We start from the raw sequence: 68017 nt of genomic DNA on the forward strand, positions 1-68017 counted from the left end.
ACATTGATCACTCATTTTTTTGTTTTATATTTGTGTGCAGAGCAGTTTATATTAATGTGAATATGAATATCATCTTCTAGTAATGGCATTAGAGGAAGTTGTATTTTAATGATATAGATTTTATAGGTTGCTTGGGTTTTAGGATTTATCTGTGTAAACTAAATTTTTGTCAATATTTATAACATTTTTATTTTTTGATTTTTTTTTTTGTAATGTAGCCACAGCATTTACAGCATAGGGATATAATACAAGAAATTGGTATGAGACGCTTGTTTGCATTGAATGCTATAACCACTGAAATGCTAATTATCATGTCTAATAAGTTATTGCCACTAGTTATGGATTAATTTCCTGTGAACTTCAGTGATTTCCATCTTTGGCTACTTAAACACAAGAAATAACTTAAACAGATGTCCAGTGTGAAATGTGTTGACTGTTTTATTGATCAAGCTCAGGTTTACTCCTCATTAGTCTTTTTGTAAACAGCGTCTTTGTGTGAGACAGAACTGGTAAGTTTAAAATCAATCATTCTTTCAGCCTTGCATTTTTATATAAACTTCATCTGAATGTGTGTATATGTTAATCACTGTGTTGCTGAACTACAGCACGTGAACAGCCTCTGTAAAGGGTTTTTTGGGCATGTTTCTAATTTGCAAATATGATGGACAATCTATTAACATTTATGCATCATATGCATGTCTCCTGCAAGCAATTTGGTGCAATTCTTCCTTTCCTATCTGCACAAATAAATCCTGAGGTCTGTAGGACAAGCTCACATGTTTGCATGTGAGTTCATTAGTGCCGTCTTCTCAGGCCAATATCAGGTGATCATAGGATCTCTCCTCACAGCAATACATTCATGTTTTCAGCTTTGAGCAAAATTAATGATTTCTCTGAGCTCAAGGTTAAGGACTGTGATTGACATAATGCCGAATTTCATTAAAATTAATGTTGCTGTAGTTCAAATCAAATATGAGAGCCTCATCAGAAGGACCAGAACTTCTCATTTCATCCAGTCTCTCACTGCCGCAGTAAGAATGTTTGCTCTGGCCTGTTTCAGCAGGGGCCGGTTGCATGAACATAGCCACTATTTTAAGACTGTGTCTTAAAGAGGTCCTATTATGCTCTTTTACAAAGTCTTGATTTTGTTTTGGGGGTGTACTAGAACAGGCTCTCATACTAGGTTGTTCAAAAAACAACATTATTTTTCACATATTTTACATTATTACATCTCTCCCCAGTCTGGCATGAACGGCTAGAATAGTTCCTGTATCAAATGAAGGCCCACCTTCTGAAATACAAGATGTGCTGTGATTGGTTAGCTGGGCCAGTGTGTGTTGTGATTGGCACCACTCAGCCCGCCTGGTTGGGAAATGTCATGCCCCTTACCATAGCCACCTGCAAGCTTCAGTGTAAATATTGTGTCATAATCAAATCAATTTGAGCGCGATTTATACCCGGCTGATTGTAACCACCTAAATTCGTCTGCCTTGGGAAAGCTAGCGTGTCTCTGACATAATGATAACACTTGTTGACTTCTCTAGTGCAGCTCAACCAGGTCTCACCCAATTCATCCATATTTGTGATATCACAAATCCCGGAAAATATGTGTTGTAGTCCAAACGAGACTATTTCCTTTTCAATTGGACTCTGAGCTTTCTAACTTTGCAGATCTTTTTTAAGCTCAAACAGCAATATTACAGACTAACTAAAGTTGAAAAAGTGAAAAAGCATAATAGGACCCATTTAAGAACTAGTTTGACCAACTAGCAGTTAGCCTAGGGTGACCAAACGTGCCATTTTCCCTGCACACGTCCTGGCCAGGATTTCTATTTTGCCTAAAATATCCACATTTTGGCTTTGTTTGAGCTGCGCAGACTAATTGTTGTATAACAAAGTACCGTGAGAGCTCTAGAGAGCAGACCACAGTCCCCGAAGGTCGTTGCATTACCAGGTAGATGCATTACGATCCACATTAGTCAGGGGATGATCCGCAGAATTAGTAATTAGTTGGTAGTTTGTTTGTTTTTGTCGGTAATGACTCGGCCTTCTAAAAGTGTTGTACAAAATGTCCATGTTCTTAGAATTAGAGTGTCTAATCAAATTATTGTACATGATCAGATCTTAAATAGAAAGCCTAACACCACATTTGCTGTTGTTGGCACACTTTGTAGACAAAAAAGAAGACAGAGAGAGAAAGAGACATTGCTAACACGAATACAAAGCTCCAGGAAGCAGGTAAATCATCATATAGAATATTTAGCAGGTTCTCGCACTTTAATTCTTGTAATTAAGTATATTTCCCATTATAATCACTTTTCTTGATACTAGTAATCTATAACACATCTTATTTTATTAAAACCATCTTAATAGTATGCCTATAAATAGTTAAAAATATAGTATAAATGTTGTAAATTAGTTGTTTATTAGTATATAATATAGACTTATGCTGTAAAATATTAAATTAAATGTCTAATACTTACAGGGGAGAGTGGGGTAAGATTAGCCCATTTTCTTTTTACTACCGTGGTCCTCAAGATAAGGGAAAATGACACAGAAGTACAATGAAAGTATCTATCCTATCCAAATGAAAGTATTCTTATCATTTTAAATGATCAGAATGTATCAAAGACAAAGGGTTCTAAAAATATGGCTTCTTATAAAAAAAAGTGTTTCCATGGCTCAATTTGCCCTGGGTTTGAGTCGAGTCAGTGGGTAAGATGCACCATAGGGGTGTAAAATGACCATCTGACCGAATCTGATTCAAACCCATGTGAAATAAATAATCATTTAAAAACTAATTTAATAATTTCCTTTTACAGACAGTCATATTTATTTTCTTAAAGTTAACTTTTAACAACATAAAACCAACCAAATGAAGTTAAAATTTTAATATTTAATTTTTTGCATTTCTGAAACAATGTTTTTAACACCAAAGTTGTAGCCTTCCTAAAAAAAAAAAACACAGTTTGTTGGCCATTACTGACTACAGGTGGAAAGATATATATATATGTATAAAAAAATTTTAGTAGCAATATCTGGCAACACTGCTAGAACTTCAGCTGATAGTAATCAAAAGAGTCCAAAGACATGTTATTTCTGACAGGATACCACATTCGGTAAGGCGAACGCAAACACACAAAAAAAAGAAAACATATAGATATTATCTGTCAGAAACGTTATCAACACTATCAAAACAGCAGCATATAGCACTAGTGCAGAGATCTGTAGAACAAGTATGTTACGTCTATGCTATTTCATATTGTAGTTACATTTTCATTTCATTTTCAGAAGTCGTGCCAACAACATTCATAAGGGCACTAGATAAAGTTATCATCTATATAGCAATGGTTATTAATGAAAACTATAACAGTAATAGGCCTATGTATTGCTGAATGAATAATAAACAACTGATAAAATTATATACCCCAACCTAAAGTAATAGTGCAGTGTGATATAATTTAACAATGCTCATTCCTCCAAAAGAGAGAAAACATCTTTCACAAACATCTACATAGATATCTGTCTCTTTTAAAGTGTTTATTGTATATAATGAGTGGGGTTATTATAGGACAATTCCCACCCATACCACACTAATTTTCAAACCCTGGCTATGGCCATAGTGCCTTCCATTCTCCCAACGTGTTTCTCCCTTTCACAGTCTGGCAGAAATGATGGGTGGTTCCAAAATACATGGTCACATGACAGTAAAAGTGTACAGTTGCCAAGATGCAGGGGGCAGGTCAACTTACCCACTGGCTCAACTTACCCCACTTTCATTGAAGATGAGACAGAAGCAGGTTCAGAGAGTGAGGAAGAACCCACTCTTATCAAAACATCTTCAATAAAGTCAGTCATTACAGAGTGTGCTATCTTTTAATTGTAAAATTGTAACAACTGGATAGTTTGTATTAACAAGCACCCACCCTCCTTATGCCCCTTTTTTGGTTTGGGCCACTGTCCCTCAAAATATCTGTGCATTGCCCAGATGTCATACACCTATCGGTATGCTCAGTGTTGCTTCAAGTCGAACACTAATATGTGCACGTATCTGCATCGCTTTGACCGTTCTCTGTAGATCATTACCTTCATTAAATATGAAAACAGGAAACCAAAGCCAAAACCTGGACGGAAAAAAAAAGTGAAAATTTTTTTTTTTTTGAAAGTGATGTGACATACAGCCATGTACTCAGAATTCGTGCTCTGCGTTTAACCCATCCAAAGTGCACACACCAATATATAAATTTTAGGCAACATAGAAATCCTGGCCAGGACGTGTCCTGGGAAAATGGCACGTTTGGTCATCCTAAGTTAGCCAAGAGATGATCAGTCTCACTTTTCTTATTAATAGTGGGCCAGTCTACGTTTTTGTAAATTTAAAGTTATGACCAATCCAGAAGAAAGCACATTAGATGGCTACATTTTTAAGACTAGTCTAAGCAGTTTAGATGAAGCTAAAGATGATGTTCATAATACAAATTTAAACGCAATTTTTTGTTTACAAGCAGAACGATAATGCCGATCAGCCAAAAAGTATGACATTAACCTATCCTTGACCACGTTTTCCTTTAGTGTACAGCGCCTGCGCATCACACCCGTCGCATCTCTGATGGCGTCATGTGACGCAGCCGTCGGTTTGCCACGTCGGTATGTAACTGCAACGCGAGGAACTTCTGCAAGTTTGTGTTTTGCATTTTAAGGCCGTTAATAACGAGCAGCACGCGACTGCAACAACACGCGAAACAAAATCTCCACACGGTCTCATTAGAAACCCCACAGTCTCATTATTACAGAGAGAGAAACAAATGAGGTTGTTACAGAGTTTAGGTGACTGATGTCTGCGCTCAAGATTGATGTGCGGTAAGTGTTGCTTTAATTATTAATTTAAGTGTTAATTATGCCTTCAGTCACTATTTGATCTAATGACTATCAGCTCATTAATATTTATATAGTTGAGTTTGTTCTGTTAGGGTTAGTTTAGTTAACAGCGACAAACCAGTTATTTAGTTTATTTCCTGTTTGTGTTTGAAGTGTGTGTTTGTTAGCTGATGTGTTAGTCTGGGGTTCAGCCGATAGTTAGTGGTGGTAGTTCAGTCGTTAGTCTGGTTATGGGGATAGTTGATGTGTTTGTCTGGTTGTAGTGGTAGATTAGCTGTTAGTCTGGTCTCATCTTGCAGCATTTCTGAGCATCATTGGATGAGTCCCATCAGCAGCAGCAGTTGTGGATGAGTTTGTGTTCAACATCACGGTGAAATGCTGTTGTTGTTGTTTTTTTTCCTCACAGTTCAGCTTCTTTACTCTCTAAGTTCCTCTTTTAGCGCAACAGTTTCAACTGCAGCTTTGTGTCAGATGGTGAAACGCTCGTTTATCAGACCAGTACCAACACTGATCTCTGACCTGACTGTTAAGATGAGAGTTGATTGAATTGATTCTCTTGACTTGAGAGTAGTTTTGTGCTTTGCCATGTAATTTAACATCATGTTTAAGGGTCTTCTTCTTTAACTGTCTGCTGTATTTGTTACCAGGTTAATAACACTGTATCTGAGTTAGCAGTCAGTAAACAGATGGAATATCTCATGTTTCTCCCACAGTGTCCAGGCTGCATTGGGCCAAGACGTGTGGACGTGGTCACAGGGAGCCGCAGACGGAGATGCCCGGGGGCCGCAGGGGTCCAAGTAGACAGCAGCTGAGCCGCTCTGCACTGCCGTCACTGCAGACACTGGTGGGCGGTGGCCTCAGCAATGGAGCGGGGCTCCGGTGCAGGTAAACTTAGCAGTGTTCACTCATCGTCACTTTCTTTATTAAGAAACTAGTGGATTCTGCAGTCCCTCTTCATTTTATACAGTAACTAAAAACGCAGGAATACACACAAACAGTCCATATTAACAATCCATATTATTTAATCACAATTCATTTCATTTTCTTCATAGTTAACACATTATAAAGACAAGATGGAGACACTTCACTCGTCTCACTCCCACATCAAACAAACTCTGTTTTTTGGTATGAAATGCATCAGGAAATGCAGATGCTGAACTCTGTATACTGCGATACATCAATAATAAAACAGCTTTACCTACACTTCATGGGCTTAAACACATCAGACTGATGTTTAGCAGTTCTCTATTGGTGTGTTAACTTGAGCATCTCTATGAATGATGCTGTTTTACTAATTTCAGATCGGAAAGAAACACATGGAGAGCAGCACGCCAAATGAAACTGCGTTCACCTTATTACACAATTATCCTGATTATGAGATTTATAATGTTTCTGTTTTTATCTAACACTAATAATGATCCATGGGTTAATTTATTAATGAGAAAACCTTGAACACCGTTAGCTTTATAGACAGACACATGTATGTCAAGTGCTGCATAACTATAATGATAAATTTTATGTCAGTTCTACCATGTGAATATTACTGTCTGCTTACACGTCAGTGCACACTGCTTAATAGTCCACATTGGGCAGTTTAGAGCTGGACAATAGGATGCTCACCATCAGGTTCATCTGATCTCATGCAAGATGTAGATACTGTTAGAGTCTGTGATGTTTGTGGGTCGTGTGATTAGTTAAAGGCCCTGTTCACACTAGTGCGTTTTCGTTTTAGAACGGCATTTTAAAATGAAAATGATCCTCGTCTACACTTGCATTTTCACTGCATTTCAGAAACATTTTCCATCCACACTACACAACAGAAAATGCGTGTCACATGATCATTCATGCAGGTACAACAACGAGCATGCTGTTATTTTTTTTACACGGTCGTCAAGGATATGCAAAGAGAATGTGGGCAGCCACGCCATAGTTTTCAGAAGCCTCCGTTTTGGTCCGTTTTCACCGAAACACAACCCCAGAGTTTTCAAACTAAAACGGAGTCTGCAGCATTTTTGAAAGTCTCCATTTTTGAGGGTCGAAAATGCCAGGGTAGTGTAAACGACAGTCATAAGCCCAGATTTGACCTGCCAGACGTGGGTTCTGTCAGCATGTTTCTTACAGCAACTGCTGGTTCACATCTGCCTCGTTTTTAATGATGCTGTAAATATTTTATGCATGTTTTATTGTGAACTGCCATTGTTTTATATATTCTTCAGTAAACTGTTTATTTATATATATATATATATATATATATATATATATATATATATATATATATATATATATATATATATATATATATATATATATATAACGGTTTTGAATATCAGACTGAAATCTGCTTCCTGATGGAGTGAGAGGTTTAGTGAAGAAGAGAGATTTTTAGTGTTTTGGCCTGACGTGTCTTAATCATTCACTGGTGGCTGTAGTTGTTTGCAGTTTGTAAAGTGTTCCTGTATGTGTATGTATTTGTTTAACTTGTGAGGGCCAAATGTCCTCACTTCTATAGTGAAATATGACAACCTACTAGTGAGGACATTTTACTAGTACTCACTAGTTATAAAGGCTTATAAATAGGCCAAAACATATTTATGTAAATGCAGCAGCGTACCATGGGGTTTCAGTCAGGGCCTTCAGTAAGCAACTGTAAACTACATACCCTTACACATCTATCTTACACATCTCTGTTACAGCTAAAGCAGCCATATGCATATAATTTGGATATTAAGCCGCACACAGGCTCCCAACAACAATGACAGCTGATCAACAATTTCAGCAGTAGGCTAGATTAGGGTGGGTTAAATGCAGAGTAAATTTCCCTACATGGATCAGTAAAAGTAATACACCAATACACGGGTCACTATGAACATTTATGTCACTCTTAAATGACAACGTGCCCACAGCAGCAAAAATGTACAAATGCTGGACATCCACACACAACGCAACAGTATTATCAACGCACCACGTATACCTCCATAACAATGTGCATGATTCAATACTCGTCAAATAATAAAGCACTCACCTGTCACTTGTAAATAAAGTCCATGCGTCTCTCATTCCATGTCCCTTTACTCGTATTAAAAAAATTGGCCAAATAACTTGTGCTTGGTGCTAGCTGTTAGTCATTCATAGCACTCATAGTTGAAATCTTTGAAATGGCGCACAAAACCTTTGTTAGCGAATTCAGTTTGGGTGTAGGTCTTCCTATCGCAGTAATTTCTCTTTTGTCTTCCCAACTAAACACTGGGGGTAGCACTTTACACGTCGCTAGACCCAGAGGGCGTGCTGTCATTGAACGTCAAAATTTGATTGGCTGATGATTCTGTCACTAATGCTCCTTGCAAATCAGATGTGACGTCTTTGAACAAAAGGGTAGCATCTGTAGTGCTGGCCCCAGACTTTGTCGAATATTCCAGTTCAACATCAACAAAACTAATCATAGGCCATTTTGTGGACATTACACAAATGAAAATGATCCCTAAATAATAAGAGAAGGCCCTGTTGACTCTGACGGCCCACCACTGTGTAAATGTAGTATTTTGTACATTTCTGTAAGGGGTAGGTTTTGGGGGGAGAGTGTTGTGTGATGTTGTGTGTTAATGGAATAGAAAATATCATTAACATGATAGAAAGTCAATGGAAGTCTATGCAACGTCCTCACTAATATAGCCAAACTAACTTGTGTTTGTGTGTGCATGTTGCAGGAACAGCGGTGCAGTGGGTCTGTCGGCTCCACCCCTCACAGCTCTCATCACTCCTGAACCCGTCCGTCATTCCTGCATTCCCGACCTTCCTCTGGACAGTAACCTGCTGTTTGAGTCACTGCTTTTCCTCTACCTGCTGGTGGCTCTCTTCGTTCAGTACATAAACATTTATAGGACGGTGTGGTGGTCTTCATACAACCACCCAACAGCCTCTACTTCAATGGTACAATCAAATGACAGGATACATTGATATTACTACTATGTTATTGATGTTACTCTTTTACTCCACTTTGTTGTTAGTTTACTAGTGGAATACAAAAAGAGACGTTTGGCAGGGTGTTCATGCTACTCTTTATTGTAAAGCAGACAATAATCGTTGATCTCTGGAAAGTATCATAGAAGCACCATAAAAGTATTATAAGTCATATTTTTCCAAGTTTTTTGTCATATGATGCTTTATGCGAGGACAGACTGAAGTCTTTCATTCGTGATTCTGTTTGGTTGAATTTGTTGTGCCACAGTTGGTCATGCAACATACGAGAATCAGTGGCATTTGGCATCATTTTCATTTCATTATTCATTTTCAGTGAATAATGACTAAAGAGGAATATAGTGCACCACAACTCAAATGGACCATGTTCGCAATACTTGATGCTTCATTGGAGCTTGACGGGCTGATCACCTTTTGCTTTCGTTGTATGATTCAGAGTAGTGTGAACATCATGCTAAACATCTCCCTCAGTGTTCCACTGAGGAAAGTTAGTCATACGGTTTAATGTAACATGAGGGTGGGTAAATGAAGAGAGAATTTGAAGACATGCTGTCATTTCACATTTGCACTCATATGAATGGTTTTCAGTGAAGATGACAAAAAGAAAACTCTGCTTTCTATGTGAAGCAGTATGTAATAAAAAGGGGATTTTTTTTTTCTTCTCTCTCTGTGTGAAACTTCCATCTGATGGACTATCACCTGGCTGTCTTCATCACCGTGATGTTGGCCAGAAGACTAGTGTGGACCATCATCTCAGAGGTGATTCTGTTTTCAATGATCAAGTAAAGCTTTTCAAATGATTGGTTGTTAACCAGTGTTCCCTTTATATTGGCAAGCAAGGCAAATATGACGATGTATGTGTGTTTGATTATACAACAGTTGAGCAGTGCTCCATGAGTGTTGATATACAGTCTAACAGCATTGACACTGTTTGTAGCTCAGAGGGAATGTTGGTTTGTAACATATTTGCATGTGGCTTTCCCTCAGTGGGTGTGTGTGCATGTGTGCGCAGGAGGAAGTTTGAACCAGGGTTTCTGAGGTCTATTTGTCACATCATCGTAGTGACATTTACATGAAGATCATTATTCACTGAGAGCTGAAAGTCCCTCGGGATGAGATTTTCCACTGTTTCCTCCTAATAAAGATATTGTGTGTCATGTTTCAGGCCTCTCTGGCGTGTCCATCGTCTTTTGTTTGGTACGTGGCTCTGATTGCGACCCGCTTGATCCTGCTGACGTTGTGTGGATGGGTTCTATGCTGGACCCTCATCAACCTCTTCGACAGTTACTCCGTACTCAACCTGCTCTTCCTGGGCTATCCGTGAGTCTCCAGACTATCATGCTGGGGAATTCCAGTCAATAAAAGTCCGTTATTATGATCATGGACAGATCAGGCTGAAGGCGGCTTTTTGTTTTTGGCTGACTGTTGTATTTCCTTTTTGTAAAGTGACATAACTTTGGAATATCTTGGGCCTGCAGTAATGCTGCTGGGCTCTGTATATTAATGTCATTCTGTAGGTCCATTTCTGCTATTTTGAACGGATTTGCTTAGTTATTTTCACTACCTTTCTTATAAAGTTACAACGTTTGACTCCAGATCTTGTTCAGTCTGGTCTTCAGAAACATTTAGTTTATTTTTATTTATTGTTATTCAACATTCTAATGAAGTTGTTGTTGTTTAAGATGTCAATCAGAAAGTGGGCAATGTGTTTTCTTTATGAAACTGCACGTATGATTATCTCAGTGTCCACGCATGTTTGATGACAGTGGTACTTACTGAGCAGACGTAAGTTCTCTGATCCCTTCATAACCTTTGAACACCCTTTCAGAAATCCACTGAATTTGTCAGTCAGTGTTCAAGGAAAACCAATTGAATACCATGTAAATCATTTTAGTTAAGATTGTCTTAACAAACACTGTCATAAAAAATAAATACATTAAAATCCTTATCCACTAGTCACAAATGGCTGGAAAAATCGTAAGTCAGAGGCCGTGGGATGCTGATGGTTCTGACACTGGTGCTCATGTTCTTGTTTCTGCTTGTACTGTATTCGTTTAATTTTTTGTTGTTTATTCTACATATTCTGTCTCTATCTCTAATTCAGGTTCGGTGTTTATGTGCCGCTCTGCTGCTTCCATCAGGAGGGTCGAGCTCAGTCCACTCCACCCGAATGCAGCTTCTCAGAGCAGGATGGGTCCGATGGGCCTCCGCTGCGGCCCAAAGACTTCCTCGCGCTGCTGCGTGAAAACCTGCGTGAGCAGTTCTCCAGCCCCGCACACATCCCCACACACACCTGCCCGCCTTCACCTGAGCTCATCCGCAGTGAAGTGGAGGAGCTCAAGACCGACTTTAACCGCCGCATCAAGGAAGTGCTCTTCAATTCACTCTTCAGTGCTTATTATGTGGCCTTCCTACCACTGTGCTTTGTCAGGGTGAGCCATCCTCAGACAGTATTCATTGAACGGACTGTTCAGTCACACTGCAGCTTGAGCAGAATGGTGATTGTTTTTGTAGGGGTTCAAACTCCTATGTACATGTAGTTACCAGCCCATTTTTAGAGGGCTAGTTCACTGTTGGAACAGCATGGGTGATGTCACTGGTGACAGAATTTTCATTTTTATTTAAAAATTAATGTGTTTATGTTTATATGGTGTTGGATCCATGTTTATCTGAAAGCAATCATCATTTGATGCACAGTAATAGACAGGGATGGAAAAATGCAGTGAAATATAATGGTGCAGCATCCTATCCCTACTCAACCAAACAGCCAACTACTCAATCAGTGAGGTAGATTAGTGAGACAGTACTTTGTAAGTGGTGGTACTTTTAATAGAATTAACTGGGAGGCGCAGATGTTGCTATTAAAATGTTAAAGAGTCTATCAGGTTAATGATAGTGACACATTCCTGTGCATAAGTGTGTAACAGCCAGTCAGATTGGAGCATGTGGTTTTACACTTTGTTCCATGTTTTCTAGAGCACGCAGTACTACGACATGCGCTGGTCGTGTGAGCACCTGATCATGGTGTGGATCAATGCGTTTGTGATGTTGATGAGTCAGCTTCTGCCACCCAGTTACTGTGACCTGCTGCACCGCTCCGCTGCGCATTTGGGCCGCTGGCAGAGGCTGGAACACGGATCCTACAGCAATACGCCCCAGCACATGTGAGTGTTCCTTCATCACATCACGTCACAGAACACCTTCAGTGAATCAGAAATTAATGAATGTCCCTTTTGATTGATTCATTGGAGGTTCAGCTCTCAACTATGTAGTTGTTTAGACATAGTTTCGAAGTCAAGTTCTGATAAAAATGCTTGCAGGACACTTTACAAACAAAATATCAGCAGTGTTATGGGTGTTTATGATGTCATGAAGTTGTTGTTCTCTTTGGTATGTGTTCAGCTGGTCTGAGAGCACCATCTGGCCTCAGGGAGTCCTCGTGCGTCACAGCCGCTGTCTTTATAAGGCTGTTGGGCCGTATAATGTGGCCTTGCCCTCCGACGTCTCGCATGCCAGGTTTTATGTGAGTATCTTTATTTCTTGTCCTTTAACTTAGTATGATGACATGAATGCAAATGAATGTTTACCCACAAATTAAAGGGATAATTCACCCAAAAAGGAAAGTTGTCATTAGTTACTCACCCTCATGTCGTTACAAACCTGTAAGACCTACGTTCATCTTCAGAGCATTAATTAAGGTATTTTTGTTGAAATCCGAGAGCTTTCTGACACTCCACGGATGGCAAGGGTCCTACCCAGTGTTGCCAAATTTTGTTGCTAAATTAACCACCCTTCAGACTACCATAGCAACTTTCTTCCAAAAGCACCTAGCAACAAATTTAGCTGTTTTTAAATTTTATTTGGCTATTTTTTTAGAAACTTTTGATAAGTGACTCAAACAATAAAAAGGCACACATTTTCACAAAAAGGGGAAACAATACACCTTGTTGTACCTGTGATTATTGATTAGTTAGTACACTGTAAGAAAAATATCTAGAAAAATGAAAAAGGTAGGCTACTAGTAATTTTCCAGGACATTATCAATTGTAAACCCTGTAACCCGAAACACAAAATTGCAGGTAAAATCAAAAGGTGTAGCATACTGACTAATAATACACTGCTTAAAACTATAATTGTTCAGAATGTGTAGTTTTGCTAGTTTACTAGGTAATAAAAAAACTTGTAATCGTTCCAAAATGTCAATAATTCAATGTTGTATATAAAAAAAAATTATATTCTAACATTATATTATGCATTTATATTATTTTAAGAACAAATCTAAATTAACATAAATATATTTTTTACTGAGATTTGATGTATTGACTCAAGTTTGCATCGTGATTACGTAATGACGTCATCGTGCAATGACATCACAACGTCATTTAACAACTTTTTTTCAACTTTTAGCAACAAAGCGACCTTCCTTTAGCAACTTCTCCTGAAAATTAGTTGGCAATAGTGGTCCTACCACGGTCAAGGCACAGAAACGTAGTAAAGACGTAGATAAAACGGTCCATGTGACATCATTGATACAACCATAATTATACAAAGCTACAAGAATACTTTTTGTGCACAAAGAAAACACAAATAATGACTTTATTCAACATGCAGATAATACAGATGGTTTATCAAACAATAAATAATGAGATAAAACATCTGCGTTAATAAATAGAAAAGGGTGTGTCTGTTACTCTGCTGTCATTAGATCAGAGTTCCTCAGATCTGGTTCTGCAAAGTTAAGCTCAAAACCGGATTACAAATTCACATACCTGTAATTTTCTAGTAACTCTGAAAGAGCTTGATTAGCTTAATCTGGTGTGTTTGATTAGGGTTGGATCTAAACTCTTCAGGGCTGGATTTGAGGAACGCTGATTTAGATCACTTGGTCCTAACCATGTTCCAACCTTGCACATTTTGCATGTCTCCTTTGTGTGACACATTTCAGGTCTTGGAGTCTTTTAATGACCTAATGAGCTGAATCGTGTGTTTGATGAAGGATACATATGTAATGTGCAGTGGGGCTCCAGAAACGTGGTTGGGAAATCACTGGTTTAGATGATGAACTGATATTAGTTGAGTGTTGAGAGTTTTGATCATGTGTTTTGTTAGCCATTGGCACCGTCATTATTTACTGATCATACTGCGATGTTCGCTGCCCATGTGATTGATGCTGATGTTGTTTTCTTCTGTTTAGTTTCTGTTCCATAAGCCGCTGCGGATCTTGAACCTTCTCATTGGGATTGAGTCAAGCGTGATACTTTATCAGCTTTACTCACTGCTGCGCTCCGAGCGCTGGAACCACACGCTCTCTCTGGGCCTTATCCTCTTCTGCAACTATTACGTGCTGTTCAAGCTGCTGCGGGACCGTATTGTGCTGGGTAAGGCGTATTCGTACCCACTCAGCAGCAGCGGTCTGGGCATTAAGAGCAAGGAGATGAAGCCAGATCCCTGAAACAATATTGAGTCAGGAAGAGACTGGGAACTTTTGTTGCTTTTGATACAGTCTATTTTCGTGCAACGTTTGTATCTATTTAATAAAATATTTTATTTTGTATACTGTTATACACAACAAGAAGACGGGCATTACCTTACGACACACTGTCATATCCTTTTGTAGCCCGCATCTCACATGATGTCCAAATTCAGCCAAAGATTGAAAAGAGAAAAAACTGGAAGAGCTAATCCCAACCAATCATGATGAAGGACTGGAAAGTCCAGTTCATTTAGTGCTGTTTGATCATTTCCACTGTTACTGTGTTTTGAGTATTATCTGTTTATAGTATCTTTGTGTCCACTTTGTTTCAATCAAACTTTGTAGAAAAACAGCACTGACAGGATCTATTTTTAAAGCTTGCGCGATTAGCATCCTTATTTCCTATTCATGTTAACTCTGTGCCAAATCCCAAGGGGCCATGAGCCATTGGAGTGGGCGTGGCTAGTGCGCTCTGAGCAGAGCCTGTGGACTGTCAGGTTTGCAGTATTTTACAAAACTGCTTTGTTTCAAAGTACAGATGCCATAAACAGGAATAAAAAACAAAAACATGTCAAGTGCCCATTTTTCTCAGATCTGTTGGTGGATCATCGTTACCACGAAAACTGTCAAGAAATATCTGGGTCTTACCTCACACCAAGATAAAAATAAGACATGATCAAGAAAATTAAACCATTAAGATTTTCTTTACATTATGACAGTATATTTGTTTTTCATATTACAGTAATTTTGAGGTGTGCTAAATGTGAAAGTGCCAAAAGCCTTAAAAATAAGCTCCATTTTCTTATGATGTTCAGGTGAAATTTGAGCTAAACGTTCTGGACAAGCAACATGCCTTTTTAAAAATAATTAATTGTATATTACACGCATTCCTGCGTCCATTTCTCATTAATGACTGGTGCTTTTATTTTTTGATAAAGCTTTTAATGTTGTGCATAACAGTGGGCATTAAAATTCTCAAAATGATTAGTGCCAATGAATGAATAAATGTCAAAAGTGCAAATGTCTTTGATTTACTGTGTGTGTGTATGGATATCTGTAGAACCGTCTATGACCACTAGAGGGAAACAAATGCATTTAAAAGCAGTCTCATACAGTAGTTCTCAGACATAGCAATTCATGACATTTCCACATAACCAAGCACCTTTTGTCAACAGGTTGCTGTCCACACTAGAGAAAACAAAAACTTTACAGAAACTGTGCCAGTTGCATCAGTGGTATGTACAGAACAAGGTGGCATCCGTGCCTATTTGTCTCCTGTACTTCACAGTCTCAAGCTCTTCACTAGTGACTGTCCTGAACTGTGATATCAAAGGCAGCAGATGGAAAATATTTCTTAAAAGCCTTTAAAATTAAATTAAAAAAACAGACACTGAAATGAAATTTGCTACTTTGAATGGCTGTCAATGGAGAAAAATTATTTAACCCTGACCTTGCTTAAGACAATTTAGCAAAACACTTTTGTTCTTTTGTACAAGATGTATTGTATGGCTAAACAAGTGTTAAAAGTATTTCTAAGCCAAGTAGATCTATTAGTTATTGATGCGTCAACATGTTCTTGTATATTGTTGCACTGTTCAACTTTCCTGTGTGAAATAAAACTATCTTATGTGCTAATGAAGTGAACTCAAAGCACGTTGAACTCTTGTGGCGTGCCACTAAGGTCCACCCAATGGTGTCCAGAGAAGATCCCAATGACTTTGCGCTCCCAGTGCTGACGTCTGCGGTTCCACATGCAGGCATAGACTCCAGAGTCGCTGGTTGAGCATCGCAGTGTTGGAACAGGAGGTCATAGGTTTCATCCCCAGCTTCACAGAAGCGGTACACCAGCTGACCCGGCCGGTCGTTGTCAAACCCAGAAAACTGAATCGGGTTTCCAGGCAGTTTCTTGGCTGCGGGGCTGATGCCCAGTTTCATGTGCCTCCGTTTGTGGGCCTTCTTGAGCTCCAGTAATGCGTAGTCATAATCCATGCCAATGTCATTGGCAGTGCCCTTTATCCAGCCCTTCGGTATGTGTCTGCACTTCACCCTGCTCCACTGGAACTTCATGTTGTCAGGTCTAGTGTTTGTGCTGTTTCTGCCTAACATATCTTTCTGCTGTGGTTTCAGGAAACCCACTCTCAACCTTTGGGCTCCTTTCACATAGTTCTTGCCATCGTGAATGCATTGCGCTGCTGTGAGGATGTGCCGATCACCCATTAACGTACCCGCAGAGCTGGGTAGATTACTTATGAATTGTAATCAGTTACTGATTACAGATTACATGACAAAATTTGTAGTCAGTAATATAATCTCTTAGATTACACATTTTTGGTAACGTAATCTGATTACTTTTGGATTACATTTAGATTACATTTGTGCTAATCCTTATTTGATATCACATATATTGAATTAGTGTAATCTTGTACTATTTTGATATATACAAAGAAAACATATATTCCACAAAATATATTTAATTCACCAACAAGAGCCACAATAACTTCTTTTTCAAGTGCAATGTATGGACAGTTAATACTTACAAAATACTAACACTAATGTACCTTCCTTCTAGTGTTTGCTAGTAACACTAAATAAAACAAAATCACATCTAATGATTTTAAAGGATATTTACTCATAATTAAGTAAACAGCTACATTCCAAAAACCAATATTGAAAAACATAAAATTCACAGCAATATCACTGCCAGGTTAAATATTTAATCTAATAAAACACTAGACGTGTATATGAATGTATCAATGAAAAACATAAAAAAATAGCTACATAGCAAACATGAATTTTGAAAAAGACTAAATTCACACAGCAATGAAATTTCTATCCATCGCAAAACATTTTAAGTGCATAGTAACAATGAGGAAAAGACAAACAATATTACACAAATGAATATCAAAGAACATGAAACTCACAACAATAACATTGCTCATATATATATATATATATATATATATATATATATATATATATATATATATTAAAGACCATATCCAAGTTAAATATTGCATCTCAAAACATTTGAAGTGCATAAGGTAGTAACAATGAAGAAAAATCAACATTTAAAAAAATATATTAAAGAACATATTAAAGGCTATATTCCCCTCCATTTTCCGTTATCTTGTTGCTGATTTCTTCTGAGCGCTATTCTGACACCCCTCCCCCTCTCCGCCGGAAAAACTCGAAGAATCATGAATGTATATATGTGGAAGGTTTAACAGGAAAAAATATACACGTTAAAAATCAATGAATCAATGAATTGTGAACAACTTATTACCATTGTGTAAATAAAATGTAATCATGTAATCCATAAAAAAGTAACTGTAGTCTGATTACGAGTATTTTAAAAAGTAGTTTACTCTAATTACAAGTACTTGAGTTTTGGAATCTGATTACGTAATCCAGATTACATGTAATCCGTTACTACCCAGCTCTGCGTACCCGTGCACCCGGTTGACGACTTGACTGCAGTGGAGAAGCGGTACTTCAACAGGAAGTCCTGGTCAACAATACTGAAGCGACTATCATGGCCAAAGATCTGATGTTTGCTTCTGGAGTGACCAGCAGGTGTCTCGTAGAAGGCATTTGCATCAAATCCATAAGTGCCCACTGCAGTCTCGGTCAGCTGGCCATTGGAGTGCAGCGTTTCATAGGACAGGAACTGCCGCAGGTCCCAGTAGCTAGGCTGAGGGGCTCGCTTGTGGCACTCTGGACCGCAGGAAGAGATAACCTCGAGCTCTGCGGACTGCAGGAAGGAGGTGGCTGTTTCTCACTCTGCTGGGGCCAAACCACAGGCACATGCTGAATGGGCACAGGGGCCGCTGGGATGAGCCTGATGCCGAGCAGAGCAACAGCAGAATGGTGAGTAAAGCAGGTCGTAGTGTGGATGCCATGAAGACCAATAACCTGAGATAGAAGTAGAAACGAGTCAAACAAGATATATCACTACAAACATTATCTCAGTTCATCGACCACACTGGACATAGCAGGTCAAGGTCGCATTGCATTGTTGGATACAGTGTTCACTGCACTGTGCACTGATGTATACTGCATATTTTGGCACTTAGTAGATGCTTTATGTATTCTATGCATACATACAATTCTGCACAATAAGTCAGTTTCAAATTTCTGCTACTGTGGTCTACGGCAGAGGCTGCCAAAAAAATATTCTGTCCAAAGGTCAGAGTCTGTCTGTCAGACATATGTGATCGGTCTAATAGATGAATAATGCAGAAGCTTTTTGAAACATTATTAATCTACTTTAAGTGCCAGCTGATTTATTGATTGAGTGTTCAGAGAGAGGAAATATTTTTGAAGGATGACTGTGACAAAATACCCGCTTCCATGACAGCAATGAAAACAGTGTTCACAAACAGTTCAGATGTATTACAGAACTGAAATTACCATGGTTACAAAATAGATATGATATTATTCTAAGTTAGGATCCCTGTAATACAAGCCTAGAACACTTTAACATCTTTAGTTCTACAGGATGTCAAAAGCAACTCATAAGACTCATAAGAGCAGGGTTGGAGCAGCTTGTCTAAACGTACAGAGAAAGGTGAAGTGATTCTCGCCTGTTCACGCGCACAGGTGTGTCCGATATTAAACTTCAATAAAACGGGCGCTCAGAGCAGATCAGTGCTTATCTGCTGAGTTCGGTTCATCTCATTGGCCATGTTATTCTGATCCAGTTCTCTTGTGTTCTGCTCTGATCGGGTGTCCGCTCTGCCAGATGTAAATGTACGTGGGCGCGTCGCTCTGCGATTCATCTGATCATGTATCTAGAGATAAACGAGTCTTAAGATTGCCTGATGGGAGATTCTGGTTCATTGCCATTCCCCATGTTTGTGTTATGATCTATTAGAATAACTTAACTATAATTCGTTTAGCTACAGTATTAATGTTTCATTTCTTCAGCCAGTATTTCTTTGATGACACTTATTGTAAGTGAATGACATGCGTTAAATGTAAATCCACATAAACCTCTGAATAAAGTTTTATTTATAGTTACATAAAAATGTACTACATTTAGATTGGTTAAAAAAAAAAAAATCTCTCCCCTGATTATCTTTAACCAGTGAGAACACAATGAGCTTAAAGGGATAGTTTACCCAAAAATGAAAATTTGATGTTTATCTGCTTACCCCCAGTGCATCCAGGATGTAGGTGACTTTGTTTCTTCAGTAGAACACAAAGATTTTTAACTCAAACCATTGCAGTCTTTCAGTCATATAATTGAACTGATCAGAATTGCTGTGTACAGTCATGGCCAAAAGTTTTGAGAATTACATAAATATTAGTTTTCAAAAAGTTTGCTGCTAAACTGCTTTTAGATCTTTGTTTCAGTTGTTTCTGTGATGTACTGAAATATAATTACAAGCACTTCATACGTTTCAAAGGCTTTTATCGACAATTACATGACATTTATGCAAAGAGTCGGTATTTGCAGTGTTGGCCCTTCTTTTTCAGGACCTCTGCAATTCGACTGGGCATGCTCTCAATCAACTTCTGGGCCAAATCCTGACTGATAGCAACCCATTCTTTCATAATAACTTCTTGGAGTTTGTCAGAATTAGTGGGTTTTTGTTTGTCCACCCGCCTCTTGAGGATTGACCACAAGTTCTCAATGGGATTAAGATCTGGGGAGTTTCCAGGCCATGGACCCAAAAGTTCAACAATCTGGTCCCCGAGCCACTTAGTTATCACTTTTGCCTTATGGCACGGTGCTCCATCGTGCTGGAAAATGCATTGTTCTTCACCAAACTGTTGTTGGGTTGTTTGAAGAAGTTGCTGTTGGAGGGTGTTTTGGTACCATTCTTTATTCATGGCTGTGTTTTTTGGGCAGAATTGTGAGTGAGCCCACTCCCTTGGATGAGAAGCAACCCCACACATGAATGGTGTCAGGATGCTTTACTGTTGGCATGACACAGGACTGATGGTAGCGCTCACCTTTTCTTCTCCGGACAAGCCTTTTTCCAGATGCCCCAAACAATCGGAAAGGGGCTTCATCGGAGAATATGACTTTGCCCCAGTCCTCAGCAGTCCATTCACTATACTTTCTGCAGAAGATCAATCTGTCCCTGATGTTTTTTTTTGGAGAGAAGTGGCTTCTTTGCTGCCCTTCTTGACACCAGGCCATCTTCCAAAAGTCTTCGCCTCACTGTGCGTGCAGATGCGCTCACACCTGCCTGCTGCCATTCCTGAGCAAGCTCTGCATTGGTGGCACTCCGATCCCGCAGCTGAATCCTCTTTAGGAGACGATCCTGGCGCTTGCTGTTCTTTCTTGGACGCCCTGAAACCTTCTTTACAAGAATTGAACCTCTTTCCTTGAAGTTCCTGATGAACCTATAAATTGTTGATTTAGGTGCAATCTTAGTAGCCACAACATCCTTGCCTGTGAAGCCATTTTTATGCAACGCAATGATGGCTGCACGCGTTTCTTTGCAGGTCACCATGGTTAACAATGGAAGAACAATGATTTCAAGCATCACCCTCCTTTTAACATGTCAAGTCTGCCATTCTAACCCAATCAGCCTGACATAATGATCTCCAGCCTTGTGCTCGTCAACATTCTCACCTGAGTTAACAAAATGATTACTGAAATGATCTCAGCAGGTCCTTTAATGACAGCAATGAAATGCAGTGGAAAGGTTTTTTTGGGATTAAGTTAATTTTCATGGCAAAGAAGGACTATGCAATTCATCTGATCACTCTTCATAACATTCTGGAGTATATGCAAATTGCTATTATAAAAACTTAAGCAGCAACTTTTCCAATTTCCAATATTTATGTAATTCTCAAAACTTTTGGCCACGACTGTACTGCTCAGAATTGTCAAAATGGTGCTACACTGATTTGGAGAGACACAGAGGAAAGGAATTAAGTCGTTATTTTTGTTTTCTTCATGTACAAAAAGTAGTCTCGTCGCTTCATAACGTTACAGTTGAATCACTGATGGGAGATGGACTATTCTGACGATGCTTTTCATACTTTCCTGGACCTTGACACTGTTATTTATTTGGCAGTCTATAGGATAGTCTCAAGCCTACTGGTTTTCATCCAAAATATCTTAAATTGTGTTCCGAAGATGAACAACGCTTTTATGGGTTTGGAACGACATGTGGGTAAGTGATAAATGACACAATACATTTTGTGGTGGAGTAACCTTAACTTTCCGTGCAGCTCCACATCCGAAGATGCATAAGTTCAGGGTGACGAACATACACCAAAGTCCACCAATTTCACTTAAAAAGAATCAACTTAAAATCAAGAAAAAACTCCATCAGTTTCAACCATAAACTCTCCAAGGCAAATAAAATTCACTTTTTTTTTTTTTAATAAAAGGACATTTAATTTTTATTGTATAAAAATAGAAATATAATTAATTTAGATACTATTTATACACTATTGCTTAAAGTTGTCTTGTGTGTGAAATAAACACAAAAGCTTATGATTATTTTAATCACTTTTTACATAAAGAAATTAATTCATCAACTCATTCATCACGTGAGAAGTCTTGTACCGACATGACGACTTCTCACCAGTGATTCCCGATGGTTTTAGAGGACAATTACTCCTCGTCGCCTCCTGTCATTTCAAAGGATAGTACAACAGCGAACACAACTAGTATAAAAGCTCATCCGTTTGGGAAGGTGCATGCGCAGTCAGCGGAGGCTCGCGAAGCGGAGCCAGGCGAAAGTATAAATCCCACTTTAGACAGTTCGGACATTACAGTGAATCAGGGGTAAAAAAAAAATAAAAAATAAATACTGTTCAGTTTCTTGCACAGACCGATCATTTCATGTCTCTACACATCAATGTATCGTCACGAGCCGCAGGGTTTAATTTGGTTTTGTTTGTGAATGTTTTTTTTTTTTACTCTCAAAGCCATGATTCCCATTCACTTCCATTATATGACTGACAGACTGCAACAGTTTGAGTTAAAAATCTTTGTATTCTACTGAAGAAACAAAGTCACCTACATCTTGGATGCCCTGGGGGTAAGCAGATAAACATCAAATTTTCATTTTTGGGTGAACTATCCCTTTAAAGGAGAAAAAGATGTAGCCTCAATCTGAAACTTTTTTTCCCAGTTCCTCATAGAAAAGGCCTCTGTATGCCATCTACAGTGTGAACACCACCTGTTTGCATGGAACAGCTGTTCAACCTACATTCACTATATAAGAAAGCACAATGTGTGCCTGACCTCCCTGTTCAAGAATCAAAAAATAGTTTCAAAAATAAATAAATAAAAATAATAATAATACAGTCCTAAAGCAACACCCATTTTAAAATGCCATAGAGAGTAAATAAATTTTTAACTTAGATCTATAAATAGCCAGAGTCAGTGCCGTTCCGATATAGCTAGTGGCAGTTTATTCCACAGATTTTGACCACTCACCGCAAACGAACGATCACCCTTAAGCCTAGATCTAGTTCTGGGCACTGGATCTAAGTGATCTAGAGGGAACATGTCTTATGAGCAGATCCACAAGATAAGGTGGAATGTGGTTATTAATAGACCTAAATACCATGACCAGGATTTTGAACTCAATTCTTTATTTTACAGGTAGCCAATTCAATGAAACAAGAATGGGAGTGATATGTTCATATTTTGTGGACTTGTTGCAGCAGTTCTAGATATGACTTTTTAATACCGCAGTAACAAGAGTTGCAATAGTCTAGGTGGGAAAATATCAGCAATGATTTTCTAAGTATCTGAAAAATTTTAAAAACGGCTTAACTTTTGCAATTCGACGTAGATAAAGAAACAAGACCTCAAGGGAAACGAGATTTTAAGCTCATTGTCAATTTGGATGGCCAGATTTTTGACACACGATCTCATGTTTGGTTCAAACTTTTTTTAGTTCCATTTTAAGGACTGCTGTAGCAGATGCTGACCCAAATAGGATGATTTCAGTCTTAGATTCATTAAGAGGGAGAAAATTTGAGGACATCCATTTTGTGAGATCTTGAAGACAGGATGTCAGGGTTTCTAAAGCCTTTGCATTTCCTTTTTTAATTGCCATGTATATTTGTGTGTCGTCAGCGTAGCAATTAAATGATATCCCATGTTTCACAAAAATATCGCATAAAGGTATCATGTATAAAGAGAATAAAGTTGGAACTAGAATGGATCCCTGCAGAACTCTGCAAGCAAAATGCGCCATAGAAGGAGCAAAATTATCAATGTTAACTGAAAAAGAACGGTTAGTCAAATAAGATATAAACCATTTTAGAACGTTTCCCTGCAAACTGATACAGTGTTCTAAATGGGAAATAAGAATAGAGTGATTAACAGTATCAAACGCAGCTGATAGATCGAGAAGTATGAGAACCACAGAATCGCCAATAGAGAGTCAACTGATAGATAGATGTCATTTAATACTTTAAGAAGAGCGGTTTCGGTGCTGTGCTGGATACTAAAGCCTGACTGAAATGTATTGAGAATAGAATTTCTACTCATAAAGTCATGTAATTGTATAGAGACCTCTTTTTCTAAACTTTTTGAAATGGGTCTAAAATTAGACTGTAAAGCTGGATCTAAATTCACTTTTTTTTTAGTTGAGGTCTGACTGTTGCATGTTTTAACTGATCTGGTTCAGTTCCAGTGCTAAGACATTTATTTATAAGAGACAGCGAACTAGGTCCAAGCTTTTCAATTGGTTTAAAAAAAATGTGGAGGGATCGTGTCATGCGGGGAAGCAGTAGGCTTTAATTGATCTTTGGTTTTGTAGAGTGAGGAAAGGGTTATAGGCTTAAACTCACCCCAGGTAGCTCGACAAATATGAGATTCAATAAAAGTAGAAACCGAAGGTGAAGTAGTCCTTGAAAAGTTAGCTATTTTAGTAACAATGTTACCAAGGAATTCTTCACACAAGTCTGAGGATATCTCTGTAAAGGTCTAATTAGGGGGGTTAAGAACATCGTTGATAGTAGCAAAAAGAACAGCAGGTTTTTGGTTTTGGCAATAACATTCAAAACATATTTATGCCTAGCTACTCTTACAGCTTTCTGAATAATTAGCCAATGAACCTTTTAAGAGTTCGTAAAAAATCTGAAGCTTATCCTTTTTTCCATTTTCTTTCAGCGCTCCTACAGATCTGACGAAGAGTGCGAATGTTACTATTATTAATCCATGGATGAGGGTTTGGTTATATTTGTCTAGATATCAGAGGAGCAACCAAGTCCATAACATTTTAACAAATGTTACTAAATATTGTTAAATGTTCTTCAGAGTTTAACAAATGTAAAGGTGAATCAAGTGATGCTGACATGCTTGCATCCTCAAACACTGTAATAAAATTGGCATGGGCCATAGAATCTATCCTACAAAATTTGCATAATGTTGGCAATGCAATGCAATTTCAATAGGGACAGAAACATTAAAAAGAACATGTTTGTAATCGGAAAAATTAGCGTCGTACCACAGTATCATTCACAGATAATCCATAACATAAAACCAAATCTAAAATATGCCCATTTGCATGTTTGGGAGCAGTGACTACTTGTTTAAAATCAAAAGAATGCACAAGACTTAGGAAGTCCTTAGATAGCGGGATTGAGTCACAACACACGTGGATATTAAAATCCCAGAGTAACAATAGCCTGTCATATTTTAGAACAATTGTCCCCAAAAAGTCAGCAAAATCATCCATAAAGGTTTTTTTTTTTATTTTGGTGGGTGGTATATTAGGGCCACTGCAACTGGATTTGCAGTTTATAAGAAACAATTGCAGTTCAAAGCTATTATAAACATCTGATGACAAAGCACAAATGTTAAATTTCTTACTGAATATGGTCAGCAGTCCTCCCCCTCGCCCAGTAAGTGGGGGGGGTGTTGATATAACTGCAATAATTCTGCATTAGTTCTGAAAGGACACTGATATTACCCTCATTTAGCCAGGTCTCAGTCACGCATAGTATATCCAGTTCATGTGAGAAAAAGAAGTCATTAATAATGAAGGTCTTGTTTACCAAGGATCTGGTGTTGATCAGTGCCAAATAAATCAATGGTACCTGATTTATCTGAACTGGTTCCTGGCATAGAGAGCTCAGGTTGTAGAAATTTACACCTCTGACATTTGATTTGGATGGGATATACACAGCTGGATCGCATAGAGTTGTATACGTGGTCGGATAGCACAACACCTTGGCAAGGCGAACAGGGTCGGCATGGCTGTGTCCTCCTGTTAGTTGGTGTAAGCAAGGTTGTCATACACGAACAGCTTTCCAGAGGAGTTCGCGTTTAATGGCAGTGCAACCTCGCCTACCGCGTTTCTTATGTTTCCTTTTCGTAGAATCTCCATGCCACCGATGCAAGTAGGCCGGTATATCCGACAGAACAGGTGGAGAAGAGTGAACACAAGGGCTCTGTAGAACAGTCACAGTCCAGTCTTTGGTTAAGCTTTGAAGGTTGAGAAGTGTCAGACGATCGTAGACTTATGGGTGAACTGCCTTGGATTAAAAAATATAAAATAAGGACTAAACAACTAAGTCCCATGGGACATGAAGACGGCAAGCCGCAAGCAAAGGCACCATCTTCTTAACAAGTCTTATTCTTTCAACTTTCAATATCTCATTAATTGATCAGAATAAAATCATGCAAAATCTTTTAAAGTCTTTTTTTTTTCTAAAATTACTAGACAACTCTTGCTGGGCTAAACATGAAATGCAATGAGGTCATGTGAAAATAATGTTGCATACTACTGTTTAAAATACTATATGTTTCGCTATCTACTTTAAGTAGTGTGCAGTCGGACAACTTTCTGATTTACAGTCATTAGCTATGACCAACAGGAAGCTGACTTTTTATTTGAATTTGTATTTTTGGAAGATTCAGGCTGTAAATTAATGCATACTTCTCCTAAGAGAATCAGTAAATTCACACCAAACTTTGTCTGCATGATGCCAGGAAAGTGAAGATGCAAAACTGAACGGTGTTGCCATGATGATTTATCAAAGTAACAGTAAAAAAAGAAACAGTTATTGTCTTATACACTTCAAAAAATTTTACACATGGATAACAAGCCATTCTGATGAAACATGCTTAGTTTCATGAATTTACAATGAACTATGGCTAAAAGAAAATTAAAAACTGTTAGATATTTCTGCTTCTATTTCAGGCTGTAAGTCTAAGGCTGTCCACCAGGATAAGAAATCTTTTAACCATGTAAAGCCCACTGTTGCAGAATTACAACATCACTTGTAACAATTAAAAAAAAAGGCCTGCAAATGTTTTTTTTTTTTTTTTTTTTTTCAAGACCACATTTACATAGTTAATTGGTTCTATTGTTTGTCCTCACAATGCTATTGGATAGAAGAAGTGTATATAGGTCTGATTTGTCAAGATTCAAGTAAGTAAAATTCCTTACATATTTTATTTTTGTGTTTATTACAATTTCTAGAACACATACATATTTAGTTATTTTGGAAAACCTTAATCAAATTTGATTTAGAGTTTAAGTCAAGTCTATGTTGTAATTCTACAACACTGGGCCAGAGTGGTAGTCAAAATAGCCTGTGCTCCTTACACATTACATAAGGAGACTGCACTTCTCACATGGTCACAAATTGAAATTTAAACTGTTAGATGATTCATTGTAACTAAGTTCTAAATGTGCTTTTCTGTTAAATTTGTAATATTTAATAAATTGTATGTGGTATTTGAAACTCCATCATCTAGAGCAGTATCTGAAACTCCCTGTATCTTTGTAGTTTTTTTTTTCTAAATGATCCTGAGATTTTTTATGAGTTTTGCCCAAGTAGCAGTTTAAAGCATTAGGAGATAGAAAAACAGGCTCTTAATGTTCTGGATTTTGGGGGGGATCCCTCGTGCATTCTTAGGGACAGGTGTGAATTGTCTTGAATATGAAACTGGAAGTGCTCTGGGGGGATGCATGTGTTCCTTTTAGTATGATAAGTAGAGAGCATAATAGGCCAGTCAGACAGTATTGTTTGAATGTAGCAGTGGAATTTTGATTAGCATTTGCATTGAAATGATAATACTTTGATGGATAATATTTAGATATACCCTCGACACATGGTCTACCACCCCGTTTATTCTTTCAGTTTATCTACTACAATATAAGACCCATATGTATTTTTTACTTTTTCCATTTCAGAATGCCACCAGCGATTCTCAGCCAAGAGGTCATCGGACCAACCCCCACTGCATGTACGCAAAGACATGATTGCACATTTCCCAGTAAAAAGATGAAGAGAGCAAGTGCAATGTTCACCTGTGCTTCTCAGATGAAAAGAGCTGTCTTAGGGACTATCACTGCAAGTAAACACAGACTTCATTCAAACCACACTGAAAGTGATAGAAGAAAAAGTTTTTTTCAATATTTTTATTAATAAATGCATATTCATAAAATATGATTTTGGTGTGAATGTTACTCAAGATATATACTGTTATGGGGCTAAGTAAGCAATCAACCCTGCAAATGAATACTCAAATGCTCTGTATATCTGTTCAGACAAAGTGAGTACAAATCACTGATCTATATATGACTGGATCGGTCATCGCGTTCTAAACTGCTAACAGGCAGCAAAGCCACTGGAAGTGTTCGATCTGCCATCGTATTAATCCCTACCGGCAGAAAGCACCATTGAGTCACATGCAAACTGCTGATCTAAAATCACCCGATTTAAGGCAAATCAGTCAAATGGGATTAGTTTTTATGTTATGTGTATGTAAATTAATATTTACTTCAGATGTTATCTGCAGTGTTTATGGTCTTATTGGGCAGGATAAGAGATATATTTAAATTGTTTAGGTGGGTGTGTCTGCTGCGCACTGCCGACACAGATGCCTGATCCAAAACAAAATATAGCCTTTTTTTAACATAATTATTCAGGAATGATTAAACATGAGCGTAGTAGTAATAATAAAGCTTTGTGTCTTTAAATCCATACTGTATATAGTCAGTTATTTCTCTGAATAAATTATGATTTGTATATTTTTACTGTCCTGATTGAGCAACATCTATTTAAGACTCTCCAAGCAGTGGTGCCTCCAAGGGGGGGCCAGGGAGGGCCATGGCCAGCCCTAAAATGACACTGGCCATCCCATTGGCCCCCCAAACCAGAAAGAGTGGAGTTTTTTTTAATTATTTTATTTTATAAATTAACACAGATATTGACAAAACACTATATTAAAAATAAGTATAATAAACTTGTATGATTGATCTATGCAACTGTAGAATACCCTTACACCCCCCCCCCTTATGTGCTTTGCGGCGACTCACCAGATATGTGAGCGGAGCGCGGAGTGGAGCGGTGTGATTTTGACTGGAGCAAGGAGCAGATTTTTTAAAAGTGGGAGCATTGTGGTTTTCACTCGCTCCAAGAGCGGTCCATCACCACTCCATCACGAGTACAATTCATGCCAACGGCCCGTAATATAACTGCTTATTTAGCAAGAATTCACGTGTTAAACATATTAAGCTATAGCTTGATACAGAGGGATCTCTCAAATCATAAGGTTATAATGATGGCAATAGCCGAGCGGGAAGTTATAGGCTAGTTCTCAAGGAGTTTGTCTGTTCCTTTTACTGAATATTTTTGGGTTAAAGCATGATTTAAACAGGTACAGCACATTCACACACAATCACTTTCGCAATAATGCATTCAAACAAATGTTATCTTACAGTGCTACTTCATCTGTATCTGATTTTGAATGGGCAGAAATCTGTAAGAAATGCATCGATCTGCAGATAAAAGAACTAAATTGCACTGTTATTTTTATCACAAATAAAATTTGCAAAGCAGAAAGCAGCAATTAGCCTATACCTTTTAGTGCTGACAACCATGTTATTAGTTTGGCATGTGGTAGGAAAAAAGAGTTTGTACACAATAGCCTATGCCACTTTGAAACTCTCCTGTTATTTTATTTTTTATTTTAATATAGGCTACGTTATGAACATAACATTTCAAACATACTGAAATACTTTAACCATGGAACGGTGTTTCTGGTATCAATGAGCACGGAGTGGAGTGGTAGTGTAGTGATTATTAAATGCTCTGAGCGCGGCAGGGAAATTGTTGCCACTCCACTCAGTCCACATACTCCGACTCACATGCACTGTTCAAGTTTGAAAGGGGCAAGCAACGTGGGAGAGGAAACGCTCTTGGTTACTAACGTAACCTCGGTTCCCTGAGATGAGGTAATGAGACATAAAGCACTCTATATAAAGCAGCGCTTGTACATCATCCATTCAGATTCTTGACTGAAGCACTTGACATTCTAAGATCCTGAGCTAGGTGACATGGCAATAAGAGCAATGTCTCGTTCCCTCATCTCAGGGAACCGAGGTTACGTTAGTAACCAAGAGCTTTCCCTTTCGATTCGGTCACTCTACATTGCTATGGGAACGTATAAAAACCCGCCGTATCACAGCGATGGAGCCTGGCTCGACTAATTATGTCAAATTTCACATACGGAACCATAATGAGAGCGGCAATGATATTGGCGCTCACGTTAAACAGCTCAGGTCTACAGGACCTAGTCGAAACCATATAAAGTCAAGGGGAGCATGGAAACTACACGATGACCCGTCACACCAGGGGTGGAGTTAACGCTGGTGAAACAAATGTGAAATGGCGGCGTCTCCGGCGCCATCACATAGATTAGTTGAAGTTTGTTTAATAAGTTATGTGTTATGATGCAATGGCCGTACCGGTGCTCAAATAAGTAGAGTATGATGGTGATCATGTCCTTTAAAGACGTCATGAACTGATAGGGACAGCATTGAATTAGTGGTATGTCAATACAGGGGTGTATACTACCTAGTAGAAACCACTGAGGCAAGCAGCTCAGATCATTGAGCGGCTCCGGCCCGGCCAGTGTTTCTGGGCAGAAAGCAGATTGTGATATGACCTGCGCTTAAAATAGAGTAGAAAGCACTTTAGGCACATAACCTTAGACATTAGCTGGCGCAGATACAGGATGGCTGACTCCGTGATGATGCTCTGCAGTTGTTTTTGTGTTTTTGATAGTTTGACCTGTCTTTAGTTATATTCCTGCAATCAGTTTCACCAAGGACGAATTGCTGGACATTCGGCACCACACATCTCCCGATATATTACCGTTTTTCTACTATTCTGATGTTTTGCTGGACATTTTCGTCGGCGGAGCAGCTGCGCTGATTACACGCGCTTCAGGACGCGAAGATGGGGTAAGAGAGCTGGCGCACTTGTGAAACTCAGTAAGCACGGATTTCGAACGCCGTTGCCTAGCATCCATCTGGCAAATCTCCGCTTTCTACCCAACAAAACTCCTTCTGCTCTCCCGGACAAATAAAGATTTCTCACACTCTGCTGCTCTGTGTTTCACAGAAACTTGGCTAAACGACGCCATTCCAGACAGCGTGCTCCATCTGCCGGGCTTTCAGCTGTTCAAAGCAGGCCGTGATGCAGAATCAACGGGGAAATCGTGCAGCGGCAGGACATGCTTTACATCAACGAAAGGTGGAGTACAGATGTAACAGTGTTAAAGAAGATGTGCTGTTCAGATCTAGAAACACTCTTCATTAACTGCAAGCCGTTCTTTTCACTGCGGGAGTTTCACACGTTTATTTTGGTGAGTATTTACATCCCTCCGCAAGCGGACGTGAGCCTGGTTTACAGAAACTCGCTGATCAGATCACAGAGAACAACAACACTTGGACTCTGTTTTAATCATTCTCGGGGACTTTAATAAAGCAAATCTCTCCCGTGAACTGCCAAAATACAAACAGCACATCACGTGTCCCACCAGAGACAGTAATATATTGGATCACTGTTACACCACAATAAAGGATGCATATTATTCTGTTCCACAAGCAGCTTTGTGGCGCTCTGATCAGATCAAGTCAAGTCAAGTCACCTTTATTTATATAACACTTTAAACAAAAAAGATTGCGTCAAAGCAACTGAACAACATTTATTAGGAAAACAATGTCAATAATGCAAAATGACAGTTAAAGGCAGTTCATTATTGATTTCAGTGATGTCATCATGCAGCTCAGTTCAGTTTAAATAGTATCTGTGCAATAATTTGCAATCAAGTCAACAATATCACTGTAAATGAAGTGTCCCCAACTAAGCCAGAGGCTAAGCCAGAGGCGACAGCGGCAAGGAACTAAAACTCCATTGGTGACAGAATGGAGAAAAAACCTTGGGAGAAACCAGGCTCATTCGGCGGGCCAGTTCTCCTCTGACCATACAAAACAAGCAGTTCAATTCCAGGCTGTAGCAAAGTCAGATTGTGCAGAAGAATAATCTGTTTCCTGTGGTCTTGTCCCGGTGGTCGTCTGAGACAAGGTCTTTAAAGGGGATCTGTCTCTGGGGGTCTAGTTGTCCTGGTCTCCGCTGTTTTTCAGGGCTGTAGAGGTCCTTTCTAGGTGCTGATCCAGCATCTGGGCTGGATACATACTGGATCCGGGTGACTGCAGTGACCGTCTGACTTGGATACAGACTGAATCTGGTGGCTACGGTGACCTCGGAATAAGAGAGAAACAGACTAATATTAGCGTAGATGCCATTCTTCTAATGATGTAGCAAGTACATCAGGTGTTATGGGAAGTGTTCCCGGTTCCGGTTTACCTAACTAATGCAGGCTAAAAATCCTTTAACGGATTTGGATATTAGAAGCATTTTAGTGTGTTATGTGTAAGCCAGGTTAAAGAGATAGGTCTTTAATCTAGATTTAAACTGCAAGAGTGTGTCTGCCTCCCGAACAATGTTAGGTAGGTTATTCCAGAGTTTAGGCGCTAAATAGGAAAAGGATCTGCCACCCGCAGTTGACTTTGATATTCTAGGTATTATCAAATTGCCAGAGTTTAGAGAACCCAGCGGACGTGGAGGACTATAATGTAACAAGAGCTTGTTCAAATACTGAGGTGCTAAACCATTCAGGGCTTTATAAGTAATAAGCAAAATTTTAAAATCTATACAATGTTTGATAGGGAGCCAGTGCAGTGTTGACAGGACCGGGCTAATATGGTCATACTTCCTGGTTCTAGTAAGAACTCTAGCTGCTGCATTTTGAACCAGCTGGAGTTTGTTTACTAAGCGTGCAGAACAACCACCCAATAAAGCATTACAATAATCTAACCTTGAGGTCATAAACGCATGGATTAACATTACTGCATTTGACATTGAGAGCATAGGCCATAATTTAGATATATTTTTGAGATGGAAAAATGCAGTTTTACAAATGCTAGAAACGTGGCTTTCTAAGGAAAGATTGCTATCAAATAGCACACCTAGGTTCCTAACTGATGACAGCGTTCTAGGTTATTACATGCAGAGCTTTTAGGTCCTATAATTAACACCTCTGTTTTTTCAGAATTTAGTAGTAAGAAATTACTTGTCATCCAGTTTATATCGACTATGCATTCCGTTAGTTTTTCAAATTGGTATGTTTCACCAGGCCGCGAAGAAATGTAGAGCTGAGTATCATCAGCATAACAGTGAAAGCTAACACAGTGTTTCCTGATGATATTTCCCAAGGGTAACATGTAAAGCGTGAAGGGTAACAGCGCTGTAACGGATCACTGTTTGGTTCATCTTATACCGACCTACAGGCAGAAACTAAAATCAGCTAAACCTGTATTAAGGATTGTAAAAAGATGGATTAATGAAGCAGAGGAGGATTTACAATCTTGTTTTGACCTCACTGATTGGAGTGTTTTTGAAGCTGTTGCCACCGATCTGGACGAGCTCACAGAGACTGTAACATCTTATATCAGTTTTTGTGAGGATATCTGTATTCAGGACTCATCCAACTTACCACAATGACAAACCGTGGTTCACTGAAAAACTCAGACAGATCCGTCAGGCCAAAGAAGATGCTTACAGGAAAGGGGACAATGTCTTGTATAAACAGGCTAAATACACACTGGAAAAGAAGATCAGAGTGGCAAAGAGTAATTATTCTGAAAAAATAAGGACTCAGTTCACTTCCAGCGACTCAGCATCAGTGTGGAAAAGTCTGAAGGATATCACCAATTACAAGACACCATCCCCCAGCACTTTGGAGAATCAACAACTGGCAGACGATCTGAACGAGTTTTACTGCAGGTTTCAAAGAACACCCATCACCTGCCCTGAACACCTCTCCACACAACCGTTCACACCATTCACACCCATTGCAACCCGCCCTGAACACCTCTCCAAACAACCGCTCACACCATTCACACCTCCTGCAACCCCCCTCTCCCCAACACCTGCAATTCATAACAGTGAAAAGGAGGTGCACCAGGTCTTCTGGAAGCAGAAAAGGAAAAAAGCACCAGGCCCAGATTGTGTTACATCAGTCTGTCTGAAATCCTGTTCTGACCAGCTGGCACCCATCTTTACACAGATCTTCAACAGATCACTGGAGCATGAAGTCCCTTCATGCTTCAAAATCTCCACCATCATCCCCATCCCAAAAAAATCCAAAATTACAGGACTAAATGAGAACAGGCCTGTGGCTCTAACGTCTGTGGTCATGAAGTCATTTGAAAAACTGGTGCTGGCCCACCTGAAGGACATTACTTGACCCTTACTGGATCCTCTTCAGTTTGCCTAAAGAGCAAACAGGGCTGTGGATAATGCAGTAAACATTGGACTGCATTATGTTCTGCAACATCTAGACAGACCAGGGACTTATGTGAGGATCCTGTTTGTGAACTTCAGCTCAGCTTTTAACACTATCATCCCAAATCTTCTCCTGCTCAAACTAACTCAACTCTCCGTTCCCACCTCCATCTGTCAGTGGATCAACAGCTTCATGACAGACAGGCAGCAGCTAGTGAGGCTGGGAAAATACACATCCAGCACCCGTATAACCAGCACTGGAGCTCCTCAGGGCTGTATTCTCTCCCCACTGGTCTTCTCCCTGTACACCAACAACTGCACATGTAATGACCCCCCTCTGTCAAGCTCCTGAAGTTTGCTGACGACACCACACTCATCGGCCTCATTCAGGACAGTGACAAGTCTGGACTTCCTTCTCCAGCTGAGGAAATTCAACCTACAACAAGAGCTGCTGAAGCAGTTCTACTCCCCCATCATTGAATCCGTCCTCTTCACTTCAGTAACTGTCTGGTTCAGCTCAGCTACCAAATCTGACCTCAGAGGACTAGAGAGGGTATTTCGTACTGCTGAGCAAATCATCGGTACAACCCTCCCTTCTATTCAAGAACTGTACTTATCCAGAGTGAGCAAAGGGCTGGCAAAATCACTCTGGACCCCTCACATCCAGCACACTTCCTCATTTAACTGTTGCCATCAGGTCGACGCTACAGAGCTCTGAACACCAGAACGACCAGACACAGGAACAGTTTCTTCCCCCAGGCAATCCATCTAATGAACACTTGACAATAACTATGGAACACACAACACTATTTATACTCACATACACTTATTTATCTAACACACATACTTAGTCTACACTTCAAATTTGCACATAATATACCTGTACATATAAAACTGCTTATTGTAATATACCTGCACATACAATTGTCACTTTGTATATTGTTATTCCTTACCTACTTATTTGTATTTTTTATTCTTTTATTATGTTTTTTGTTCTGTCGCTGTCATTCTGTTCACTGCGGAAGCTTCTGTCACGAAAACAAATTCCTCGTATGTGTAAACATACCTGGCAATAAACCTCATTCTGATTCTGATTTCCTAGGCTTTAAGTTGAGTCTGCAATCACCTGTCCCAAACTCAATACACAAGTTGTCAATTGACAGTGCCTGCAGGTCCCCAGCTCGCTTAGCAGAGGACAGCACGAGCAGGAGTGCCTTCTTAAAAGAGAGCGCACGCAAGCTCGCTGATTGTATGGGCTCGAACAGGCCCCTTTTTTTTAAGGAAGGCGAGAATTATTGGTATTGGGTAGTTGAATGGGCCTTCACCCCGCGACCCGCACCAATTTGTGAAAACTCTCCATTAATGTGCGTAAAGACGTCTAGTGGAAGGAGACCTAGCCTCAGACATAGTGTTCAACACGTGCTGAGGAAGTGCATCTGTTATAAGCAAGCTCCGTCGAGCGGCCAGACATGAAGAAGGCTCTATGACTCCAGATTTGGATGCAATATGGTTAACTGTGCTTGAGAGAGGAGGTCTCTCTTCAGTGGGATAGACAACGGGGGGCTACCAGCATCTCCACCAGTTCTGGGTACCACGGCTGATTGGGCCATTTCGGTGCCACTAACAGAACAGATTTACTTTACTCTCTGATTTTGCAAAGCACAACAGGCATAAGTTTCTCTGGAGGAAAAGCATACTTGCTTACTTTCAGCCAGCTGTGAGCTAGTGCATCCACTCCCAGTTGACAATGTGTCAGTGAATAAAACAGTGGACGATGAGTGTTTACCACTGATGCCAAGAGATCCACCTCTGCCCTGCCGAATACACTCCAAATCATATTGACTTTAAAAGGGTGTAATCTCCACTCTCCGTGGATTACCCCGTCCCTCGACAGTAAATCCGCGCTGTGATTAAGGCGTCTGGGGACATGCACTGCCCGGATGGAGAAGTTGATCTGCCCACAGAAGAAGGTCGCTCGCCAGCCACTACAGCAGCGGCCGCGAGCTCACGCCCCCTTGGTGATTTAAAGATGCTACCACTATCATGCTCTCCGTCCTGATGAGAACGTGATGGTGGAGAATGTCCGGGAGAAAGCACTCGAGCACTAGGTGTACAGCACGGAGCTCCAGACAGTTTATGTGCCACAACTTCTCTGTTTCTGACCACGTCCCGAAGGCTGGTCTGCCGTTGTATACGGCTTCCCAGCCCGTGCTCCATGCATCTGTTGTAACAGTCCTTCTCCTGATAACTTGGCCAATAAGAACACCCCAGCGATACAGAGTCATATCGCGCCAAGGGCTCAGCGCAGCGCAGCCCAGCACTAGCACGTCACTTTGATACACAAGGTGCACATGCCCTAGTTTGCACACTGTAGAGGTGGCAGCCATCTGGCCGAGCGTCCTCTGAAAGCATTTCGGCAGGGGAGAGTGCCCTCACTTTAAGACTGCGAGAGAGCTGATCAGTTATTGTGAGTGCTCCCCCGACAGACACGCTCGCATATTGATTGAATTCAGCTCCACTCCTAAAAGGGAGACGTCCTGGCTCGGTACCAGCATAATCTTTTGCATATTCAGTCAGCCCTAAAAGCTCTGAAGATAAGCGAGGAGTCTGAGCTTGTCAATGAGCTGCGCGCTCAGGGTAGGGCCGTGAATTGGTACGCTATCCCCTCAAATGCAAATCTCAGAATATGCCTGTGGCAAGGGGCTACCTGAATGTGAAAATAAGCATCCTTTAAATCCACAGAGATAAACCAATCTCTCGGTCTGATGCATGAGAGGATTTGTCTAAGTGTAATCATTTTGAACGAGCGCTTTGAAAGTGTGCGCTTCAGTGGTCTCAGGTATTGTCGGAGTCAGCCGTCTTTCTTTGGTACCAGAAAATAGCGACTGTAGAAGCCGTTCTTGCGGTCTGCTAGGGGCACTGTCTCTACAGCGCGTTTTGCGAGGAGGTTGTATATTTCCTCTAGCTGAACTGAAGCTTTTCTCTCCTGTACAGTGGTCATTAACACACCATTGAAACGGGGCGGCCTGCGGAAGAACTGAAGTGTGTAGCCATTTTTAATTGATTTCATAACCCACTCTGATACCCCTGGCAGTGCCTGCCACGCTTCTGTGAACTGTGTGACAGCAGGCGAAGCGGGCTGCACAACATGAGGGATAACTCGCCGTTGGGGGGCAGGGAGTTTAATACCACATGAGTGTGAGAGTGATGGGGGAGAGGGGAGTGAGAGGAGGAGAATTGCTCTGATATTGAGGTGAGTTTTGTATGTTTTTCGACTTTATTGCACTTCATAGTGGAACAGTCAAACACAAACATAACAATTGCTCTTGCCACCCGCAACAGGCAGGGGCATGGTGAACACACACAGTGGAGTGAGCAGACTTTTTCAGTGACTCGTCTTCGGCGCTGGGTGCGGATTTCCTCCTCCGAGAGACAGCATCAGGAACGTGGCTATGATTCTTGTGCCGGTGGCCTGCTGTCTCTGTCAGGGCGGGGCCTCTGGACCTGACCGTGCTTCAGCCAAGGCTGTCTTGGTCTCACCGCCGGGCTATGTTCACACAGAAGTGTATGTGCCAACCATATGGCAACTCCACTGATTATCAATGATAAAAGGTTGTGCGATTGGGATTGTGCTTGAATTTGAGTCTTAACCCTCTGGAGTCGATTAACGCGTATACGCGTTTTGGGGTATTTTCTCCTGATAACCCCGAAAAGAACTTAAATTACACTTTCAGTTTTGATCGTACAGATAAGTGCAATACATCAATCGAATCTGTAAAGGGTCTACTTTTTTTTTGTATACAGACATAATAACAGCAAAACTTTGTGCACTTATAAAATAAAGATAACAAACAAGGAGTGCTGTCTGCAGCCTTTGTCTGCGCTGATCTTCAGATACAAATGCGTCATTAAAATGAACTGTAACTCAGTGAATACTCAACACAGAGACATGAGAGAGATATCTATAGAAAGCCTGACATGTCTACTTTTAAACTAAACAAGTGCTGCTGAAAACAAATATTCTGTGATAAAGTAATCCATATGAAAACAACGCGATGTCCGTTTTTCACGTCTCCATTCATTATCTTCTAATGCGACCACGCCCCCGCGCCCGAGCGCGCTTTTGAGATTCAAATGTTTCACTGAAGCGCGCGGCTTTTGAATACGCCCACACAACAGAAGACAACTCAGCGAGACTGTTCTTCAAGTTTTTATTATTTTACTGTTTGCTTCGCGATGAGAGGAATAAGACATAATTCACCCCAAAAAGATGTGATGTGGTTGAGGATTTGAGATTTGGATTTCCTCCGAAAAAAGAATGAAGCACTTTATTCAGCAGAGTTCATAAACATGAGTAAGTCTCTTTTTATATTTATTTATATAACTTGTACTAGTTTTCACATAACGTGTAAACATTTTACTAGTTAGACTTTTTCCAAAGACTTTTTCCAAACTATAATTCCTGACTAAATGTATAATCAAGTGAAATATTATGAAGTTTCAATAACAATATACACCACTATACCATTCAAAAGCTTGATGTAAATAATATAAATGTAACAATAAAATGTAACTGTAACAAATGTAACAATCATTGCTGTTCTTTCAATTTATCCCCCCTAAAAAAACATAAAAAAAAATATTCTCAGCTCTTTTCAACATTAATAATAATAATAATAATAATGATAATAATGATAATAATAACAATAAAATGTTTTTTTTTTGTAGTAGAAAATAAGATTGTTAAAAGGATTTCTGAAGGATTGTGTGACTGGAGTAATGATGCAAAAAAATCAGTTTGAAAGTCAGCTTTGATTGATCCTAATAAACTGTTTAACTGCACTCACAAGTGAGTATTAAATTATGTTGTGGGATAATTAAATATATTCTAAATAAACTACAAACATAAAATTAAATAGATTTATTTTGTCCTCACATTCTTTCTTGTAACTCATCCCTCTCAGTGACACAGCTGACTGAATGGCTCATTATGCAGCTCATTATGCAGGCCTTTGTCTTCTCAGGTGTGAATTCATGATAGTTGACGCCTACTCGCATATGACTTTTACCAACAAAAAGTGTCTTAGAAAATTTAAATCAATATATTGTTTTCTGTAAGTGAGTAAACAAGATGATTTACACATCATTTAGAAAAAAAAAATTCTAGGCTACAAGCTCCAGTTCTCAAAATTCCTGGGAACCAATTTTCTGTATGTGTTTTATTGCCTTTTTCAAGTGATTTAACAATTTTAGTTTTACACTAACCACGCATAACATTTTTTTTCTCAAAAAACACAATCATGTACATACATGCTGCTCACATATTATTATAGCCTAGTTTGTGCTGATTACAGTGAGATTAGACTTTAGCCATTTAGATATTTATAAGAAACTGAAAAAAGCACAAATGTCAGGGCATGACAAAACTTCTCCAGGCCCCAAAAATACCCTTAGACTCCAGAGGGTTAAGAAGCACTGAAGTCATGTTGAATCACTCCTCTGGCATTAAGCTGAAATGAAGAGGTGAAACATCTGTGTTTGAGATGTGAGAATCATGTGGAGTCAATGAGAAAATGGTTAAGGCACCTGATGTTTGACAACTTAATATAAACCACTTCATACAGCAGTTTTCCCCACAGATTTGTTTCAGAATGATAAACTACCATGCATAAACAAAATTCCTCTTCTTTTGAGTTTCAAATAAAATGGCTGTTAATTTACCATTTGCAATTTTACAGAGTTAGAAAAAACAACATCTGGTTTTTGACAGTAGAAAACATGACGTCATTTGTAAGGGATCTATGTGTCAGCTGACTAGTTTAGGTATTAATTGAGCTGGCGATGTAGTTACAGGCCACTGAAACCCCCTGAGATTCCCATATGAGTCATATATGAGAGTCAGTCTAAACGGATCGGTTGGAGATTGTCGCATATGATCGTGCATGCTGGACTGAACACTGAACAACAAGGCCTATCCAAGTAAAACCAAATAGTGTCACTCCAAGCAAATTACACATGGATTGTGTTTCTGCCATTAGTGGCTCTTTAGCATCTCATGCCAGCCCATGAAGAGTGAGAGTTAAATTCTTGCATCATCATCATTTGCAGAAAATGCCCCTGTACTGAATCCATTATTTATGTTATACAACATTTGATTTTTCATCTGTATTTGATTTTTGTAATTAACAGTTGTAACAGTCCAGGGCTGCGTTTCCCAAAACCATCATGCTTGCAGATTGAGAACTTATTTCAGTTAACGTATTTGACATAAACTGTTTTTTATATGTTTGGAAAAAATGCCTAGATTTTTAAAAATTATTTTTAACCTCAAACATGTTTGGTTGAATTAAACTCATCATGGGGTATTTTTCCATTCTTAACAAGGTAGATTAGTAAGTTCATGATGACTTGCGAGGCACGTTAAGGGTTTGTTTTTTTTAAAAGCATGATCAGGGACAAAAAGCAGTTTACTGTCTGATATTTGTGACTTTGCTCACAGCTGACTTTAGTGTCTGGTGTTAACTATTAATGAATAATAATACTAACCACTTTTATTCAAAGTGACTTACAAATGACGAATACATCAAGAACACTGTAGCACTAACATTGTGGCAGTTGTGCTCAGACAAACACCACTCACATGTTTCTTGAAAATGTCAGAATGGATTTTGGTTGTATAGCTGGTTTCTGAATCCTCTGATGGACAGCAGCATGAAGAGACTGTGTTTCTCGATGGTCATGAGGACATGAAATCAAATCTCACATAACTACAATAAAACACACAGCATAGTTGGTCTTATTGCTGCTGGATGAAGCTCCTGTGTGGCTTGTTTCTATTTTAAGTGACAAAGTGCTAATTATGAACACTGTTTGACAAACCGTTCATGTTGTTTGATTTGAATTGGTTGTACACTTGAAATGATAACACACATTCAGCAGGAACAGCACCTGAAAAACATGCCTTACTCAAACTGAGTTTAATATTCAAAGAGAAGTGAATGTGAGTCAGTATTGTTGCAGAGGTTGTTGGGTGCGGCGGCAATGATTAATCTGAGATCTGGGCTGAACAACAGACAGCGAACACAAACACTCACTGATCAAGGAGTCAACTTGAAGCACACTGGAACCATGTTAATTTGTTGAATTTGTATAATTTATCTATTCATATAACAATTAGCCTGGAATCCAGTATTATTTTGAAGACAATAGGGGTCATAAATTTAAAAGTTATTTTTTATTAAGATTACCTACTTGTTGTTTGAACAGATACTTTCATATTTCTTATGTTTTCTGAGCACACTGTGATATTCAGCTTTCTCAGGATCTCTGATTATAATGCTGATGATCTTTAGTGATGTGACTCTCTTTTAAACTACATTAATACATCAAATGGAAAACTAGAATACTTTAGCCAAACATTTAGCAAATTTGTTTTTAGTGGCTCCATTTGTAAACGTGGGATTAATGCGTGTAATTACTCTTCTACTTTAGTAATGCACGTTTAATGTTAATTTATGAGTTGATCACCTGTTGGCTGTCACTGAATTAAATAAAGACAATTATGAGCAATACACAAATGAGTATACAGAGTAACGTCCTGAATAGATTCCTTCATCCCTGACGTCACTGCAAATAAAACATCCACAACAGCAGTTCTGCACATTCACTTCCCGTTATTAATGCATCTCTATGGAAATATTTGAGGTCTGGGTTTGTTAAGAAGCACACAGCATTCCTGTGTTCCCAGCTAAGGAAATGTTTAGTGTGGATGGGAGGTTCAGATGAGTTCGAGAAACACTGTTCCTTTCCTGACCAGCCACTTCCTGAGAAATTCCAGCAGCTGTTGCCCGCAGTGAGGGAGCTAGTGCTGATTCACACGGAGGCAGATCGATTGATTGATTGATTTATTGAATGTGCATATATTTTGAGTTTTGTGAGATTAAATTAAGATGTGATGAGCTGGCTGTGAATCGATTTTATGCTTCTCACATGCACAATGTGCCTATGTACACCCTGTATTCAACACACACATTGGGCTTCCATGTTTTATGGGGACATTCCATAGATGTAATGATTTTTATACTGTTCAAACTGTATTTTCTATCCCACAAACCTACCCCTAACAAGATTTTCAAAAAACTTAATTCTGTATGATTTATAAGCTGTTTTCACAAGTTCAAAATTTACTGGTATTATGTGGGAACATTTGGACCCCATAATGTAGGGAACACCAGGACACACACACACAATGATCATTTAGGGAATTCACTGCATATTTAAACTGAAGCGTTTGGTGTCAGTGTGTGTTCATGGCTTATGTAGAATTACAATTTTCACTGTGTAACTAAAAGTAGCTCTTGGGATTCCCTTTCGGACAGTCTCTCCGTTATGTCACATGATGCTCCTGTTTACTCTGATACTGAAACCTGATTTGTTCACATTCGTGTAACTGCACGAACCAATGGCGCTTCAACCAGCCAAAAGGGGAGGAGTTGGCTGCTATACAACACTTCACCAAAAACCATCTCCTTCAGTGATGAAGATCATTGCCTCGAAGACCATCAACCAACAAACCCAAAAAACAAAAAACTGAAGCGGAAGAAGAAATAAGCTTAGCCTTCTGCTCGCCGCCATGAGAAAGAGCCCCCGGCAGAAGAAGAAGCCCGGCACATTTAAGAGCAAATTTCCAGCGATGTTATTTCAAATGTAGCATCATGAGTGGGCACGGTGAGTGCATTGCCTGTCTGGGCAGTGCCCACGCCAAGGCTGCACTCACCGGGATGGAATGCTGTCACTGTAAGAGCATGAGATCATAAGTTCATGCTGGTGCAGCTCCTGTGTGCTTCACTCTTCCACCAAATGCCTCAATTCCTGTGTGCTTCATACGTGAGGATTAGCACCCCTCGTCGTGACTGGCTTGATTTCCTTCAGCAGAACTGAGGAGGAGACTGTTCTCGATGACTCCATGTCATTGTCAACTTCAGATGCTGAAGAGTTGCCATGTTCTGGTGAAGAGCTGGAAACCCCGCATCAGAAGCAGACAACACAGCCCAGTGTGGACAGCTAATCCACGTTCTAACCATTTGGCTCCGGAAGAGCCTGTCTGCGGCCTCCTTGATGAGTGGTACCTGATGGGACTCCATCATCATTCCTCCCACCAATGGCCCACCCCATTCCTGCCAGCAGTTCACGAAAAACTCACCAGGACATGGCTCACCCCCTACTTGGTGTGTGTTAATCCCTCTATTTCTACCGCTCTCACTACTGTTGACGGAGCTGAAGAAAGATGTTATAGCAAGCCATCCCCTCTTGAAGCAGTCGCTGCACATTTGTGCCCTCCATCTGCCCTGGGGTTGAAAGCCCTGCAGGACTACCTCAGCCCTTGCAAACAGAGGTTATTCTGTGGCCTTCCAGGCTGGCTCAGCGCTTCACCCGATGACGGTGCTCAAGGTATTCCAGGTCAAACTTCTCCGCACCATGGACGAGTCCAGCCAGAGTTCTGACACCTTCAAAGAGCTGTGCACAGCCACTGACTTGGTTCTATGGCCACTGCACAGGTGATCGGCAAGGCCATGACCAACTTGGTGGTGCTGGAGCGCCACCTTTGGCTAAATCTGACAAAGATCAGAGACACTGACACGGTCGCCTACCTAGACTCGCCAGTCTCTCCCAAGGGACTGTTTGGCCCCTCTGTGGATGGATTTGCAGAGCAGTTTACAGTGGCACAGAAGTCATCACAGGCAATGCATCACTTACTGCCAAAGTGCTCAAGTGCGGTGGCTGTTTCAAGTCACCAGAAGGCTCCATCCTCTGCCAAGCCTAAACCTGAGCCTTGACTTCAGCAGTGCCTCCCGACAGTGAAATGCTACCTGTTTCCAAAGTGTCAAGGCCCCCGCCCCAGAGTGACGTTGGATCCTAAGCCTCAGAAGCTGTCCTGATCAAAATGCAGAGAGGAAGAGATCAGTTCTTGCCGAGGTAGGAACTCCTCCGAAGAAGTCTAGCACTCGCTCTCTATTCCTCCACTTAGCACTGAGCGATGGATGCCCCATTTAAGCTGGGCCCGTCTTTCCCATTCAGTGTGCACCCATGCAAACTACCGCTATGATAATGGACCCAAATACATAAGAGAGCATTTCTCCTCTCCTTCTCCCACATCCTCAAATGGTTACAATGATCTGGTCTGTCTTCGGTAGGGCAGAGGTGTACCTTTTCGCATCAGAGGACAACTTGTATTTTTCAAAACAGCAAGATGCCTTGTTCCATGATAGTCTTCACTGACTGGTGTGCAACATGGAACTAGGACCCGTCATCTTGCGATGTGTCCTACATGCTAGCCATGCTAACCTTTCTACAAGAGCTGCTGGATTCCACACTCAGAGTATCATGGCAAATCATTCTCTCGTTGCTGGCCAGTCAGTCACCACAAACGATCCCCTTTATAAATGGAGAAGGTTTTGTTATGTAGTCTTCAGCCTAGGTGGCTTGGGTCTCATTGGTAGCTCAGACTTATAGGATTCCTCAGTATGAGCGCTTCAGAGCTGGGCTCACAGATCAGCTTCGTTTTGCAATTGCTTATAGCATGGTGCTATTGGATGATAAGTGTCAAGCAACACAAGTAGTTTCAGTTGAAAGATTCTGACGAAATGGCGTTCAGGGCCAACTTGTATAGCGGTTAGCTCCTCTCCTTTTGGTGGGTTGAAGCACCATTGGTTCATGCAGTTACACGAACATGAACAAATCAGGCCTCAGTAGCTGAGTAAACAGGAGTTTCCCATAAGTGTCAAGCGATGCAACCCTTCTCTTATCTCAGTGAACTGAGGTTACATTAGTAACCGGAGCGTTTTCCTCTGTTGCTTCTGTCCTCATGTCAGTGTGTTTAGGATTTCACAGGAGTCTTTGTGTTTGAGGATTTCCAGTCAGGATTTAGACTGTATCATAGTACTGAGACTGATCTCATTAGAGTTACAAATGACCCGATCTTATCATCTGATCGTGGTTGTATCTCTCTATTAGTGCTACTGGATCTTAGCGCTGCATTCAACACTATTGACCACAACATTCTTTTGCATAGACAAGAAAACTTTGTTTGCATTAATGGAAGTGCATTAGCATGGTTCAAATCATACTTATCTGACCGCCATCAATTCGTAGCAGTGAATGAAGAGGTATCATATCGATCACAAGTGCAGTACCTCAAGGCTCAGTACTAGGGCTGTTACTTTTCCCACATTACATGTTACCCCTGGGAGATATCATCAGGAAACACGATGTTAGCTTTCACTGTTATGCTGATGACACTCAGCTCTATTTCTTCGCAGCCTCACGAAACATACCAATTTGAAAAACTAACGGAATGCATAGTCAATATGAAAAACTGGATGACGCGTAATTTCTTACCGCTAAATTCTTGCGTAATCTCAATTAAGTATTACTTAAGAAATTCTTAAGTAATTTCTTACCGCTAAAAAAAAAAAAAAAAAACACAGGTGTTAATTATGTTTCTAGCATTTGTAAAACTGCATTTTTCCATCTCAAAAATATATTTATTTAAATTACGACCTATGCTCTCGATGTCAAATGCAGAAATGTTAATTCATGCGTTCATGACCTCATTATTGTAATGCTTTATTGGGTGGTTGTTCTGCACGCTTAATAAACAAACTCCAGCTGGTCCAAAATGCAGCAGAGTTCTTACTAGAACCAGGAAGTATGACCATATTAGCCCAGTTTTGTCAACACAGCACTGGCTCCCTGTTACATTTACATTTAGTCATTTTGCAGACGGGATACTCCACCCCAAAATGAAAATTTTGTCATTAATCACTTACCCCCATGTCGTTCCAAACCTGTAAAAGCTCAGTTCGTCTTTGGAACACAATTTAAGATATTTTGGATGAAAATCTGGAGGCTTGAGACTGTCCCATAGACTGCCAAATAAATAACAGTGTCAAGGTCTATAAAAGGTATGAAAGTCGTCGTCAGAATACTTCATCTGTCATCAGACGTGCAATCTGGGTTGTATGAAGCCACAGGAACACTTTTTGTAAACGAAGAAAACAAAAATAACAACTTTATTCAATAATTCCTTTGTCAACGGTCTCCTCTGTGTCTGTCCATATCACCCTATGCTGTGTATGCTCTTCTGTATCACCTGCATGACAAGGATGTGCTATTTTATTTCAAATCAAAGCTAAATACACATAGAAACAGAGCATCCTTGTGGCGCGGATGACACAGAAGAGCATACACAGCATAGGATGATATGACACAGAAGAGCATACAAGCATCTAGTTGTCCTGGTCTCCGCTGACATTCAGGGCTGTAGAGGTCATAAAGCGATTCTTCTTAAAGAGGCAAACAGACCCAGGAAGTGCTTGTAATACCAAGTTTTAGACATTGTTTAAATAAGTACAAGCTAAAAAAGAGAAGGAATAAATAAAGATGTAGTCAAGTAGCTTCAAAAGAGATGAGTTTTCAGCTGTCGCTTGAAAATTGTCAGGGATTCAGCATTCCCGATAGGGGTGGGAAGATCATTCCACCAGCCAGGAATGGTGAACAAGAATGACTGGAGATGACCTCGACAGCCCTGAATGTCAGTGGAGACCAGGACAACTAGATGCGTCCCAGAGACAGATCCCCAGTAAAGACCTTGTCTCCTAGACAGACCACAGGAACCATATGAGTTCTCTGTACAATGTGACTTTGCTGCAGCCTATAATTGAACTGCTGGTTTTGTCTGGCCAGAGGAGAACTTCCCATCCCGACTGAGCCTGGTTTCTCCAAAGGTTTTTTCTCCATTCTGTCACCGATGGAGTTTTGGTTCCTTGCCGCTGTCGCCTCTGGCTTGCTTAGTTGGGGACACTTTATATCCAGCGATATCGTCGACTTGATTGCAGATACTATTAAAACTGAACTGAGCTGGATGATGGCATCACTGAATGCAATGATGAACTGGCTTTAACTGAAAATTGAGTGTTTACTATAGTCATTTTGCATTATTGACACTATTTTCCTATTTAATACTGTAAAGTGCATTGACACAAATAAGGTGACTTGATTTTACTTGACTTTAACCACTGCACAGATGTGGCCTGCGGAAGTGACCATGACAGAGGGCAATTACAGCAGCAGGATCTGTTGTGAGCAGAGCGTCCAGTGCTTTATGCTGATACCGTCGCACTACTCTTCCTGTTCTGCTGGGGTTTCCCAGCTATTTGTGCTCTTGAGAGCTTCTCACATTACGCTGAATTCTGAGGTAATGTCTTTGTTAAGCCCAGGTTAAGGTAACTTTTAACACTGGGTTAAATTTGGAAAGTGTGTTAGCATTGCATTTATCATAAACTCATGAGTTTGTACAGTGGAAATAAATCTCATGCTTAAGTTTGCTGGCCAAATACTGAAGGCAGCATCACAGTATTTGTGTTTCCATCTCAAATGCACGTTTTACATGACTGTGAGATGAACGGTCTGAGTTTTAATGAAGAAAATGTTGTTCCTAAAATAAATTACAATTATACAGTATATACAGTCATATATCATTGGTCATATTTTTATTATTTATTATATAATAGGTCTGTTGAATTTAAAAATCACCTCTGAAATCTTAGTGTTAGCGTTTCTCTAAATGTCTGTTTTGCAGTTATTTTCAGTAATGGCAGCCTACTTCACTCAAACAAGGTAATGAAATTAGATCTGACTCACTATGTAGACAGCTGAAATTCTTAACAGACCATAATACCCTACTGTATATTACCTTATTAAAATAACTGTTAGTTCCATACTCTCCTGTTGCATTTGAGATGCTTATGGGGAAACTTATGGGGATTTGTTCATGTTCGTGTAGTTGCACAAACAAATGGCGTTTCGGCCCACCAACACGTGTGGAAACTGACTGCTATATAAGTCAGCTCTGAGTGCCATTTCATCAGAATTTTCTCTTACAGTGCAAAGATCATCTCCTCACTGGACTCTGAAGAAAAGAAGCAAGAAGCTTGATGCCTTCTACTTGCCATAGAAGAGTCCCTGCAGTGGAAGGATCGCCTCTCATCAGTGCTTTCCCTGCAGCTATTAGTCAAACATGAGCAAATTTCCTAAGGGCACAGTTCGGCAGTGTTGTTTCAAATGTCACGCTGCAAGTGTGGCTCGTGCAGGGAACCTATTCATGCCTCAGACAGGCACACATAGGCGCAAGAAGTGGGGGTGCTGAGGGTGCTGCAGTCCCCGTTTTTTTTCTGTGGGCAACTGTTTAACTTTTGGGAATAATAAATAAAAAAATCTGAGTGTCTATTTACACTAAGTGCAAATAGGTCGCTATGTTGGCAGAGACACCAGCTTCACCCAGCAACGTGTGATTGGGCTAGTCAACATATCAAAAGACGGTCATCAGCAGGGTTGCCAGGTTTTTGCAACAAAACCCACCCAATTGCTACTCAAAACTAACCCAATTTTATTTCGAGGGGGGTACCCTGGTAAAAATTTGCATTCCGGGGGTTAAAATACACATTTTTCGGCAGGGATCCTCCAGTAAAATCAGAATCCAAAAATCAAAATATCACATTCACTTCAGCAGACATGAACAACAACCCAGACATGAAGAAGGGATCAGTGTTAAACCAGAGGGATCAGTGTTAAAATAACTCAATCAACCTGGGTTTGAAAACCACCCATCCATTGGCAACACTGGTCATCAGTCGTCAGATTTAGTAACGTAGATGATAAACCGTGTGTCATTCCTTTTGATGCGATCGACCTGGGTTTGGGGTTCGCCCTTCCATAAAAAAAAAAAAGTGTCTCACATGGCTCCAGGGGGGTGAACAAATGCCTTGTGTAGTAAATTGATGCGGATTGAATGCTTTTTTTTTTGTTTGTTTTATTGATGCTTTTTTTTGTAAGAAAAGTCTCTTTTAACAATTCTTATTTCTCCAAAACAATTTTTTTTGTGTTATGAGTATCACTGAGTTACAGTTTTTGTATATTATCAATTCAAAAAAAAAAAGTAGACGTAATAATCACTTTAATGTAGTTTGCGCCAACAGTTGTACACAGAAGCAGTTCCGGGAGAATGACGTATGAGGTCAGTGTTGCACATGCGCCGGTGAGTCTCCTGTAAACCACTGTTTTTTTACAGGAACAAAAAAAGCAAAGTTTCCTTACTTTAGCAAACTCCTTTTGGCTTATATCGGAATCCCCCGACATTCTTCTTTACAAATCCTCATTTTGTACTTCTAATTTGTGACCATTGTTTTGTTTTAAACTCTCCACTGCGTTTCTGCGTGCGTCACTTCTGAGTTTTGCTGACCTCATTTGTAATTCCCCCCGGAACTGCTTCCGTTTACAACAGTGAGTGCTAGATTCAAGGGATTATTACATTTTGAATATGGATATTTTTCTTACAAAAACACATCGATTCGCTACAGAAGGATTTTGTTCACCTGTGTGAGCCATGTGAGACACTTTTTTTTAATGGAAGGGCGCTTTTTATTTAACGTTTATTTCACTGGATTCGTCTGAAAGAAGAAAGTCATATACACCTAGGATGCCTCAGGGGTGAGTAAAACGCACCCTTATTTTCATTTTTGGGTGAACTAACCCTTTAACTGTTCCCTGCTGGAGGAATGACCTGCCCAACTTGATCCAGGCAGCTAATGAGTCTTTAGCCATCTTGACCTACACTTGACCCTCTAACACTAGCACTCTCTATTCTATTTTTATTCAATCTACTTTTTTTTCTTTTTTTTATTGAAAAAAACTTGACCTGTTAACACTTGAAATCTCTACTCTATTTCTAGTCTACTTGTTTTTAGGGGCCAAGCACCATAGGCACCTATTGTATCCATTAGCGTGATTCTTTTCTTCCGCAGCAAGTCTATGGCAGCCCATAGAACCACTTGGTTGGGATATTTGGTACACTGATAGAGGACAGTGTCAACATTAACCATAGCAAATTTGGAGTCTCTAACTCCAACTGTCTAGTGCCACACTTGTCCAAAGTTTCAATTTCTTTATGCTAATAACTTTTGAACCGTAAACCACAAAATTAAAAAAAAAAAATTCCTCTGATTCCTTGGCGCATGCCGAGTCGAAAGGACACGTAAGGTTTAATCTTAAGGTTTAGGTTTTTCGCTATTTTGAATTGTTCGTAAAAAATACTTTTTCGAACTCGTCCTAGATCGTTGGTCCGATTTTCACCAAATTTGGCTCGGATCATCTTCAGACAAAGCTGGCAAAAAGTTATGGATTTCATGTTGATACACAAAACGGTTTTCGTTTAGCGCATGAACGAATTTGCTGGAAAGATGCCAAACTGCATCTGAGGGCTGTATCCCTGCAAAGGTTTGACATATTTACACCAAACTTTGTATGTGCCATTGTCACCTTACACTGACCACGGCACATCAATTTGGTAACAGCACCACCTATTGGCAAAGAGTAATAAATCATTAATTAACCTTTAATTATGAAATTTCCAAAAATGCTAATAACTTTTGATTGCATTAGGCTATTGTAAAGAAACTGGTCTCAAAATATTGCTTGGGTGGTGCCGACAACAGACATATCAATATTTTTAGTAGGAAATCTGAACTCCCTGTCTGCCATTTTGATTTATGTTAAAATCCTACTTTTTCTAACTCCTCCTCAACTGTTGGTCCGATTTTCACCAAAATCGAGTCAGATCATCTTCAGACTGTGCTAATAAAAAGTTATGCATTTCGTGTCGATTGAAAAAACCAGTTTCGTACAGCACCGTTACAAATTTTAGGAACGTGCCAAAATTATTCTGAGGCTATATCTCTGCAAAGCTTTGACGTATTTGCACCAAACTTTGTATGTTTCATTGTCACCTCACACTGACCATGCCACATCAATTTGGTAACAGCGTCACCTATTGGTCAAGAGTAATAAACCATTCATTAACCATTAATAATTACATTTAGATAAATGCTAATAATTTTTTATTGCATTAGCCTATTGCAATGAAACTGGTTTCATAATATTCCGTGTCTTATGCCAACAACATAGATACCAAATATGCCAGAGTAAGCTGAACTTCCTGTCCGCCATTTTGATTTATGTTGAAAACCTACTTTTTAGAACTCCTCATCAACCGTTGGTTGGATTTTCACCAAAATCAAGTCAGATGATCTTCAGACTGTGCTGACAAAAAGTTATGGATTTTGTGTCGATAGACAAAACCGTTTTCGCATACCACAGCGACGAATTTGAGGCATGATACCAAAATGGCACTTGTAGCTGTATCTCTGCAATGCTTTGGCATATTGACACTAAACTTTGTGTGTGTCATTGTCAACTCACACAGAACACACCACATCGATTTGATAAAAGCCCCATATTGGTTACACTTGATAGGCCAATAAATCATGCTACTAGAGGTTGTATTTATGATTTTTCCACCATTTCAATTACAATCATCATACAATTGCTTTTATTGCTCATTGTTGCATTTGATCCTCAACTTGCCGCTGGAGTGCTTGGCCCCATAATTGCTGCTTGCAGCTATATTTTTATTATTGTTATAAAAAGTTGACTCTCTAACACTGGCACCATCCATACTATTTCTATTGTATCTACTCATTTTCTTTTATTTCTTAGTTCTTTTTGTATTGCATCATTTGTTTTTTATTTATTATAAAAAAAACTTGTCACAGCACTTCCATATTATTGCTCTTTTGTTGGTTTGATTGCTTCTATTGTCCTCATTTGTAGGTCACTTTTGTAAAATGACAAAATGTAAATGTACAAGAGCATTATATGTTGTTAAATATGAACTAATAGAGCATGATGATACATTCTCCACCAAGTCTTTTATACTGATGAATAACATGCAGAAAGCTTTAACCTTTCCAAATATCTCAATATCATGTCCTACAGCTGATGGCGCATTTAAAGTTCTGCTCAAAACATTTCAGATAAGCACAAAATGGCATCTGCATGTTTGTCACATTCTTCATTTTCATTGATGTTGAAACTTGAGGGTTGAAATGCTGCTGTGAGCAACTGTGATGAGATCAGTGCTAAAGAATAAATGCATTATGTGTTTCATCTCTATGTAAAATATGCCAAATAAAAATGCCAGATTGTTTTAGTTTATAGTTTATTGTTTTAGTAGACTGTTCTGCATGAGGGTCTTCTGCGTCTGCGTTCATCTGCGTTCTGTGCTTACAGGTGTTTTTCCATAGACATGTGGTCAGTTATATGTTTATGGTAAAATAATGCCATTAGTAGGACTGTTAATTATATTTGTTGAACAGATAAATGTAAAGCTCACATACTTCATATAAAAAAGATACACTGGTCAAGTTATTTTGCTCATCTTCATTATCTGGGTTGAAATTCGAGATTTACAGCATTAATCGAGATCCAGCAACATAATTCATGTCTCTGAAGATGTTGGTCTTACCGCAGTTGGCGGTGTTGCATTTGCATTGGCTGCATCGCTTATATTTTCCAAGCTGGTCTGTCAGAGTTTGACCACCAAACCTGAAGGACACATTATCACATTTACAGAAACCTGCTACAAATGGCTCTGACTTCATGTGTTCATTGCTCATTACATTCTTGCAGACAATCTTCAAATCATTATTCCATCTATACATTTAACCAACTATCCTTTTGTTTCTCGTACCTCCTGAGGTTCAGTTCCTCCTGGTCTCGTTGGTGTTTGAGGTCAGCACTGCGCTGCCAGTTCTCCTCACACATGGCTCGCTGGAGTCGCAGCTTCTCATCGTGATGAATTCGCTCTTCTAACATTCTGCAAACATTTGGTTACAACAACCAAAGAGACTTTAACAATTTTCCATCTAATCCATCAAACAAACAGACTGTGGTGCAGTTCTGAGACTGCATATGCTGAAATGACAAGAACTAATTCTTTTCTTCAGGATTAATGCTTTTTATGTGCTTGTTTTTTGGAGATTTGACGTCATTATTGGATATCTTTACTCACATTTTGTGGTCCCTCTGCATTATTTCTCTTCCCCTCTTCTGCTCATTCAAACTTTTTTTCAGCATTTCCCTCCTCCTGCTGTTGGCTGTATTGATCAGTTCTTCAGCGATATTCTGCGCTCTCCGTCTCTGCTCTGCTAAAGTTGCTGGATTGGAGTCCATCAGCCCAAACACAGGCTGCACGTCAAAACACTGAGAGATTTCTGAGCAGCGACATTCCATCTAAATCAGACACAAACAGACAGAAAAACACAAAGATCAGGAGATATATTACTATTCATATCAAAATGAGAATGAAACACAAATGTACAATGGTGCTGGTGACACACACCAGCTATAGGTGGAAAGTGATAGAGCCAATTCTATGGATTTGGATTGGCCAATGGAAGGAATTTGACCAGGACACAGAGGTTACAACCCTACTCTTTATGAGAAGTGCCGTAAGTTTTTTTTTTGTTTTGTTTTTTTGATTCTAGCAATCAACATATACAGGTCCTTCTCAAAAAATTAGCATATTGTGAAAAAGTTCATTATTTTCCATAATGTAATGATAAAAATTAAACTTTCATATATTTTAGATTCATTGCACACCAACTGAAATATTTCAGGTCTTTTATTGTTTTAATACTGATGATTTTGGCATACAGCTCATGAAAACCCAAAATTCCTATCTCAAAAAAAATTAGCATATTTCATCCGACCAATAAAAGAAAAGTGTTTTTTAATACAAAAAAAGTCAACCTTCAAATAATTATGTTCAGTTATGCACTCAATACTTGGTCGGGAATCTCGATTGCGGCCTTAAGCTCATCAAGATGCGTGGCATGGAGGCAATCAGCCTGTGACTCTGCTGAGGGGTTATGGAGGCCCAGGTGCTTCGATAGCAGCCTTAAGCTCATCCAGAGTGTTGGGTCTTGCGTCTCTCAACTTTCTCTTCACAATATCCCACAGATTCTCTATGGGGTTCAGGTCAGGAGAGTTGGCAGGCCAATTGAGCACAGTAATACCATGTTCAGTAAACCATTTACCAGTGGTTTTGGCACTGTGAGCAGGTGCCAGGTCGTGCTGAAAAACGAAATCTTCATCTCCATAAAGTTTTTCAGCAGATGGAAGCATGAAGTGCTCCAAAATCTCCTGATAGCTAGCTGCATTGACCCTGCCCTTGATAAAACACAGTGGACCAACTCCAGCAGCTGACATGGCACCCCAGACCATCACTGACTGTGGATACTTGACACTGGACTTCAGGCATTTTGGCATTTCCTTCTCTGGCACCTTGATTTCCGAATGACATGCAAAATTTGCTTTCATCCGAATAAAAAACTCTGGACCACTGAGCAACAGTCCAGTGCTGCTTCTCTGTAGCCCAGGTCAGGCACTTCTGCCGCTGTTTCTGGTTCAAAAGCACACGCCTGTGCACGGTGGCTCTGGATGATTCTACTCCAGACTCAGTCCACTGCTTCCGCAGGTCCCCCAAGGTCTGGAATCGGTCCTTCTCCACAATCTTCCTCAGGGTCCGGTCACCTCTTCTCGTTGTGCAGCGTTTTTTGCCACACTTTTTCCTTCCCACAGACTTCCCCACTGAGGTGCCTTGATACAGCACTCTGGGAACAGCCTATTCGTTCAGAAATTTCTTTCTGTGTCTTACCCTCTCGCTTGAGGGTGTCAATGATGGCCTTCTGGACAGCAGTCAGGTCGGCAGTCTTACCCATGATTGCGGTTTTGAGTAATGAACCAGGCTGGGAGTTTTTAAAAGCCTCAGGAATCTTTTGCAGGTGTTTAGAGTTAATTAGTTGATTCAGATGATTAGGTTAATAGCTTGTTTAGAGAACCTTTTCATGATATGCTAATTTTTTTAGATAGGAATTTTGGGTTTTCATGAGCTGTATGCCAAAATCATCAGTATTAAAACAATAAAAGACCTGAAATATTTCAGTTGGTGTGCAATGAATCTAAAATATATGAAAGTTTAATTTTTATCATTACATTATGGAAAATAATGAACTTTTTCACAATATGCTAATTTTTTGAGAAGGACCTGTATTTGTGACTGACATGTTGGATGGGTGATAAGGTGAAGGGGGTTGAAAAACAATACTTCTAAAAAGGAGAGTGCTATTCTAGAGAGGTAAAAAAACAAAAAAAACAATTGAATGTTAATTTGCACAAAAACCCAGAATCTCGAGGAAACACTGATGGGAATTACATCTATCATCTTCCCTTTTGGCTTGAAATTGTTCTCATTCATAAGTTTGCTAAATGAACAAATGTTTAAGGAGCGAATTACGCACTCAGCTGTCAGTGTTCATTCTAGTTATCACTGTTTCTTTCACCATTTTTATGTTTAGACATAGAGCAGTCCAAATTGTTATTTTTCAGCAAATTCACCAGACATATATTAAGCAGTTTTTACTTAATCTCCTGCACAAACTTAATACATTAAATCACTCACTTGTGCTTCAAGTGCCTTTCGATACTTCTTGGCCATCTCATGTTTCTCATGAAGCTGCTGAGATTGTTTTAACGCAATCCTGATGCAAACATCACATAAAACAAACATAAAATCACATCATCTTTAATCACATATTCATACAGTGTTGAGATGATGACACACAGGAAGTAAATGTGCTCACTCTTCAGTAAGCTGCAGCAGATGCAGTTTGTTTACTCGCTGTTGTTCCTGTTGCATCTGCGACTGCATCTGTCTGCGTCTGGCAGCCTCCTGCATCAGCTCCTGCATGTAGTGTCTCTGCTGCGGCAGACGGTCTGGAGTACAGGGTCGACCCGCAAAGATGTACGAGCCCTAAAAGCCCACACATCACATAACCAGAGAAACAATAAAACACACAGATCCAGCTGACGTCCTGAACAGCATGTTTAGACTCACGTGTGATTGGCTGTATGCGGCCGCCTTTTTGTTTCTCTGAGCTTCTGCAACACCGAGATTAAACATTGCTACCTTCTGACTGTCTTCCCACTTCTTCTGTTTGTCCATCTGTCAGTGATGGAAACACACCTGATCACTGCATCTGTCATGCTAACCCTCAAATGTGCTGTGCTCACAATGTCAGGTCAAGTATAAGTTTTATAGCAGTATAACGTGATTCCTACTGAAATGAGCCCTTTAGTAAATGATTGTGTTAGTTTAGGCACCTCTTCTTTCTGGAAATACAGTAGATCTTTCTGATGTTCATGAAGCATTAAAACTCGTTCTTGCTCCTGCTCTGCTTTCCTCCTCTCATCAGACTGGTATAAAGGAACATTTCTCTGTGCTCTCTGCATGCAGACATAACACAACTCCTGTGAAACACACAAGATCCATGTCTCAATAAGCCCAAACTTGATTTCAAGACCTAAAAGCGACAAACGCAAAGAATGGACGTGATGAAGGCTCACCTGTCCGGCCCGTCTGTGGTCACAACACATCAGATTCACATCTGTGGCACTCCTCTTTACTGTCATGATGTTGATGGCGCCACCTGGTGGCCATGAGACATCGCCATCTCTGTGTTATGACAAAGAGAAAGTGTCAGATTTGTCCTGATAATCTAACACTCCTGCATTCTTTATATAAAAACAAATACAAACAAAAACTGTTGAAGCAGGAATAGAGAAAGGCAGATACTTTAAAAATCCATTCAGTCTGTCTGTTGGGTGATACAATTAAATAAGTACCTAACACAGCTGTTATAGTGACTTAGTAATGCATATATCATTAATAATATACTTGATTATTATCATTAGAATTTTACCATAAGACCGCTAGGCCAAATAAAATAAACATTAATTCTTAAATCCAAATCTGAAGCTCAATTCCATTTGTCACACATGGTGATACGACACTATGAGGGGCGTTTGAATGTTTAATGCTTTTCTACTGAGAGATGAAACAAGCTCCATCCTCTGTGAGTTCCACTGAAGCAGTTGCACTGTTAAAAGCTCACATTTCAGTTAGACAAGCTGGTCTTACATAACACCCAATGACAACTTTCTCTTTCAGAGCTTGTGGACATGAATGGCGCGGTAACATAAAGCCTCTATTCTGAGCGTCTTTGAGAGGGTTAGTCATATGATATATCTGAGTGCCTTTTCCTTCATCAGTCATGATGCTGTTAGGCAACTCTGAATGAACACAAATCACCCTATGAGGAAAGAGCTGTATCACCCAGGAAATTCAGAGATTTTTAACTAGTTTTCCCACCCAGGAGGATTTTTAACAAAGATTGGACTGTTTCTGTGATGTGTTTCTGTGATCCAGTTTCTGTGAATGTATTATCTATTTAAATTTAGTTTTAAGTCAGTGGATAATATTATAATGATGATATTTATAATGTTGGGCCAGCTGGATATTTATCTCTATCCTAGTCTTCTGTTAAAATCTACCTGTCAGTGTTTGACAGACGTTTGTCTTTCAACCCATCTGTGAGGTCAATCACAGTCGCTCTGTCTGCTTGCTGCTGATTCTCTGTTGCAGATATTAAATAAGAGTGAGTGTAATACAGTTGTTATAGCAGAGCCGGGGCCAGGGCACCTACATCTGGGGGGGAGGGGCTGTGGGGGGTGTTTAATATTTCTTTTATATTTGTTTAATCTATATTTCTAGAGTGGCTGAAATCAAATTGAGCATTAGATGGGTGGGGGTTCTGGTGGGAAGCGTGCAATTGGCTATCGTCTGAATTTGCTTTCGTATGAACTTTTTTTTTTTTTTTTTCTTTCACTTTCGAAATCTATCACATTCAGCAAGGAGGGGAGAGGAGAGGAGGGTGGGGGGCTTACAGTAACTCCCTTTGAGGGCAAGGCCCACAAATGCCTCCCCTTGGCGCCGGCCCTGTTGTAGCAATTCTTTACAAAAGTACCATAGTTTGGTTATTCTGAATTTATTCAAACTGTAATCATGACCCCAGATCTCCTTATTACAAACCCCACAAATCATCATCATCATCATCAGTCTGATGGAAACCTGACAGCTCAGTCCATGGCTCTTTTCTCAGTGGTTCTCCTGCAGATATTCTGGGAATTGTGATGCCACTAATGGTTGCAGGTCGCGGCGGCTTATTGCAGAGTCTCTCTGATACACTAGATTTACTTGTTTCCGGTCTCTGCAAATCAACACAGTACAGTTAAACTGATTTCATCAAGTTCAAACATACTCAGTCTCAGTCACTGTGACTCACGTTGGTTAAAGCTGATGAAAGTTTCCCAGTGCTGTCTAAGGCTGATATAAAATCAGGGTAGAACAGCACCTTTACTCGGCTTTCCCGGAATGTAAGAATTCCGATCCCAGGAAAAGTATGAAAGACAGACTGTCGCGTTGATGCGGCACGGAGCAGCAGATGAACAGTTTCACGCACGCACCCCTCCACAATGTCTCGCTTATAAGGGCTCTCCGCACTCAGAGCCGAGAAGTTGAGTGGCACCACCGGCACATCTGACCAGACACATTAGTTTCATGACATTTACACTACATGCCAAACATTTGGACACATTTAAATCAAAAGAGTTAGTAGGGTTATGTAAAACAAATTTAGTCAACAATGCCCAACTTCTGTGCTATTATAGGATATGTATGAGCTTCATTTATAGTAGCTAAATGCATATATGAACAGCAATTATTGTTCGGCTGGTTTGTTCTGACCTGTAGCCAGTTGTTTGATCTGTTTAAATCCATAATATTGAGAGAGCTTCTCTGACAGGATGAAAATGGGTCTCTGTATGAGAATATGTTTGCTCCCGAGGTTCAGTTTCTGCTGGCAGAAGGTGAAAGTTCCTAAACCGAAGATATAAACCCCCTAAAACACACGATTACAGAATCTCAACAGGAATGCGCAATGAAGACGTTGTAATTCACGTTTACACACATTAAAACAATGAGCATATTAGATGAGAAAAAAGAAGAACCTAATAATCTCATACACTCATAACCCGGACAGTCAGAGTTCAATGGTTCGTTCGTACCTTTCGCATGAACATCTGTTTCTCAATAAAAGAAGACACACGCGACCAAATATGATCGATATCTGCGAGGAATGAAAACAGGCAAAACGCGGGAAATGTGACCGTCTCGCTCGATGCAGACGCATGTTTATATTTTATACATTTATTATTGTTAATCCAGTAGTTATGATTAGGTAGAACTTACCATCGTCGGAAAGTCTCGAAAGAGTCGACAGATGATTGCGTTCATATTCAGAAATTGCAATTTGAACCATCATGACAAAAGCAGAAGGCAATACTTAAGTGTACACACTCAGTATATCTGTAGAAGTGTAGAACAACCGGTGCTCCTGCTAATAAAAGTAAAGATGCATCGTGTTGGGCTCGTGATCGTGTCTGCAAATCTGTTGCTATAGACGCGCCTCCCAACCGCCTTAACTACAGTAAATACTGTGAACTCTCTATTCAAACATACACAGAACAAGCTAAATTCAGCTGTTCTTGTCTTAAAATATAACCTTTGTTCATGTGTTATTTGATGTGACGTTTTTACTAATAGAAAAGAGCTTCATCTTAAGCACTCTGATGAACAACAACAGGTAGATTTCATCAGCGTACAAATATCAGATTACATTAAAAATATAAATGTTGAAAGAAATAATAGAACAGAATCTGCCGTCTGCACCGGCTAAATGATGATCATCATTTTGACGTCACATTTCTCTAAAACTGCTTCAAAAATCCTGGGAAAAAAATAAACATAACTAATAAAATGTATCAACAAAAGATTTTATTAATTATGACTTCAGCACCTTATAAAAAATGTTTTCAGCAAATAAATGAATGATGTGCCAGGCAATATTTATTATAAGAAAAAGATACTTGATAAGGTGAAACGCTTCATGGAAATTAAAACTGAATATTAAATTAATTATATTCTTCTTCATGAAGTAATGGATCGAACTGTTAAAAACACAACATAAGCATGTCATGTCTTCCAGAAGTTTTGATTCTGCATACTTCGCCTCTGAAAGTTTTCATACCTGTGAAAAGGACAGAATAATGTCTCTAAACATAAACAAACATTTGCTGGCATGTCGCTTTTTTGTCAAAAGATCACTGACCATTTCAGGATGGAGCTCGCAGGAACATACATCTCTGAAGGGTTTGGTGTCATCTGTGATTGTGACAGTGCAAAAGATTAGATGAAGTTGTACAAACTCTCCAGCATCTTCTGTGTGAACTGTAAAAATCTTCATTAGGGCTGGGCTGAAATTGTTTCATATCAGGTGATATCGATAATTGTCATGATTAATTATTAATTATTATATAATAATGATTAATTAATTATTATAATTATTTCTTTCAAGTTTAAAGGCAGATTTTTAAGTGAAAGATGTAGAAACCAGACCATTAATTGTGGTTTTAAACTGGGTTGTGTCAATCCAATACTCAGTATTGGGATCAGCTCGGATACTGCCATTTTCTGCGGATCAGAGAATTGGTCAGATGAGACCAATCCAAAGCTGATGTGCATATACTATTATGTTATTGTTAAGCCCCACTAAGGACACAAAAACATTATAAAGCACCTTAAAGTTTTCGTGCACTATATTCCAGGTGTTCTGAAGTCATTCCATAGTTTAAAGTGAGGTACAGATGAATATTTAAGTTATTAAATTAAAATTCACATAAACTCTTCTCTCCTCTACAGTTGTCTGTCATCCTCCATTTAGTATTCAAACTGTGTGTTGCATTCAAGTAACGAGAGTGAATTGGATCGGTATTAGGATCGGCCAATACTCAGAATTTTTGGTATCAGATTTGATCAGTTCTGACAAAATGGTATCGTACATCCATATTTTAAACTACTCTTTATGGTCAGAACATGACAACATGAATGTTTTTTTAATTCTTTACACTTCTACAGAATTTTTTTTACTTAAAGTGCATATTGCAGGTTAATTTTTCATTTATTTTTTACAAATTAATTTATAACCTTGTATGAAAATACCATATGAACCGTTAATGCAGGATTTGAAAATGTTTTACAAGATGTGAGGGCACAAAATTTTAGAAGAAAAAGTGACAGATTCCTTGACAGTTCTCAAAAAACACTTTTTTTTCTAACATTGCGTCATATTATGTCATGAGAGGGAGTCTTGTGCCACGCTCTGCTTTGAGCGGGTGTGAGTCAGTAGGTGCATCCCAAATCGCGTACTTATGCACTATTCTGTGACGTTTTTTAGTATAAATAGTGCAAGTAATGCTTTCACACTGAAAATTCCAAAAATAAAAAGCACTTTGCACTTTAAATACCTAGATGATGCACTTAAATAACCGAAAAAACAAAGTATGGAATGTTGGACACTTCATGCACTCAACTGTTGCAGCTTTAATTACGTAGCGAAGGGGGAGAGGCTAACAGACTCCGATTATGAATGACAAAATAACCTTATATAATTCGTACACTACATGGTTGAGTACATAGTGCATAAGTACATAGTGTATGAGTGCATAGTGTATAGTGCGTCATTTGGGCCGCAGCTAGTGTATTTTCAGTAGTTATTTTTATTTCAATTTATCATCGTCATGGTAAATTATTGTGTTTGTGGAGGTTGCACTAACTCCAGCCTGTCAGGACATCGAGTCCACAGGTTTCCTAACACAAAAAAGGACTGCATCTTCCAGGCAGGAGAAGAGATGGGATTTCACTAATGCATCTGCTTCGAGAAACGCGGTGGTGTGTAATTTAGCGGTCACTTTACACCAGAGGATTATCATCCTGGTGATATAATGCAGTTCATAATGGGATACCGAAGCAAGAAGCAAGTAAGACTCAGAGCTGATGCACACAGCACCTTCATCTGTGGCACGGCCACCAGCGGGGCTGTAACCTTTCTACAGACTGCAAGAGAGGGGCATAACTGGAAGGGGGCATAACTTGAAGAAGGGGGCGTTACTTGAAGTTGTCCAAATTAAGGCCCCGATATATTTCAAACGAAATCGAAGAACAAATTGATACACTGTGCACAATGATATTATGCAGCGCCTGAAAATAGTCCCAGCTAGGTAACTTCCAATAAGCCTATTTTCAGGCGCTACGTAATAACATTGTGCCTGCTGCACCCATGGTACGGCAGCAAAGTTCCTTGTTTATTACGCCAGAATGAGACTATAGTTCCTAGCCATATCAGCCTAGAAATCTGCAACTTTTCATTTTCCGTCGGTCTTAGTACACGATGTAACTACAGAAGAGTCAAGAAGAAGAAGAGTGTATTCTATGGTCTATCGGTGCTTTCCAAATGGGATATATCGCCCTCCGAAGGGCACTTTGGAGTGAAAACAATCATGGCCGCCATATTGAAGTGCTCAAAACTGGCCACTTCAAAGGGTATAACTGATGGACACTTTGGGCTCCCATGATCCTTTGCACAGATTCTTTGCATGATGACGCCGCCTCCGTGTGGGCACATGATGATGACGCAGAAGGGCACTACAAGAAACAGTTGTTTGGTCCCCTACACCCTTCAATCCTTCAAAGCTCTCACTCCGGAGGGTTAACACTTTGAAGGGATTAGGGCATAGGGATGAGCCCTTCCGAATGGAACGCAGGGTTTGATAGAGTGGGGGAACTATGAAGTCACTTTGTAGGCGGATTGGCTGTTAGCATGACACTGGTTCCCTTGACAAAAAACCTATAGGTTTTTGGATTATCGCAAAAAAAAAGCTCTATGTTCAACCATAGTTCGTTAAACTTACATGTTTTGTCCATCAGGATAATCTCCACAAAATAGTATAACTTTGATGAAATTAGAAGCCTAAATAAAAGGTCCAGAACCTAAAAGCTAAACTTAGGCTATAAACGAACTGCAGCACCACAGTCGCTCGCCTTCAGCTTCACCACCACCACGCTTCCCACAACTTTTTCAAACTTATTTTTAACGTGTTCAGGGAAAAGTATTTATTCTGTTTATGAACTTTAATCCAGGCTACATGAACCTTTTCATATAAACTGGAATAAATACAAAACTAGAGCCAAACTAAAACTGAAATGAGACATTAATAATAAATAGTATAGTGAATAAATGAAATAATCATAACTAAAGGACATATGAAAGCACGTATTTCTGTACATGTTGAAATAAGGTGCATTAAAAGTCAATAAATCCTTGATTAATATGAAAAACGTGTCTCCACGTACTATTCAATAAAATTCCAGTGCATTTACGTTAATCTATTAAATAACAGCAGAGTGATCGAGTTTTTGGATATGATAAGATTCACTTATTTCAGTGAATATAGGTCTTATGAAGTATTCTAATTTGTTGAGATAGTGAATTGGTGGTTGTGAGCCAAAATCATCACAATTAGAAGAACCAAAGACTTAAACTACTTCAGTCTGTGTGCACTGAATTTATTTATACAAAAGTTTCACAATTTAAGTTGAATTACTGAAATAAGTGAACTTTTCTACGACATTATAATTTATTGAGATGTATATCATTCAGTTGTCTCCTGTAGACTGCAATGTATATAGACCAACAGTGAATATTTTCAGATATTTTAATCAGTAGTGCAGATCATTTGATATCTTAATGTTTATATTTAAATTCACACACACACACACACACACACACACACACACAAAACCTCTCAATTAGTCAATATCTATGGACGGGACAGTTATTAATGAAGTTTTGAGCGTCGGTTTAATCATTTCGCCGCGGATCCTCCTCCCCTTCCTGGATGCATCAGGAACAACAGGGGCGTAAAACTTTCTGGGCCATAAATCTGCCTGCTCCAGGTCTGCACCCTCCTGTGACGCAAAGGCAGCTTTTTCCACATTTTGACCACAAGATGTCATTAGTGTGCACCGTCTTTAAAAGCTTGAGTAATGAAATTTTTATTTTACGATACAGTTGAGGGGAAAGCTTCTTCGCAAAGCTTAATTTTTCCATCACTAGCTTTGGTGTTAACTAAGTGAATATTGAACTATTGCAACAGTAATTTCTCGCTAGAAATGACACCAAAAGTAACCATTGGAACTGGAATTGATAGTTGCCAAGAGACTGATATTGAAGGAATGGAAGTCTCCCTCTCCTTCCTCCTTTCAGGCATGGATAATCGATATGCTATCCATAATACAAATGGAAAAACTTCGCATTAGTCAAATGGACACATTTTCCCGTTCTTGCAATCCATTCCTAACTCATTTTGAAAAAACTAAAATATAGTAAACTAATTGTGTTCCTGTATCAACAACCTTTCCTCCCACCGCTGTACTAAATGTGACTGTAACAACTGGCAATAACTGCATCTGGGCCCTGTTTGTTTGTTTGTTTGTCGTTTAATTTGAAAATGTAAATAAATAAAATATAAAAAAATTAAATAAATGACACCAAAAGTGGAAAACATAGATCAAAAATGTACATTTACACACAAACTGACCACCGACCGCAACTTTCAGATGCCATCTTTATTTTTTAGTTAGTCTCATTGTCTGTAAAACTTTAGCATGATGTGGAAAAAAAATATTGGAGTCAGTTTGTTACTTTATTTTATTGGTGTTCATTTATTTTATTAAACTGGATAAATTGTTACACCTTTTTATATTTTATGTGGTGTAATGATTTACTTTCGATAAAAACAAAGGTTTATTATGTTCATTTGGCATTTCTTTCCTTTCATTCTTTTCATGGCTTTGGAAAAGTCTCAGATGTTTCTCTGTGTCACTTTTTGCATAATTTCAGGTCGTTGACACCAAGCTACACAAAAATCTCTCTATAAAAAAAAAACTCTCTCTCAAAATCTAAAAACTCTCTCCGAGAGGGTTCGTACAGGTGCAGATATATTTGTGCCAGCTCAGCTATTCGACACTCCAGTGTATCATGTTGTTAGTGACTAGGCCAGAGATATTGTTCTCAGTGTCGTGGAGTGTGAACACAACAACGACTTCAAGAAAGACAATCAAGTCATGTAGTCTGAACAGCACAGCGATCTGTCAACGTTTAAAGTCCTGTAGTGTGAACTAAGCCTTACAAACGTTATTGCCGCTTGTCAACGGCAGCTGTCACATGTAGCTAGTGTAAGACTCAAAGAACCTCTGACACTTTGATCTTCTGAGATATGGACAATACACACACACAGTGTATTAACATACAGTCATGGCCAAAAGTTTTGGCAGAAATTTTGTGTTTTGCGAAGTTTGCTGCTTAAGTTGTTGTGGTGTTCATTCACATCATTCTAGATTATTGTGTAGAGTGATCAGATGCATAAATGATTGCTAAAAGCTTCATTGGCCAAAAAATAAACTTTTCACAAAAAAATAAATAATTTAAAACAAAATAAATAAAAAATAAAAACTAGCTGTTTTTTTTTTTGTCCTGACACAAAATTACCAGCTAATTGACTTATCATATCAGCGGCACATGTGAAAGTGTGACTGAGTACTAGTCAGGTGAAAGCACTATCATACCAAATAAATTTGTAAGAGCAGACTGATTGCTATAATAGGAGGGAAGAAGCGCTTACAATCATTGTGTTCTTGTTAGCAATGGTTATCTCCAAAGATACACATACAGCCATCAGCGCGTTGCATTAAAATGGCCTTACATGCAAGGAGTCAGCTATGGAATTGTGTCACAACCAGTGCAGAGCTTGCCCAGGAATGGTAGCAGATTGGTGTGAGAGCATCTGCACACACAGTGAGGCGAATAAGGGCAGCAAAGAAGCCACTTCTCTCCAAGAAAAATGTCAAGGACAGACTGAAATTCTGCAGGAAGTACAAGGATTGGACAACAGAAGACTGGTGCAAAGTGGTGAGTGTGTGTGGTGTGTGTTTTTTTTTTTTTTTTTTTTCTCCCTGATGAAGCTCCCTTCCGACTTTTGGGGAAATCTGGAAAATCGATTTGTTCTGAGAAGAAAAGTTGAACGCTACCATTAGTCCTGTGTTGTGTGTATGTTTACATGGACATCAGTAATCTAATTATTTACCTTATTCTGAATAAGACAATATTATGATTTTAGGGTGTGTCCATGAGTTACTTTCAGAATATTCCTTTCATGTTCCCATTTTACATGTTACAGAACAGGAACTGGCCTAGCCAAAACCACATCCAAAGGTGAATCAATTATTTTAATATCAGGCAGAGAGAGCTCTCTAAACACTCGCCTCATCCACTTGTGCATTTCTTTCCTATGCTTCCTCCCACTCCAGCCCCAGCACAATTGTCTGGATCCACATCTGGCTGCTGTGACCCCTCAAGCACTGGGTCTGCTGGTCCACCTGCTGACCAATTGCTACCTCTGGACAGTATATTAATGGCACACATGATTATGTTCCCAGATGACGCCATCTTATGTTCACTCCAGAATTTCACATTTTAACACCGTTCGTCTTTGGTACTATACAGTTTTTCATTTTTAATTTTACAAAAGCTTAAAGTGCAGTTAATTATGTCAAGCTATACATGCAATCAGACGACGATGGATAAAAAGTAGAATAAAGTAAGTTAAGTAGAATCTCGGACTGTATGGTGCATCCTTACATGCCCACTTAAGTAAAAACCATATGTTTACTTCTTCAATAGTGGACAAAGCCTTTGATATTTGGGCTAAGTGTGGGATCTATATATTATAAGATCTTTATATAGATAATACTTTTGCATCTTTTGATGAATTGGTTAGCAGATTTACTGTATGTTCTGGACATGCCCAAGTTTGTATACTGGAAATTGATTTTTGATGCATTTTCAGAAATAAGTTTGCCAAGATACCATCTCCTTTTATTGCTATATTTGATGTTACAGCACAAAACGTGCACAAGTAGCTATGCTTATAAAAATTTTGGCCTTTTGCTACTTGCTAGAAGATTCATGGTTTAAATGGAAAGACCTCCTTCCCCCTGCTTTCCTTCATTAAAGAGAACATGCAATATCTTAAACTGGAAAAATAAGATACTCTCTTCAAGGCTCTACCCAGAAATCTAACCTATGTAATCTGGCAGCCTTTCTTGTCATTTGTGGAAAAGTACATTCTCAGAAATAAAGGTACAACAGCTGTCACTGGGGCGGTAACTTTTCAAAAGGTACATATTTGTACCGAAAGGGTCCATTTTGGTACTTTAAAGGTACATATTAGTACTTACCCAAGTGTATATATTAGAACCTAATAGGTACAAAAGTGTACCTTTTGAATGGGTACCGCCCCAGTGACAGCTTTTGTACCTTTGTTTAGAAGTAAGGAATACAATCCATTTTACTAGTGACCTTTAATTTTATTAAGTGACTTTTTAGGCATGTGTCACATTGCTCAAATCTGATTGGTCTAATTTCAGTTTTTAGATCCCTTACCCAGAACATAACCTGCTCAGGAGCAGGTTAGCTGTGAAGTGTATGTTACTATGGCAAGCCAATCCAAGCCACTTTCATTGTATCTAAAACCCAGGATTGGTGCAAAATCTAAACTGAAACATACCTGGCTAGCTTATCCTGATTCATGGTACAGGTCCCACTTACAATGTTTCCTTAGCAGAGACATTATCATTAGCTGCTCTAGCGATGATAAAAACATGGTGTACTGTGTGTGGCTCTCTCAGGGTCCAATCTATTCTAATAGGGCAGATCATCACCAGTCGTGGGTGGGGCTTCCCCTACTCTTATGGGGAAAACTGGAACCACTCATTTGGAGAGACCGTTTACAATTTATGGAGATCATAAAAAAAGGAATGTGTGGATTTCTTACCATTATAGGTTGGTTGTTTACACACTGTGGATACATATCTGTGTTCAAACATCTTATAAAAGTGAATTTTGCATAATAGGTCCCCTTTAAATCTGGTGAATTAGTGAATACTTGCTCACTGCTGATCACCATCAGTGTGAAAAAGTGTTGGGTTTAAGTGAACAATTTCACAACAATTTTTAATGGATTTGAAAACCAGAGAAAGAAATAGATTAGAAAAATAGATTTTATTAAAGTCAGACAAGAGAATGGCAAAGAAAAAAGCAAAAGACAAAAGCAAAATCAAGATAAAGGCAAAAGCAAAGACTACAGAACCTGATGGTCAATCATTTCAACAATCATTGATATTAAAAAAATCAGCGCAGTCGGTCCCAGCGCCAGATTGATGCGTCATCACACACTGCAATAAGAATACTGCTGTCCCTGCTGAAACTGGTCTGTCTGATGGCCGACGTGCATTTAGGGAGGGTA

General features: G+C 39.4%; 4 protein-coding genes and 1 pseudogene across 8 annotated transcripts in view; 2 read left to right on the forward strand and 3 right to left on the reverse strand.

Annotated features, from left to right (window-relative positions):
* LOC109061301 (immunoglobulin-like domain-containing receptor 1) overlaps positions 1–775 on the forward strand; it is an 11629-nt gene extending 10854 nt beyond the window's left edge. The window contains exon 8 of the mRNA XM_042754381.1: positions 1–775. This exon is cut by the window's left edge and continues 155 nt beyond it. The gene's annotated coding sequence lies outside the window, so the exon portion shown is untranslated.
* Positions 776–4515: 3740 nt separating this feature from the next.
* Positions 4516–15099, forward strand: LOC109075735 (transmembrane protein 39A-like). 2 transcript variants are annotated; one of them, XM_042754424.1, is made up of 9 exons: positions 4516–4860; positions 5592–5763; positions 8583–8805; positions 9529–9612; positions 10019–10173; positions 10958–11285; positions 11830–12017; positions 12256–12376; positions 14048–15099. In XM_042754424.1, exons 1-9 carry the CDS (start codon positions 4854–4856, stop codon positions 14303–14305), a joined length of 1536 nt encoding a protein of 511 aa, XP_042610358.1. In that variant the 5' UTR covers positions 4516–4853; the 3' UTR covers positions 14306–15099. The 2 variants fall into 2 exon arrangements, with proteins under 2 accessions (XP_042610358.1, XP_042610398.1); XM_042754464.1 differs by lacking the exon at positions 4516–4860 and adding an exon at positions 4968–5248.
* A 770-nt stretch (positions 15100–15869) lies between these two features.
* Positions 15870–18225, reverse strand: LOC109075734 (annotated as a pseudogene).
* A 33349-nt stretch (positions 18226–51574) lies between these two features.
* LOC109094039 (coiled-coil domain-containing protein 81-like) lies at positions 51575–59235 on the reverse strand. Of its 4 annotated transcripts, none has more exons than XM_042754684.1 (15): positions 59007–59235; positions 58823–58884; positions 58503–58611; positions 58042–58295; positions 57789–57966; positions 57251–57332; positions 56264–56372; positions 56021–56167; positions 55755–55862; positions 55501–55670; positions 55320–55398; positions 52869–53089; positions 52548–52673; positions 52323–52402; positions 51575–52244 (listed from the first exon to the last, which is right to left on the reverse strand). In XM_042754684.1, exons 1-15 carry the CDS (start codon positions 59077–59079, stop codon positions 52153–52155), a joined length of 1890 nt encoding a protein of 629 aa, XP_042610618.1. In that variant the 5' UTR covers positions 59080–59235; the 3' UTR covers positions 51575–52152. The 4 variants fall into 4 exon arrangements, with proteins under 4 accessions (XP_042610618.1, XP_042610491.1, XP_018963258.2 ...); XM_042754557.1 differs by having other exon boundaries at positions 58503–58656; XM_042754630.1 differs by having other exon boundaries at positions 51576–52244; positions 57828–57966; positions 58503–58656.
* An 8519-nt stretch (positions 59236–67754) lies between these two features.
* LOC109088957 (polycomb protein eed) overlaps positions 67755–68017 on the reverse strand; it is a 3513-nt gene continuing 3250 nt past the window's right edge. Inside the window, exon 12 of the mRNA XM_042754746.1 lies at positions 67755–68017. This exon is cut by the window's right edge and continues 12 nt beyond it. Coding sequence (XP_042610680.1) covers positions 67903–68017 — 115 coding nt within the window. The 3' untranslated portion in view covers positions 67755–67902.

Source organism: Cyprinus carpio, chromosome A1 (genome assembly GCF_018340385.1).
Source record: "Cyprinus carpio isolate SPL01 chromosome A1, ASM1834038v1, whole genome shotgun sequence".
Classification (NCBI taxonomy): domain Eukaryota; kingdom Metazoa; phylum Chordata; class Actinopteri; order Cypriniformes; family Cyprinidae; genus Cyprinus; species Cyprinus carpio.

Excerpts from the sequence above, each read along its gene's own strand:
- LOC109094039 (XM_042754557.1), bottom strand. The coding sequence starts at position 59,079 with ATGATGGTTCAAATTGCAATTTCTGAATATGAACGCAATCATCTGTCG. Across the intron at positions 57,333-57,788 it reads TGATGATGATGATTTGTGGG|AGAATCAGCAGCAAGCAGAC; the intron begins GTTTGTAATAAG and ends TATCTGCAACAG. Across the intron at positions 52,674-52,868 it reads ATGCAGAGGGACCACAAAAT|AATGTTAGAAGAGCGAATTC; the intron begins GTGAGTAAAGAT and ends AAATGTTTGCAG.
- LOC109075735 (XM_042754424.1), top strand. Across the intron at positions 9,613-10,018 it reads TGTGGACCATCATCTCAGAG|GCCTCTCTGGCGTGTCCATC; the intron begins GTGATTCTGTTT and ends GTCATGTTTCAG. Across the intron at positions 11,286-11,829 it reads TACCACTGTGCTTTGTCAGG|AGCACGCAGTACTACGACAT; the intron begins GTGAGCCATCCT and ends CATGTTTTCTAG.